The 60948-nt window shown below is 42.6% G+C and overlaps 2 protein-coding genes across 2 annotated transcripts; both read right to left on the bottom strand.

Annotated features, from left to right (window-relative positions):
- Positions 1-567: 567 nt before the first annotated feature.
- On the bottom strand, positions 568-5751 carry LOC144504135 (5-hydroxytryptamine receptor 5A-like). The gene is made up of 2 exons (XM_078229308.1): positions 5053-5751; positions 568-900 (listed from the first exon to the last, which is right to left on the bottom strand). The coding sequence occupies exons 1-2, from the start codon at positions 5749-5751 to the stop codon at positions 568-570; spliced, it is 1032 nt and encodes a 343-aa protein (XP_078085434.1).
- Positions 5752-8247: 2496 nt separating this feature from the next.
- On the bottom strand, positions 8248-41624 carry ddx18 (DEAD (Asp-Glu-Ala-Asp) box polypeptide 18). The gene is made up of 14 exons (XM_078228164.1): positions 41494-41624; positions 39134-39301; positions 37704-37859; positions 33287-33422; positions 26826-26926; positions 26304-26503; positions 24232-24346; positions 22976-23115; positions 17968-18129; positions 16670-16822; positions 15306-15419; positions 14270-14326; positions 12352-12529; positions 8248-9928 (listed from the first exon to the last, which is right to left on the bottom strand). Exons 1-14 carry the CDS (start codon positions 41591-41593, stop codon positions 9783-9785), a joined length of 1926 nt encoding a protein of 641 aa, XP_078084290.1. The 5' UTR covers positions 41594-41624; the 3' UTR covers positions 8248-9782.
- Positions 41625-60948: the final 19324 nt, after the last annotated feature.

The following is a 60948-nucleotide window of genomic DNA, read 5'->3' as shown; positions in this document are numbered from 1 at the left end:
GATTATTTTCTCAGGGTACATTTACATTCCGGGAGTGTGAAACAAGAGTTTCACACATCAATGCTCAAAAAGGATCTATTGTTCACTCAAACTGCAATTTAAAGCTGCAATTATCCCACCACTTGTTAAAATAACAAATTCTTTAAAATGTAAGCTCAATTATCACCAATATCCTATATATAATGTATTAATGTGTTTGATTTGAGATTGTATGTGTATGCAGAGTCAGCTCTCCTGATAAAGTTATATAAAATGGATAATTCTGTTCCAGTGAGGAAATTCCTTCCACATTTAATAAGCATGTTTTAAAATAATAATCAGAACAAATATTGCAACAACATACAGTGAAAAACATGGTTTGAATTTGATTTTTTAGAATTCATACTAGAGATCTTTCTAACCCTTATAAACAGATGTGCCATTTTAATATAACTATTATTCAATATAATTGATACTTAAATTAAGTGTAAAGTATTTTTTTAACCAGTTATAAAATTGGAATGTTAGTTTTATTCAGTAATTTCAGGACACCACAAAGGACAGATTCATCCATTTACATGTAATCTTTTATCGCTGCTTTATGAATAAATATCTGAAGGCGTTGTTGTAATTTTTGTTGAAAGCTGTGTAGATGAGAGGATTGAAGAAGGAATTGGAATAACCAAGCCAGACAAATATACTCTTCCAGATGGGGGGGATGCTGCAAGAGCACAGAGGACTGATGAGTTCGGTGATGAAGAATGGGATCCAGCAGAGGACAAAGACTCCGATCAAGATCCCCACCATCACCGCTGCCTTCTTTTCTTTCTGTTGGCGCCAAGCTTCTCCATCTGCCTGGAAGGTCAGGGCTGCGTGGCGGACCGCACACTCCATCTGGGGTTGGTGACTGGCTTCCTTCACCTACAACAATATTCATGGGTTAAAAACATCTGACCACACAAAGGGAACAGAACAAAAAATGTAGCACTTCTTCCACATTGAATATTGAAATCCCACTGAATACTGTCCCGGAATATAATTCTAATTTAAGCCATGCACTGGTAACATTCATTCATTGACCATTTCAGTCTTTCACGTGAAGTAGGTGGTCACTAGATACCAATTAGAAATCCACTTGTCTCTTTGCATTAATGTAAGAATAATTCTCTTGTCCTATTGGGGTTGGGGTAGTAGTGATGCCACAGGACCTGTAATCCATAGTCTCTGGTGACACGGGTTCAAATCCCACCATGGCAATTGGTGGAGTATAAATTCAATTAATTAGTCTGGAATTTAAAGCGAGTCTCAGTGATAGAAACATAGAAACATAGAAAAACTACAGCACAAACAGGCCCTTCGGCCCACAAGTTGTGCCGAACACATCCCTACCTTCTCAACCTCTCCCTGGAGATCACATGGTCTGGAATGGGGGGGTGGGGGTGAGTTAATAGGTTGTGATGAACAAAGCATCGTAGTTGTGAGGGACAGCTCGGAGGATAGGATATTAGGATGTAGATAGGCTGGAAAATTGGGCGGGGATCCTGGATTCAGGATTCAATCCTGGACCGGGGAGCGGCGCGGGCTTGGAGGGCCGAAGGGCCTGTTCCTGTGCTGTATTGTTCTTTGTTCTTTGTTGACCTACCTATAACTCTCCATCCTGTTAAGCTCCATGACTCATCCAGGAGTCTCTTAAAAGACCCTATTGAGTTCGCCTCCACCACCACTGACGGCAGCCGATCCCACCACCCACTGTGTGAAAAACTTACCCCTAACATCTCCCCTGTACCTACCCCCCAGCACCCTAAACCTGTGTCCTCTCGTAGCAGACATTTCCATCCTGGGAAAAAGCCTCTGAGAGTCCACCCAATCTATGCCTCTCAACATCTTATACACCTCTATTAGGTCTCCTCTCATCCTTCGTCTCTCCAAGGAGAAAAGACCGAGCTCCCTCAGCCTATCCTCATAAGGCATGCCACTCAATCCAGGCAACATCCTTGCAAATCTCCTCTGCACTCTTTCAATCTTTTCCACATCCTTCCTATAGTGAGGCAACCAGAACTGAGCACAGTACTCCAAGTGGGGTCTGACAAGGGTCATATATAGCTGCATCATTATCCCCGGACTCCTAAACTCAATCCCTCGATTGATAAAGGCCAGCACACCATACGCCTTCTTAACCACCTCCTCCACCTCGGGGCCGATTTTAGAGTCCTATGGACCCGGACCCCAAGGTCCTTCTGATCCTCTACAGTACTAAGAGTCTTTCCCTTAATATTGTACTCCTTCATCCCATTTGACCTACCAAAATGGACCACGACGCATTTATCTGGGGTGAAGTCCATCTGCCACTTGTCCGCCCAGTCTTGCATCCTATGTATGTCCCTCTGTAACTTCTGACATCCCTCCAGACTATCCACAACCCCACCAACCTTCGTGTCGTCGGCAAACTTACCAACCCATCTCTCCGCTTCCTCATCCAGGTCATTTATGAAAATGACAAACAGCAAGGGTCCCAGAACAGATCCCTGGGGCACACCACTGGTGACCGACCTCCATTTAGAAAAAGACCCATCTATACCCACTCTCTGCCTCCTTTGGACAAGCTAGCTCTGGATCCACCGGGCAGCAGCCCCTTGGATCCCATGCCCTCTCACTTTTTCTAGAAGCCTTGCATGGGGAACCTTATTGAACGCTTTGCTAAAATCCATATAAACCACATCTACTGCCTTCCCTTCGTCAATGTGTTTAGTCACATTTTCGAAGAACTCCACCAGGCTCGTGAGGCACGATCTGCCCTTGACAAAGCCATGCTGAGTATTCTTGAGCACACTAAACCTCTCTAAATGCTCATATATCCTGTCCCTCAGGATCTTCTCCATCAGTTTACCAACCACTGAGGTTACACTCACCGGTCGGTAATTACCTGGGCTATCCCTATTCCCCTGCTTGAAAATAGGAACCACATCCGCATTCCTCCAATCCTCCGGCACCTCTCCCGTCTCCATCGACAACGCAAAGATCATCGCCAGAGGCTCTGCAATCTCTTCCCTCGCCTCCCACAGTAACCTGGGGTACATCCCATCCGGACCCGGCGACTTATCTATCTTGATGCCATTCAAAGATTCCAGCACAACCTCTTTCTTAAAGTCCAGCTGATGGTGACCATGAAACTATCATTGATTGTTGCAAAACTTCTTGGAAGGAGACATGCTGATCATACCTGGTCTGGCCTACATGTGACTTCAGATCCACCGCTGCCCTCTGAAGTGACCTGATAAACCACTCAGCTCAAGAGCAATTAGAGTTGGGCAACATAAAAAAGGCACAGGAGTGAGGCGACCTCTTGCGATCTGTCCCCAGCATACCCTGTAATTTCATCTTTTACTTCTGTTCTGCGTTTCTAAAACTGAATCCTAAATCTTTTAAACTGTCTAATAATGATCTTTCTCTTCACCTTACTTGTTTTTCCCTCAGTGTACCCGAACAGGTGCCAGAGTGTGGCGACTAGATGATTTTCACAGTGACATCATTGCAGTGTTAATGTAAGCCTACTTGTGACTAATAAATAAACTTTACTTTTTGTAGCTGCAACACAAATGTTTGTAAAAATAAATCCGTACTTCAAGCGATCAGTGAAACGGATGTGACTTGGGGTTGGCAATTACTAAAAATGACTGAGATCCACATTTGTTGTTTGCCAGTCCCTACATTATCGAGGTACTACATTTCAGAGAAATTTAAATCAAAAACACTACATCAGATCCAATGGGTGCTGCCATGTGAAACCTATCAGACTACTGCTCTCTTCTAGACCAGAATTCAAACGAAATACACAGCATTTAATTGTCACTGTAGTATTTAGCACTAACACGCTGTAGATGTAGCTGTGTTACACCCCTACCACAACATTTTTTCTGACGTTTCTCTTGTTGCTGGCAGTTTTCTCTATCTTCTCATCATCCAGCCAGATTGCTGACTCTGCGACCCTGCTTTGCTTTCCGGCATGGATGTAGTACGGCTTTATTTATCCGGTTTCCACATTACCCCTTTCTCTAATTCCTCATCCACTGTCACAACCTTCCCTGTGCATACCAAAGTGAAATTGGGAGCTGGACTTCATTTTAAAGCACTGTCGATACCTAACCTCTGATTTTTATCCTTGCTAGAATCTCCACAGAATCTTAATAGATAATGTTTCTACAATCCAAAGGTGTGCGAGTTCGGTGGATTGGCCATGCTAAATTGCCCCTTAGTGTCAGGGGGACTAGACATGGGGTTATGGGGATAGGGCCTGGGTGGGAATGTGGTCGGTGCAGACTCGATGGGCCGAATGGCCTCCTTCTGCATCGTAGGATTCTTATATATCTATGATAATAATACATTTTAAAATGTAATCCGAAAATTAAACTTTATAAGGTAGGAATAAGAGCGTGAATCAGAAATACGGGGATGTGGAAAGGGGCTAAGTTTGGCAGGTTAATAATAGGCATTCTTTTTGGCATAACAATCTTTCAAAATTGTACACGCTTTGCACGTTGCAAATAATGTGCAGTTGTTTTTGAATTTGTCTCAAGGCCTGGTTTAAAATTCAGTTGCTGCTGATTATTTAACGGGCAGTCCCAGCACCTTTCCTCTGGGCTCAGAGAAGTTACAAAAAGCATCACAAGCAGAAACATTACCAACAATCCCCCCGGACTCGCTCCGACCTCCCTCGGCTGTAACTTTCGTCTAGTGAAAAAAAGGTTACAGTTTCGCACCAACAAATCAGTAAAATTCCCTTCGATAGGTTTTACTGACATGAAGTAACTCGGAGATGTATTTTTTTTCGCATTAGATGAAATAATTTGCCTATATATTTAATTATCGTTCTAATAATCTAATCCACTGAACCGGGTGATAGCAGAATAGTCATTTTGCCAAAGGGTAGAATGTTGTGTTACTGACTCATGGTGAAACTGTTAGTGTCTGATAGAAGTGCGTCTTAAAGTGTATTTATGGTCATTGGATATAATACTGAGTAGCAATCCGTACACGACAAATGCCTCGAAGAGCATGGAGCGGAGACTCTGTTACCTGCAGTATTTCAGGCATGGGTACCACAACATTCCTCCTGTGGCTCCCGATCCTAAACTTGGCAGCCTTATAGATCTTAAAGTAAACGAACAGAACCACGCAAAGTGGCAGGTAGAAGGCGCCGCAGGTTGAGAAGATGGTGTAGGAGGGTTCCTGGCTGACCTGACAGTTCTCCTGGTCGGGGGAGTAAGCCTCTCCCCAGCCAAAGAGGGGAGAGAAGGCGATGACAGCGGAAAGAGCCCAGGTCAGGACGATCATGATGTTGGAGATCCTTTTGCGGGTCTTTAAGGTGTACTCCAGGTGCCGGGTGATGGACCAGAACCTGTCCAGGGCGATGGCAGTCACGTTCCAGATGCTAGCCGTGCAGCAGAGCACATCGAAGGAAATCCAGATGTGGCAGAGGAGCCTGCCCAGCCTCCAGCGGCGGCCCAGCAGCTCATTGACCAGGCTGAGAGGCATCACCAAGGCAGCGACCATCACATCGGACACAGCCATGGAGGCCACCAGGTTGTGCGGGACCCGGTGAAAGGTCTTCACTCTCAGGATGGTTACCAACACCAGCAAGTTCCACACGAAGGTGGCGATGATGAGGAGGCTCAACAGAGACACGACCAGGATGCTCAAGACAGCAAAAGACCCCTCCTTCAGTCTGCTGTCCTCCGAGCTTCCATTTAGGAGCAAGGATCCGTTGATGTACATGATTCCCAGCGTTGCCTGGCTAAACAAGCTCACGTTTGTTCCATAAAATAGCTGATCATTCGGAAATAATGCGCAATTTCCCGACAATTCCACAACGAATCATGGCCCAATATCTTTTGTTTGGTCAATGACTTTTTTTTCAGTTGGTGCGTCTGCATTAACCGAACATGGGAGAGAGAGAGCCAGCTTTTAAACATTACCATTTCAAAGCTTCCCCAAGAAGGTTTACACCCAATAAGCGACGGACCGCCGCTCTATGCAAATTCCGCTCAAGTACTGAGCAATTTGTGACACAAAACCTCCTCTGTCACCATCATGTTGATGAGGAGAGATGCAAGAAACGCATTTCCAGAGGGGAATTGTCTCTGTCTACGGATCTTTACACACTGGTATTGTTTCCTTCTGCTCTAGACACTGATTTATTATGTACACTGGAGGCACGAGAATAATTTTAACATTAGTATTTAGATTCGTTAAATCTGCAGCGAAAGGAAAATGGCCATTTTTCGATTTATGCTAAGTTAGGAGCTGCTTTCCCAGAGAGGAAACCCGGCAGCTCTGAAATTGTCACTTTCTCTAACATGCACTTACTTCCCGTCATGTTCCTCTGCCATTCTGAGAGCATTATGTGGCAACCAAAATATTGGGTTTACCTTCCTTACCTTAAGAATCTAAATATTAAATCTTCTCGTGACCCTGATAGATATAAAGGAGAGACTGACACAGGAGACGGACAAACTGGACTTGACGTGGTATTTTTTGTGAATGCGATCAGATATGTGACAAAATTTGGATGCAGACAAAAAATGTGAATGTAATCGAGGCCAAAACGTTGTCTGATTTCAAGAATTAGATATAGCTCTTGGGGATAAAGGGATGGGATGGGATGGGATGGGGGGGGGGGCGGGGGGAAGCGGAGAGAATTCAATGAATGGCGGAGCAGACTCGAAGGACCGAATGGCCTACTCCTGCTTCTAGTTTCTATTTCAAGGTGAATGACATTAAAGGAACGAAAACGCATTGGGAATCTATTCTACACGACTAGGTCAAGAAGAGAGACGTGGGGCCTTATAATTCAACAAGGAATGTATGTGAGGACCAAACTGATGGATGACTTCTGTCTACAGGGATAAATTGGACGGTTCAAGAGGAAAATGAAGAGGAGTGGGGGTGGGGGGGAAGTGCTGGATCTGGTACCGGGCTGCCAAGTATCTCAACCCACTATCCTTATGTCCATTGTATCGTACATGATTTTGGTCTTATCATTAAGAAAGCAGCGAAACAAAAAATAATTAAGAATTGCCCGAGAGTTAACTTTCAGTAAAACACGCCAAATGCAAACTGAGAAGTTGAATTATTTTTTCCAGCCAGGCTGGAAAGTCATTACCGCATCCAAATCTTCAAGTAGAAATGTCTTGAACTGATTCTAGCATTTTTGTAGACACGGTCTCACAACGAGATGGTTCCGAAAAGGAAATGGCAAAACATAATTGAAGTTTGGTGAAAATCATTGCCTGATGTCTGGACACATCAATATCGTGATGTGGAGATGCCGGCGTTGGACTGGGGTAAACACATTAAGAAGTTTAACAACACCAGGTTAAAGTCCAACAGGTTTATTTGGTAGCAAAAGCCATACAAGCTTTCGGAGCTCTAAGCCCCTTCTTCAGGTGAGTGGGAATTCTGTTCACAGAGCATATAAAGACATATTCGCATTCCAACCATTATTCATGTAAATTGAGTTTGTGTCTTTATATGCTCTGTTTGTGAACAGAATTCCCACTCACCTGAAGAAGGGGCTTAGAGCTCCGAAAGCTTGTGTGGCTTTTGCTACCAAATAAACCTGTTGGACTTTAACCTGGTGTCGTTAAACTTCTTACCACATCAATATCCCCATGAATGAAGACCAGTATGTGATGAGGAAAGATGTGGTAATAGCTGTCAATTTCCAGTTGTCACTACATCAACACAAAATTGCTATGCTAACACCATTTATGATTTTGTCACAACTTTAGATCTAAGAGTTGATAAATTAGCAATGCAATTGAAGTCATCTTAAATGCAGTCACTGCAATTTGCAAAGCTTATTCCTTTGATTTAAAACAATCAAATTTGACTGTAAAGGTAAATATGGCATCGAAATGATAGCCCAATGGTATTGCATTGTGCCTATTTAAACAACAGCCCTCAAGTGAAACCAGCATCTCCCAGTGTTTTTGACATGAGGCCTATCTCTCGGCTTCTCCTCCACCTGTAAACGTTACAGTCTCAAATGGTCAACTCCTCACTTTTGACCAGGCACATTTTGTCTTCCCACCTTTCAAAAAATGTAAAAAAAAACAAATGTAGTAAATCAACTCTGAAAGAAATGAGTGTAAAGCTTAGCCGAGGCGACAGCAGGACCATAACGTTTACACAGAGAAAAAAAATGAGCAAGTTGAAGAAATGTGACAGTATGAGGAGGAAGACGGGATATATATGTATATAAGTTTTTTTAAGTTTGTTAATTTATTAGTGTCACAAATAGGCTTACATTAACATTGCAATGAAGTTACCGTGAAAATCCCCTGGTCACCACACTCTAGCGCCTGTTCAGATACACAGAGAATTTAGCATGGCTAAGGCACCTAACCAGCCAATCTTTCCGACAGTGGGAGGAAACCGGAGCACCTGGAGGAAACCCACGCAGACACAGAGAGAACGTGCAGACTTCTCACGGTGACCCAAGCCAGGAAGCGAACCCGGGTCCCTGGCGCTGTGAGGCAGCAGTGCCAACCACTGTGCCACCCAAGCGATGTATGTAATTTTGCAGTTGGGATGAATTTGAGATTGAGAGCTCTTTCTGCATCCAATGGAGAGCTTCCCAAACAGTGCTTTGCAACCCCCAGTGGGTTCCCGAAGCAGGATTTTAGGGTGGCAAGTACTGAGGCTGCAATGGAGCTCTGACTCGATGCTAAAAGCTGTGATACTTCTTAAACCCTTGCTTTTCTTTCTAGACAGATTTCAGGGGCCCGATTGGTGCTGCAAAAAAAAAACCCCTGCAAAATTCGTTTATTTTAAAAAACCCCTGCAGTTTAAGCAATTCCCACCACTTTGAACTTCTCCCCATGTCCCCACTGCTCAGGAACAAATCCCCCACTGCCCCTTCCCACCACTCAGCAGCTGAAGCTTCCAATTCCACTTGGGGTCGCATACGGTACGAAGTATTAAATGGGGCCATACCAGGAAACAGTTTAGGAAGCACTGTTTAGTATATCTAATGTTGACACCAAATATTTACAAGAAGCTTATGGTATTTTCAAACTGAAATTAAATTAACAGAGCACAATACAAAATTTACCAAAATAGTTGAGGAAATCAAATGATTTTAGATTTACTGCTGAGAAGACAAAGTAACAACAGTACACGTCGCTGTAAATTGTAGCAAAAATGGGACTGCAAAACAAGAACAAAGTTTTATAGTCTGCAAGTACTTGAAGACCACCAAATGGCATCAAACTCTTACAAGAATCCTAATAGTTTTTTCCTCTTTGGATGACACTGCAACAATTTTTACATGTAGATTAAACAAAGATGGAATGGTTTATTATAGTCAGAAAAGCAGACAATTTTATATACATCCCTAGTTACTTATTCAATGAGACACAAAGCTATCAATGTCTCTGGCCCTGTTAAATGTTTTCTTTAAACAATACATCAGCTGAACGGGAAACGCTTTGTTGAATCAGAGTACAAGATCTGTCAATGAGCTGTTTGAATATGTATTCCAAGGCGGTCACAATTTAAAGATTCATTATTAACAGGGCTTTCATGTTCAAATTAAACTCACTTAAATAGTAAATTCTAGAAGGAGTAAGTGTGTAAAAATAATAGCTTTACATGTGTAAAACTGTGACTACAAGTCAGTTACGGATCGCTTTATCAGTGTGGGTCCGAAGAAAGTTGCCAAAACTGGTTTACGCGAAAGCACTTAATTCAGAGGAAAATCCTATTCCTGGTGGCTTCAAAAAAGAATACTGTGGTAGAGCAATCTAACGGGAAAACTGTCTGTTGTCTGATTTATTCTTGCCAATTTGCTTGAAGATCTTCGCTTTACGAACATTTTTGGCCTTCTGATACCCAAATCCACCTCCACCACCTCTCTTCTTCAGTTTCATTCCTTTGCTGGAATTTATATCTAAAGTACTCTGGTTAAGAAAAACTACAAATAGGAATAAAGTTTAAATTATTGCAGGAATGATTAGAAAGAAATAATCTCTGGCATAATTCTCAAACTAATGAAAAAGTTCAGGCACGGCATATTAAAGGTATATAACGAAAGACAGAATGTAAATTAAAAGTTGAATATATTACTATCAAACTGATAAAGTGGAGACATGTTGGCCTGTAACATCTGGTGGAGTGGTAACTGAACTGGATTGCCACACTGCTTGTAATTATTTACCTTAAAATCTAGATACTTCTCTCATTCAAATCCCAACTCAAAGATATGTGCAATGCAGCAGGCTCTCAAGGCTCATGGCTGAGGGCAATTTAAAAGTCCAGCCACTCAGAAGCCAGGGAGAAGTAAAGATAAGTGGGCGGGAGGCAGGATTTGCTGGGGGAGGGGGAGATGATGGCAAGTTTCAGTGTTAAGTGAGCAGCTGTAGTCACGAGTCTTGTAGGGGGTTGGGGAGGTGAGTAAAATAGTTACCCAGAGGATAGAAGTAGTTTTAATTCTTCTAATATTTTCTGGGTCACTACTGCTGTATGACTATCATAATCATCTTAAGTTTGCAATTTAAATTGCATTTCTGGATAGTTCCCAAAGCAGGGCAATTGCCCATCAGGAGTTTGAACTTCCTGGATAACTGCCATGAAATCCTTACTGGAACTTTGGGCAGGGGGTGGGGGGGTGGTATTGCACAGCGCATCTTTGGAATACCTTCCAGATATGAGAGATGCTGTCCTGCAGCTTGCAAGTTCTGGGCCACTCTGTTCATTGTTCCAATGAATAAATGTGCAGACGTGTAGTGTATGTATATGTATGTGTCTCTGTGCATATATTTATCAGAAAAGTTTAAGCCTTGATCTATAGGCTATACTAAATCAGCCAATTAAACCCAAGGAAAACAAATGGAGAGTGCGCAAAAGGTAAGTTACAGAGGTGATTGGACTAGTGTTAATGTTCTTGAGCTGCCCCCCACATCCCCCTGAAATACATGGCTAAGCACTTCAATCCTTCCAGCCGTCCAGGGAGTCTTTCTAAAACCTGGATTCATCTCAAGTACGACCACAAGGAGCAGCTGAGGTGAATAGCCTCGGAACTGTTTAAGAGAAAGCCAGGTAAACATGAGTGAGAACACACTCTGGTTGCCACGCTACCGAAAGGATGCTGATTTACCAGCATGTTGCCTGGTTTGGAGGATATGGACTATGAAGAAAGGTTGAATGAACTTGAACTGTTTTCATTGGAGCGTCGGAGGATGGGGGAAGATGGGGGTGTCCTGATGGAGGTTTACAAGATTATAACAGGCTTGGATAGAGTGGATAATCAGTCTTTTTCCCAGGCTCAAAGGGTCAATTGCTTGGGGGCATAGGATGAAAGTGAGAGGGGGAAAGTTTAAAAGAGATGTAAGGGGCAAGTTTTTCACACAGAGTGGCGAATACCTGGAACACTCTGCCAGGGGAGGTGGTGGAAGCTAGATTCTACAACAACGTTCAAGAGGTATCTGGATGGATACATAATAGGCTGGGAATAGAGGGATATAGGCCATGTAGAGTCAAGAAAATATTAGAGAGGCATCTGTGTCAGCACAGACTTGGTGGGCTGAAGGACTTGTTCCTGTGCTGTACTGTTCTTTGAGAAAAGAATAGCAAGGTATGCCATTAAGGCCAGATGAAAAGGAGTGGAAAGAAACCTCATGTAGAGCATAAATGACACAGGCTAGTTGGGCTGAATGGTCTGCTTCGGTATTGTAGTCACTATGCAATTCTGTGCTGTCGGTGACAAGCAGCTTGGTTCAGTAGTGATTGCCCCATATCCAAGACTGCCTAGCATCAAACCAGAAAGAGCTATTGGGCAAATTGAGGGCAGGTGTGAAATGAAGACTGTCATTATATGTAAAATCAACAACTAAATTAGTGACAAATACACAAATACTATATTTATGGTCACAATGAACGTTGTAGCTCATTTTCAATTGGAACTTTTGATTTAATCATTCCCCGAGTCAATATTGCAGCACAAAATATGCTCCACTGTTTAGCAGTTATTCATTTTGGAACAGTATTCTAGCTTATTTTGCATTATTTGAAAATCAATAACACATCTAATTCTATTTTATAGCAAGTGGTGACTTTGGTTTCTTAACCAGTTTGTTTCAAAGTTCATAAACATTTCAAAGTGTCTTTCACTTTGTTATATTTGTTTCAAATTTAGTATCTTCATTTGAAATGGCTTCTACCCTCTTAGAAAATGTTGATTCATTCTGAGATTGTCAAAAAACCAGAGATAAGAGTAAAATCTTTTTTGAAGGGAGATAATGCTGTTACAAAACATATTTACATCTAAAAATGCACTATTGAAAAAGTGAAAACATAACCACTGCAAAAGGATACTGAAGTCAACATATGGTGGTACTTTAAAGCCAAATGACAGGGCTACTTTGGGCAAATCCAGGGTGCGGACACTGTAGATCTCTTTGAGAGAATGAGAATCATAGGAACGGATACAAGACTTGTAGGCTTCCTGTGCAGATTTGTGCAAGTAGTAATTATTCTCAATTAGTTTTTCAAGCTGAAAAAAAAACAAAAACATGTTTAGATTGGAACTGATGAAAAATGAACGACAATCACAGGGAATTTGTAGTCAACTAAAAGTTTATTTATTATTAGTCACAAGGCTTACATTAACACTGCAATGAAGTTACTATGAAATTCCCCTAGTCGCCTCACTCCAGCACCTGTTCGGGTCAGTGCACTTAACCAGCACGTCTTGCAGACTGTGGGAGGAAACCGGAGCACCGGAGGAAATCCACGCAGACACAGGGAGAACATGCAAACTCCACACAGACAGTGACCCAAGCCAGGAATCAAACCCGGGTCCCTGGCACTGTGAGGCAGCAGCGCTAACCACTGTGCCGCCCTAGAGTAATAACTAACCTCCGATTCAGCCCCTGCCACCCTCCCCCGGATTTCTGCTTGACGGAGAGGATGGGACTGGGAACCCAAATAATTGTGCCCATGTTCTAATGTGTACAGATGAACATGAACAATGGGTGAAATCAGAGTCACTTCCTTGAATTTAGTAGTCAGAATGAACACAAAAGATAGATCCATCTGGAGTAGCAAATTAGAATAAAAATATGCATAGGAAAGAAAGGAGCTACTCATGGGGTTTTATTCAAGTAAATATTGGGGACAGGGAGGGGTTTTGAGTCTCCTTCTGTGCTATATAGTTCTACGAAATATAAAATGACCCGACGAACAAACAGTGCCCATTATCAAAATTACAGGATCTTGAACACGGGCAATTTAACTTTGGAGCCACCTATGGGAAATTAACTTTGAGTTTGCCAGGGAATGTCACTATTATATGGAAATATCGTGGTTTAGGCTGAATATGTTTGCAGGTCAACTGTGTCTCAGTATAAATCACTTTATTCTCCTATTATACTCAGAATCAGGCCATTCTTCTCACGTGGAATCCCCACACCCAGATCTCACTGAATAGCATTCTTTTGGCAGCTGTGGAATTTTGTTACACTAGCTATATGACAACCATTTCTCTCCATGAGCAAGAAAAAGCAGTGTAATGGATAACCACAGAGACCTCCAAGCTTCTGTTGCATGTTACTGCAAGCCAGTGCTTCAATATTTACTACCGTAACACCATATACACCAGAAAGTCCAAAGATGTGCGGGTTAGGTTGATTGGCCATGCTAAAATTGCCCCTTTGTGTCCTGAGATGAGTAAATTAGAGGGATTAGCGGGTAAAATATGTTGGGATATGGGGGTAGGGCCTAGGTGGGATTGTGGTCGGTGCAGACTCGATGGGCCGAATGGCCTCTTTCTGCACTGTACGGTTCTATGAATCTATGAAAAAAGAAAGGCTCAGTAAACAAATTAAACTTTCAAAAGCACACAATACTAAATGTGCAAAACGCTAATTCACATTTAATCTTAATTCAGAAGCAGTTTGCTTATTTGTACTTGAGATTTATAGACATTTTATTTCATTCCAGGATTGTTCACCAGTACAATTTGAATAATCCTTCTCTAAATTCAGTCGTATTCAAAGAGCTTTGCCATTCACATTAATTTTTCTGATTCAGTCTTGGCTTTTACAAATCACAGGGCTGCAAGCAAATCTAGTTCCAGATCTAAAGGACTAATTTTATTACCGTGCGTGGCAGTTTCATGAATAGAATTGACAAATTCCATGAGAATGTCTCATTCTTGAATCCAAGGTTTTGTAAAAAAACAACGTTCAAACATCATTACTTACAACATGGTTATATGGCAATGTAATTTTACCTGAACTTGTATGTTTGAGATCTTGCTCCAGGAAAACTCAAACTCATTCAAAGGTACCTATCAAAATAATATTTAGCATTGTGAAGGTGGCACGACATATTTGTCAGAAACTGAAATGATAATTCAAAGTATCTGTAAATTTATGCTTACTATAATACATGCAACATTCCCTACACTTCAACAATACTGCGCTGGTTGTGACATGCTTTGCTATGTCGAGATTAGATAAGGCTCTATATAAACTGAGTTATTTTTGTCTATTACAAAGCCAATTTGTTTTAGACAAACTCCACATTACACCAATAGACAAAGCAAAGATACAAATATTTCCAAGTTTCTATCATCAAACCTTTTCCCACTCTTCCCCTTGTCACCATTAAACCAGGGATAGGATCTCGAAAGATTAAACTACAGATTACAGGTTTAGGAAATTTGTATTCTGGAGCCACTGTTAATTTCTTAATTTTCCTTCAAACAATACGAGTTACTGAATACTTCAATGGGACTTAAAATTTGTGCTGGCTCAAGGATTATCAGACTGACCCCCCCTTTTTTAACCATTCAATGTGGGAGTCAACCACATTGCTGTGGATCTGGTGTCACATATAGGCCAGACCAGGTAAGGACCACAGATTTCCTTTTCTGAAGGACACTGTGAATCAGATAGGTTTGACAATGGTTTCATGGTCATCAATAGACTTTTAATTCCAGATTTTTATTGAATTCGAATTCATCTGCCATGGTGGGATTTGAACCCCGGTCACCAGAGCATTACTCTGGGACTCTGGAATACTAGTCCAGCAACAATACCATTATGCCACTCCCTCCCCATAGTCAAGACCTAGTCTTGAAAGAACTTCAAAATTTTGCATAACCATACAGGTGACACTTCGGTCATTACATTCATTATAAAAGATATTCTAAAACAGAAGCAAAAATTAGGAATTATTTAACCACATCAACATTTCAAAAAACTAACTGAACCTTGAATTAAATCTCAATAATATCCGTGGGCAAAGTAAAAAAAAACAATTACCCTGGCCTGCTTGAGGTAGCGAAGAAAACCCAGCTCTTCTGCTCTCAGAATAAGTAATGCATGTCCTCGCGCATTAATTCCTCGTGCAGTCCTACCCACACGGTGGATATATTCCTAGTAGGATAATAAAATGTCAGTACATAATGAATTTTCATTTAATTTGGGTATAAGAACAGTTTAAATCCTTCCAGTAAAAGCTCCATAACCATTTTCATCTCCACGCAAGTAATCACAATAAAAGATGTGAAGCTGTCAACATTCAAAACCCATAAATATTTGACTCAATTTAAAATGGAATTCCTTCAATTTTCCTTTGCTGTGTCCAAGGCAGTTTTAAAGAATCACATATTAGCCTCATAAGGAAATATTAGGACAGAGATCGAAAAGCATGATCAAGGGGACAGGTTTTAAACAGCGCCTTAAAGGAGATTGGAAAGTTTTAGGGGTGGTTATTATAAAGTTTAAAGACAAATGATGTCCAGGAATGGTGAACAGACTAAAATCTGGAACGCATGGAGGCCAGAACTGGAGAGACCTGCAGGGGTTGCAGATTTGGGGATGGGAGGAGGAAAGCCATAGAGGGATTTGAAAACAAAGTTCAGAACTTTAAAATTGAGGCATTGTTGGACCTCAAGTCAACAAGCACAAGGGTGATGACAGAACAAGACTTGTGGCGATTCTTCATATGTGCAGCGAGCAATTTTGAAGCAGCTCAGATCTACAGCATTATAATGTAAATTGCCAGTTTAAAAATTTGCCATCCTATCGTTGTTTCTACTTCTTGTAAAGTGTCAACCTTTACAAGCCTGAGAACGGATCTTCAGATAGTTGTCAGTCAATGATCTGCTTATTTGCATTTACTTCTGAATGGTCATAAAATGATTAAGAACAAGAAAGTATTATAGTGGTTATGTTACTGATCCTGAGAACAGGATTCTGAAAGCAGTAGTCAGAGAATTTGAACTCTGTTTAGAAAATAATATGAAATACATGATCACGAAGTTGTTCAATTGCCATAGGATGCAACTAGTTCATTAAAGTCCTTCAGGGAACGCATTGTCCTTACCTGGTTTAGCCTAGATGGATTTCAATCCCACACTAACAGCTAACTCAGCTATAGGCTAAGGATTCAATAAAATGGTCAAAACAGCAAGATACTTGTAGGATATGCTGTTTTGTGTAAAATTTGCTTTAAAATGTTTATTTAACCACAATTGGGTACATTCAAATGCAATTTACATTTGGAACAAACTAATGGGCTTGAAGCTCTTTGATATATGAATAAACCTGATGAGAGAGCAGCTAATAAGCTTCAGAATTAGTATACTGACTTTAATGTTCACTTTATAACAGAAGTATTATACCTTTGGATCATCAGGTGGGTCATATTGTACAATCCAATCTACTTCAGGAATATCTAGCCCCCTGGCAGCGATATCCGTACACAGCAGTATTCCATAGTCTGCATTACAGAACCGGAAAAAGGTGGATGTACGTTTTGCCTGCTTTTGCTTTCCCTAAAAATATTGAAAAAGAAAATTCAGAGAAACAATTAAGTGGTTTACATTATATGCTAGAAACATTCTGCAAACTGAATTATGGAATATTTTTAGTAACCATTAATTACGCAGGCTTTGAGCCCATAATCTAGAACTTGGTTGTTTACTGAGACAGTGCTGCAAAAAAGCAGGTACCGTATTTCAGATGAGAAATTAAACCAAGGCCCCATCTCCCTCTTCATGTTGATGTTAAAAAATATCCTTTGGTGCCAACTTTGGCATGATTCAATGAAGTACAAGGGCATTCCCTTGGCCAACAGTTAGGACATTTCAAACATTGCAAAGCACAGTGAAAGGCATTTCATAAGAGTTTCTTTTCCCCAGGAAAAGGAATCTACAACCTCTACTCTGGCTTACATCTAATTCCAGTCCCACGTAATGTCTTGACAAATTAAAATCCGTTAACTCCTTATCAGGACCATGCCAGACAGTAATAAAATGTCACCTGCCAGCACCATCCACATATCTTAATTCTTAAAAAAATTCAGATGAAGCAGCATAGACAAGTTTTTTTCTAAACAAAAGAAAATTTTGCAGCCATCTGTACAAAGGATGGTGCAGAAATTGAATTATTCTGAACCATATTTTACAGAATATTTGTACCCATTTTCTTAAATAACGAGCTAGCATTTAGTACTACCATAAAGGAGATTATAAACTATTCCATATATTCAATTTCAATACAGGTGTGTTTGATAGAATATGAATACCACTGCATTTTGTAAGGTACCTAAAGCAGTCAAGGCAGAGAGGTCCCATCTCCTGCGGTTCAACATGTTTACTCACCAATTAGCTACATCTCACAGAACAAGGGAGGCTCAAGATCAAGTTAGCTGATTTCAGTGGGATTACAAGAAGTACCACAAATAGCTTTAAATGCTGAAGGATGACAGAAGAGATAATACACTAGAGTTCCCACGCTTGGTCACGACAGAATCAAACTTATTGAAATTTCTCTCAGTTTTAAATAGCCACTCATCACCATAGCTCATCTGTAAATAATGGCCAGCTGGATGGGACACAAGAGAGAAGTGGTACCTTTGAAACCATACTTCAGCAACAACATCAGATATGAAGGGGAGAATATTGTTTTTTTAACTCACATGAATTGCCATAACAGGAAGGTCAATGTAGTTCAGGAGTTCATAGTGATACTTCACAGACATGCACGAAGAGAAGAAAACCATGAGCTTCTTCTTACGGTTCTTCTTCAGAAAAGTGAAGAGCAAGAGGAATCTTTTCTCAGATGGACAAACCACATAACCCTAAAGATGAAGATAAATTAGTCAGTATAGAATTAAATATAACACCTGACAGTACATCCTTTTACAAATAAAATATACTGACGTTTTGTATCCAGGTCAAAAAGGTTGCCAATTTGGTCAGACATCTTTTGTGCCCCTCTTCATTATTGTCATTCAATTGTGTGTCATGGACAATACACCAGTCTTTTTAAAATTACATGATTACTGGGATATTTAAAGGTGGTAATTTTAACTGTTCCTCCTCATGGGAGGACTTTTTGGGGGAAATTATCATTCGAGGTATTACAACAGTTAAAAGACCCTTAGGTTTTCCTCTGAAATCTTTCATGAGATGTGGACATCGCTGGCAAAGTCAGCATTTGTTGCCCATCCCCAGTTGCCACATCTGAATGCCTTGCTAGGCTATTTCAGAGGGCAGTTAAGAGTCAACCACTCTGCTGTGGATCTGGAGTCACATGTCATAGAAATCATAGAAACCCTACAGTGCAGAAGGAGGCCATTCGGCCCATCGAGTCTGCACCGACCACAATCCCACCCAGGCCCTACCCCCACATATTTACCCGCTAATCCCTCTAACCTACGCACCTCAGGACTCTAAGGGGCAATTTTTTTTTTTTTTTAACCTGGCCAATCAACCTAACCCGCACATCTTTGGACTGTGGGAGGAAACCGGAGCACCCGGAGGAAACCCACGCAAACACGAGAAGAATGTGCAAACTCCACACAGACAGTGACCCGAGCTGGGAATCGAACCCGGGACCCTGGAGCTGTGAAGCAGCAGTGCTAACCACTGTGCTACCGTGCCGCACAGATCAGGGAAGGACAGCAACGCTCCTTTATTTTAATAAACAGGAATTAAATTCCACCAACTACCGTGGCAGGATTTGAACCCGTGTCCAAGATTTTGACATGGTTTCACATGGCAGACTGGTCAGACAATCATGGACCCAAGGAAATCCAAAATTGGCTCATTGATAAGAAGCTGAAAGCCTGTTTTTCAGGGGGCTCCACACGGCTCAGTACCCTGTAGTCCCTTGCTGTTTGTAATATATATATCAATGATTTAGACTTTAAAATGTAGGAGGCACTATAAGAATTTTGCAAAAGATATGAAAATTGGTCATGTGGTTGATGACAAAGAGAGCTGTAAACTGCAGGAAGATATCAATGAACTTGTCCTCCAGGCAGAAAAGTGGCAGAATTCCACCGAGCTAAAAGTGGCGTAATGCATTTTGGGGGAGAACAAACAAAAGAAGGGAATACACAATAAATAGTAGGATTCTGGGAAGTTTAGAGGAAGAGGGGGACCTTGAATTTTGTAGCCACAGATCCCTGAAGGTATGACAGGCAATAGGCTTTTGAGATACTTTTCTTTATTGGTTAAGGCTGAGAGCTCAAGAGCAGGGAGATTATACTGAAACTGTATAGAATACTAGTTAGAGTGAGAGTACTGCACATATTTCCAGTCACCGTATTAGGAAGGATGTGATCTCACTTGAGCAAGGACAAAGAGATCTGTGAGAATGTCGTCAGGAATGAAGAATTTATTCATGAGGAGGTGAAGGGGAGATTTGACTGAGGCATAAAAAAAATTAGGTGCCAAGAAAAAGTGGATAAAAAGGACCTATTTCCATTAGTACAGAGGTCAACAACCAGGAGTGTAGATTACTGTATTTGTTAGAGGGATTAGAGGGAGTCAAGGAGTAAATTTTTCACCAAGAGGGTGGTGCGGATCTGAAAGCCACTGCCCAAAAGGGTGGTAGAGACAGAAACTCTCATCATATTTAAAAATAGCTTGGATATGCACTTGAGAGTTTGCAAACTACATGGCTATAGATCAAGAACTGGAAAGTGGGATTAGATTGGATAATGTTTTTTAGACAGTATGAATACAATAAAACGCCTCTTTCTGTGTCAATTTCTTTTTATGATTCTATAATGAAATAAGGAAAGGACATTGCATTGGGAGTGGAATACTTGCAGTAGAACAACAGCACAGAATAATGAATGCACTCATCACCCAATTCTCCACCTTCCATGCAAAAACATAACTCATGTTAAACAAAAACTGTTTCTAAAAATTTAACATCAATTTTGTAGAACGCACAAAGTTACATGATCTAGAAATTTCTGACTGACCAGGGTAAACTTTTCAACTGAATTTTTTAAATTTTAGCTTCAGAATATGGAGGTCATTAGATGATACCGTAGGCTGGATCACTGAGGCCATTGTGGATTTTATGAACGGGTTGCAATTCCATTATAAGCCTGCTGATGGCACTACTTGGCTTTAGACACAGTAACGCTGAAGCTTTTGTTGTAACGGGGAAATTAATGAGCTACTTCACATGGCTGGATTAAATTGAGAGGAGACAAGGAGCAACAAAGGTTGCAAACAGGTACCTCATCACAAAACAGTTAAATTGACGAGTTTTAATAGTCTGTGAACAATTTTATCCTCCTTTTGAAAGATCTAGAAAATGATGAGAAATAACTGGATGATAAACAAACTATAAAGAAATTGAAGTATGAACGAAAAGTAGCAACAAACATAAAACATAGTTAAAAACTTCTACAAATATAAAAGAGAGCAGCTAAAGTATATGCAAAGGTGAGGCTAGAGAATTAATGATGACAAACAATGAAATTACAGAAACTTTAACAAGTAAAAGACACAGAAAGCATTCCAAAAATGGTAGAAAATCAAGAGGTAAGAAGGAGGGAGAAACTCAAAACAATCTCCCGAGAAAAAAATACTTGAAAGCTAATGGGACTAAGGCTAACAAGTCCCCTGGATCTGATGTTCTACAGCCTATGATCTTAAAGGAAGTCACTAGAGAGATAGTGGATGCATTGATTGTAACCTTCTGAAATTAGCAGGATTCTGGAAAGGACTCAGTGAATTGAAAAACCCACAGACAAAACACAGTTATTCAAGAAAGGAGGGAGAGAGAAAGCATGAAACCGCAGGTTAGTTAGTCTAACATCTGTCATAGGGGAAATGCTAGAATGCATTATTAAGAATCAGGGAAAGTCAACATGGTTTTGTGAAAGGGAAATAATATTGCATAAATTTATATAACAAGTAGGATGGATAAAGGTGAATCAGTAGACATAGAGTAATCACATTTCCAAAAGGCATTTGATAAGGTTACTGCTGAAGGGGGCGTGGTGTTTGGGGGGGGGGGGGGGTGAATATTGGCATGGATAGAGGATGGTCCTCTAACTAACAGGAAACAGATAGTTAGGATAAAAACGGGTAATTTTCAATTTGGCAAAACATAACTAGTGGAGTGCTGCAGGGATTGGTGCTGGGGCCTTAAATATTTGTGATCTATATTAAAGACTTGGATGAAGGGACAGACTATACTGCAGTCAAATTTGCTGATAATACAAAGATGGGTAGGCAAGCAAGTTATGAGCAGGATATGAAGAGTCTGCAAAGGGATATAGATAGGTAAGTGAGGGGCAAAAATGTGACAGATGGATTATAATATGGGAAAATATGAGATTGCCCATTTCAGCAGAATGAAACGAAAAGCAGAATATTATTCAAATGGAAACTGCAGAATGCTTCGGTACAGAGGGATCTGGGCATCCTTATATACGAATCACAAAAAGTTAGCAGGTAGGAACAGCAAGTGTTAAGAAGACAAATGGAATGCTGGTCTATATTTTAAGGGGTGTGAAGTAGAAAAGTAGGAAGTCTTGCCACAGCTGTACCGAGCATTAGTGAGAATGCATTTGGAGTACGGTGTACAGTCCTGCTTTCCTTACTTGAGGGATATACATGCATTGGAAGCAGTTCAGTGAAAGTTCACTAGGTTGGTTCCTGGGATGAAGGGACCGTCTAACTAAGAACAGATTGGGGCTATATTCATTGGCGTTTAGAAGAGTGACAGGTGATCTTATTGGAACACAAGATTCTTAGTGGCTCGACGGACTAGATACTGGACGTTTCCTTTAATGGGAGAATCTAGAACTTGGAGTCAGTTTAAAATGAAGGATCTCCTGTTTAAGACAGGTATGAAATGGAATTTCTTTTCAAGTGGTCATTAGTTTTCGGAATTCTCTTTCACAGAGAGCAGTAGAGGTTGGGTCATTGAATATATTGAGGGCTGAGTTAGACAGAATCTTAATTGACAAGGGAATTGAGTGTTATGGGGGACAGGCAGGAAGGTGGGGTCAAGGCCACGTCAGCTCAGCCATATTCTTAACAAATGGTGGAGCAGGCTTGTTGGGATGAGTGGTATACTCCTATTTCTTATGATTTTCTGGCTCTGACTAATGGTGTGTGGAGGCACAAATGGACAACTGTTGCACTGACTTCACTTGCCTTGGAAAATGTGAGGTGGTGGTTGAAGCACATCATGAAAGAAATCGGCTCTTTAGACAGTTATAGAAGACTTTCACAGGGAGAGAAGTAGCAAGGCAAAGGTTTTGAAGAGAAGTTCCAAAGAGCAAGTGCATAGTTGGTCTCTGAAGACAGTACACAACGAGATTATGGGCAATAATCAAAAGCAGAGAATTAGCTTCACTGAGATAAAGTGGGATCATACACAGTTTGTATGAACAATTTCCTAAACAACTAATCTACCTCTTTTCAGAAGATCACAAAACTAAGATTGTATAGTGCTGTGGGATCATGGTCCCAAGTATTTTTCTGTGACACAAAATTGCTCACCATTTTCACCATTCTGACAAAAAAAAATCTTTGAAAACAATGCATTTTGAACTACTTGTAATATGTTAAATGTAACTCCAGCAATTTCTGAAAAACTTGTGTATTTATTTGATCGATAATGCAAATGCAAGCAAAAATCTGAAAAACAGGCACTCATCTCACCTGCTCAAGGCCGTCTACAGTTGCAGTTTCTTTATCATCATCAACACCAACATACAGAGGCTCTTTCTTCAGAGAGATTTTAGCTAAATCTTCCACTTTACGAGTTTGTGTAGCAGAGAAAAGCATCGTCTGCCGCCGCCCTGTAAAGGTTATATACAAGCTACTTAGGGTTAACTTCCTTTTGTTTGAAATACCTCCACTTTCTAATCAATTGCTTTTTTCAATTGCTAACATTAGCAAAAATTGAGGCGTATTTTGCCTCCAGCCAACCAAGAGAACCAATTTTTCATACCCGAAAAACATTAATGGAGGCCAGAGTTGAAGAACTTTGAAAGATAGTTTATGAAGTGTATCCATAAACTGTGGGGGGGATTGGGGAAAAAAGTCCTGATACTAGTGTCTCTTTATAACTCCATTTCTTTTCCTCCGTAGTGTACTTCCGACCTCAGTTTGCTGTAACTTTTATAGGCCATGAAAGCAAACAACAGCAAATGGGAAACAAAAACTCTACAAACTTGGGAAGAGATGGAGATGAAACTTTGTTTCTTCTGGGGGCTCCAGCTAGTAATTACATGTTCCAATGTCAGTTGAAAGTGGAGACAAACTTGGTTTGAATACTTCCACAGCTTGTACAGGTTGCTTGCATTCAGCATCAAGAGAATAGGAACAAGGCAATGAATAAAATAGCAAATACAGTGAATATTCAGGCAAGACCCAATGAAACAGACCCCGACAGGAAAAAATCCACACAAGTAACTTAAAAGCATAGGCACTAAAACTCCAGGCTAAAGTACAACTCACCATCTAAGGAAGCAGCCAACTACCACACCAAATTTAAAGACTACTAATTTGTGCATCATATTCGAAAGGGAAAGCAGCTAAGTACATAGCTACACAGCTCCTTTCTTTGGATATTCAAAAATATATAAACAAGTTAATTTATTTTTGCTTAAACAGATTTGGGATTTTCATAATGAACCAGCTAGATTCTAATGTGATGGTAAATCATTTTGATGTGATTGTTTGTGTAGCTTCAGATCATTTGCAATCTGTCGAAAATTGCAAATGAAGTCGTGAATGACCAAGTTTTAATTTATCCTGAGTGGTGAAAATCAATTTGAAATGGAAAACATTTATTGCCTCGTGTTTCTGGGATCTTGGAAAAAAGGTACCATGGTGAAAATGATGATGATAATTTTAGTACATTGCACTCATCTTTCCTGTAAAGTAAGAATAAAATGACTGCATTAACGCACTTGGTAGAAGTCGGATTATCTGTTTCATATCCTCTTCAAATCCCACTTCTAGGATGCGGTCTGCTTCATCTATTATCAGACACTGCAGGTTCTTGAACATAAATCCTGGTGTGTTCTGCCAAGGGAAGATCAGCAAAATAAGATCATACACTTAGTTTTGAGACGTCCAAATAAGTTGCGACAATCTCAATTTTCCGAATAGCTTTTCCCATCCTTCATGAATTTTTTAAAAATACACACGACTAGGCACTTGAGCACACATACAAAAATTAGGCTGAGGTTAAAAAAAAACACCCAAGGCAAACACTATTATGTATGATGTCCATTATGTATGATGTGAGGTTGAGAAGAAATGTTCTGCTCACCAAAAACAGAATTGTGATCTGAAAACATTTAGATAGTAAGATCCGGGTCTAGGCAAATGTTCCCAACTCAGAGGAAACAGCCAAGTAAAACAATCACCAGAAAGGAGTTTTAGGGAACATAGGACTTCGGAGCAGGAATAACCATTATACAAAAACAAACACAAGGACAATGATAAGTCGAAAGTATTGCCCCCCCATGGGGATGAAATGACCAAAAGCACACGTTAAATCCTATTAAAAGCCCAAGCTTAGACCCTAAAATCTATCACAAGAACCCCTGCCAATTGCAATACTCTAAAAAGGGAGATCACAGTGATGTGAATTTATCGTGGTTCAAAGTGGAGAGCATACACTATATTCCCAGATCAACGTATTCCCCTCAGCATTTCAATCTCAACAAACCATGTCCATAAAGGTACCATGCAGACCAATTTGATGGTCAACAAAATCGTATAAGTACTTGTTGAAAACACTCAAATGAGCAGTTTAAATAATCAATCCTGCCATGTTCTTAATACTTCACAAAATCATAACTGCGTACTATTGAATTGAAGGCCAAATCCAAAATTATTGAGTTCTAGTAGCCTCAATATTTCTCAAGCCCAAAAGAATTCCAATAATGCACCAACAACTGTACTGCTACAGTGCCTTTAACACAGTAAAGGGTTGCATGGGTGGTATAAAACAAAATTTGACAATGAGCTACACAAGGACAGATGACCACAGGAACAGGTAATTTTTAGTTCTTTGAGCCTGTCTACCATTCAATGAGATCATGGCCACTCTGCGACCCAACTTCACAAACTTGTCTTTGCCCTTTCGACAACGTTTAGTAACAAATTTTACATTTAAAATGAATAATTCACCTACCATCAATTGTTGTTTGTGGAAAAGAATTCAAAACTTTCACTACCTTGTGTGGAAAGGTGTTTCCCAAATTCACTCTCGAAATATCTGGTTCAAATTTTTAGACTCTGTCCCCCAAACCTAGACTTCTCAACCAGCAGAAATAGTTTCTATCTATCCTATCTGTTCTTGTTAATTTCTTGAAAGCTTCCAATCAAATAATCTTAACCTTTTAAATTCCAGGGTATACAATCCAAGTTTTTGTAATCTCTTCTCGTAATTTAGCTGGTGTGTTTCCACCATTTTATATTTGGACATCTGTGGAACTTTCCCACATTAAGAGGCAATACCATCAGAAGAAATAAAACTTATGTATAAAAGCATACATGAGTATTTGGGTATAAAGCGCAGGTAAAATGTTGGACCGTACTTTTTAAGTACCAGCCTTAATCAGTGGTTTACACCCACATTTAATTTAGGAGGTTGCGGGTTCAAGCCCCATTTGAGAGGCTTGAACACATAATCTAGACTGACATGTTGAAGCAGCACTGAGAAAACGCTGTCCTGTTGGATGAAACATTAAATCATGGCCTTATCTCCTGCTTAGGTGGTCATAAAGATTTCATGACACAACTAAAGAGGAGTTGAGTTCTCCTGGTGTCCTGGCTAAGTTATCTGTCAACCAACATCAATCAAACAGATTTGCTGATCCCCACTACTGCACTTTATAGTGCAATAAAAATGTATGTAATGACTGCAATGTGTTTTGTGATGCCCTGAAGTTATGAAGGATACTTATCTGAATGCAAATTATTGCTAATATATGTTAATGGAGGATTCAAGTGATAAAATGCACAATACCTGCATATGATCCAGCAGTCTGCCTGGAGTTGCTATTAAGATATTGATTCCATTTGCCAATTTTTGGGCTTCCGCAGTTCTGTTGCTGCCTCCCATAAGTAAGCCAAAAGTATGAACATGGTGTGTCATTAGTTCTGTCAGAACACCAAAGGTCTGCATGGCTAATTCTCGAGTTGGTGAAAGAACAAGGACACCCGTTCCTGAGGAAACAAGTTTATTTTCAATTACAGACCATAGCAGCATGAACAATGTATTTTATTTATTTCTGTTTCAGAAAGAAAAAATACTCTACACTCATAACTTTCCTTCTGACAATTCGAGCCACTGATAAGCACTTCCAGTATTTTGTTTTTATTAAAAGCATTATTTGCTATTATCTATATGCATGATCATATTGCTCCAAAGAGTGTTCTATTTGAATAAGATTAGAATTATAAATGAAATGAAATGTGTCCAATAGTGAATGGACATCTATCCAGCCTCAATCAATTAAAACAGTTGCAACTTGAGCCATTTGTTTACCGTTTCTGGGCATGAACCTAAGTTTGTAGATCAGTTCAATGGCAGGAATGAGAAAGGCCAGGGTTTTCCCACTGCCTGTCTTAGCAGCTGCCAAAATATCCCTAAAAAAAAAGATACAGAAGGGAGAATTTAATTTTATAGCTTTGGCTTCCATCACACTTTTATTACCACCTCCATTGAATAAATACGTTATATGCAGGAAAACATGTTTTACAAATTTAAATTCATTGATAGGGAATGATTATTATGAATAAAATACAGTGAACAAATATGGCAATTCCAAAGAAAGGATATAATTTACATTAAAAATGTTTTTAAAAGTAATAACTCTTTCAAAGGTTTTCTTTTGCATTTGCAAAATGGGATTGCAGGTAATGTCTTGAGATGGATAGAAAGCTGGTTAGCAGGTAGGAAGCAAATGGCATAAATGGGTCTTTTTCTGATTGGCAGTCAGTGACTAATGGGGTTCCGCAGGGATCTGTGCAGGTAAGTGATTGGCTGGTGACTGGTAAGTAGCTTTTTCCTTTTTTTTTTCTCTTGGCATTTTAGTTGTAGTTGTTGTACACTACAATAGTGTTTCCGTGTAATTTCTGTGGTTTATAGTTTGTAACGGTTATATTCAGTAGTAACAAGGAGCAGGAAAGAAGGGCCCGAGATAATTGGATATAATCTGAAACAAAACATCTTTCAAAAGTTTAATTTAAAGGAGTAAGACGTGACAGGAGAGCTCCAAGCCGTGGTTTGCTCCTCTTGCTGCATGTGGCAGGCTGGGGACAGTTCCAGTCCCCTGGGTCAGTACGTGTGCAGGAAGTGTCTCCAGCTACAGCTCCTGGAAGCTCAAGTTTCAGAGTTGGAGCAGCGGCTGGAGACACTGTGGAGCATCAGTGAGTCAGAGAGTATCGTGGATAGTACGTACAGAGAGGTGCTCACACCGCAGGCTCAGACTCCGTAGGCAGGAAGGGAATGGGTGACCACCAAACAGAGGAGAGATAGGCAGGTAGTGCAGGAATCTCCTGTGGCCATTCACTTGCTAAACAGATATACCGCTTTGGATACTGAGGGGAATGACCTCTGAGGAAAGCAACAGCAGCTAAACTAGTTGTACTACAGTTGGTTCTGCTGCAGAGGGGAGGGGTAAAAGTGTGCCAGTGCAATAATTATAGGGGATTCAATTGTAAAGGGAATAGACAGGCGTTTCTGTGGCCACAAACGAGACTCCAGGATGGTATGTTGCCTTCCTGGTGCGAGGGTCAAGGACGTCTCGGAGCGGGTACAGGACATTCTGGAGGGGGAGAGTGAACAGTCAGTGGTCGTGGTACACATCAGTACAAACGACATAGGTAAAAAAAGGGATGAGGTCCTAAAAGCAGAATACAGGGAGCTAGGAAGAAAGTTAAGAAATCGGACCTCAAAGGTAGTGATCTCAGAGAAAAATATTGGGAAGGCGGCAAACAACGTTAAAAAGACAAGCTTAAAGGCTCTGTGCCTTAATGCGCGGAGCATTTGCAATGAAGTGGATCAACTAATCACACAGATAGATGTAAACGGGTAATGATATAATTGGGATTAAGGAGACATGGCTGCAGGGTGACCAGGGGTGGGAATTGAACGTCCCAGGATATTCAATATTTAGGAAGGACAGGCATAAAGGAAAAGGTGGTGGAGTGGCACTGTTAGTTCAAGAGGAAATTAACACAATAGTGAGAAAGGATATTAGCTCTGACAACATGGGTAGTTGAGAAATACCAAGGGGCAAAAAACATTAGTGGGTGTCATATTTTGACCCCCAAACTGCAGTGGTAATGTTAGGAATGGCATTAAACACGAAATTAGAGATTCATGTGATTAAGGAATATCGGTGATCATGGGTGATTTTAATCTGCACATAGATTAATCAAATTAGCCACAATGCCATAGAGGAGGAATTCCGGGAGTGTATACGGGATGGTTTTCTTGACCAATATGTGGAGGAACCAACTAGAGAGCAGGCCATCTTAGACTAAGTACTGTGTAATGAGAGGGAATCATTGCCAATCTAGCTGTACGAGACCCCTTGGGAATGATTGACCATAACATGATAGAATTTTTTAATCAAGGTGGGGAGTGAAGTAGTTGATTCGGAGATTAGGGTGCTGAATTTTAATAAAAGAAACAATGAGGATATGAGGCGTGAGTTGGCCTTGATAGATTGAGGAAGAGCTACTTAAGGGGATGACAGTGGATAGGCAATGGCAAACATTCAAGGAACGCATGAGGGAATTGCAGCAATAGTTTATTCCTGTCCGGCTCAAAACCAAAATGGGTGAGACGGCCAATCCATGGCTTACAAAGGAAATTAGAGTATCCGATCTAAGGAAGAAGCATACAGATCGGCCAAGAAAAATAATAGTTCTGAGGATTGGGAGCAGTTTAGAATTCAGCAAAGAAGGACCAAGGGACTGATTAACAAGAGGAAAATACAGTATGAAAGTAAGCTTGCAGGGAACATAAAGACTGACACTAAGAGTTTCTATAGATGCGTGAAGAGAAATAAGTTGAAGACAAATGTAGGTCCCACACAGACAGAAACGGGGGAATGTATAATAGGGGACAAAGAAATGGCCGAGCAACTGAATACATACTTTGGTTCTGTCTTCACAAAAGTGGACACAAATCAGATGCCAGAAATGTTGGAGAATGCAAGATTTAGTGAGGGGGAAGAACTGAGGGAGATCAATATTAGTAGAGAAATGGTGCTGGGAAAATTGAGTGAAGGTGGGAAAATCCCCAGGGCCTGATCATCTACATCCCAGAATACTTAAGGAAGTGCCTCTAGAAATAGTGGATGCATTGGTGGTCATCTTCCAGGATTCTATAGACTGCTACAGTCCCTGCAGATTGGAGGGTAGCTAATGCTACTCTAATATTCAAAAAGGGAGGTAGAGGGAAAAAGGGATTATAGACCAGTAAGCTTAAAATCGATAGTGGGGAAAATTCTTAAATCTATTATCAAGGACTTTATAGCAGAGCATTTAGAAAGCAGTGGCAGGATCAGACAGAGTCAGCATGGATTTATGAAGGGGAAATCATGCTTGACAAATCTGTTGGAATTCTTTGAAGATGTAACTAGTGGAGTTGACAAGGGGGAGCCAGTCAATGTGGTATATTTGGACTTTCTGAAAGCATTTGACAAAGTCCCGCATAAGAGATTATCGTGCAAGATTAAAGCGAATGGGATTGGGGGAAGTGGATTGAGATGGATAGAAAACTGGTTGGCAGAGAGGAAACAAAGAGTAGGAATTAATGAGTGCTTTTCAAATTGGCAGGCAGTAACTAGTGGGGTGCCACAGGGGATCAGTGCTGGGATCCCAGCTATTCACAATATACATTAATAATGTGGATGAGGGAACAAAATGTAACATCTCAAAGTTTGCAAATGATACCAAGTTGGGTGGGAGGGTGAACTGTGACAAGGATGCAGAGATCCTTCAGAATGATCTGGACAGGTTGGGTGAGTGAGCTAATCAATGGCAGACGCAGTACAATTTGGATAAGTGTGAGGTTGTTCACTTTGGAAGCAAAAACAAGGCGGAAGATTACTACCCAAATGGCTGTAAATTGGGAGCGGGGAGTGTGCAGTGGGACCTGGGGTGTCCTTGTGCACCAGTCACTGAAGGTAAGCATGCAGGTGCAGCAGGGGCAAATAGCATGTTGGCCTTCAATGCAAGAGGTTTTGAGTACACTACAGCGACGTGTTGTTGCAATTATACAGGGCCTTGGTGAGGCCATACCTAGAGCATTGTGTGCAGTCTCCTTTTCTGAGGAAGGATGTTCTTGCTCTTGAGGGACGCAACAAAGGTTTACCAGGCTGATTCTGGGGATGGCAGGACTGATGTATGAGGAGAGATTGACTAGGTTAGGATTGTTTTCGCTGGAATTCAGACGAATGAGGGGAGATCCCATAGCGACTTATAAAATTCTAACAGGACTAGACAGGGTAGATGCAGGGAGGATATTCCTGATGGTGGGGGAGTCCAGAACCAGCGGTCACAGTCCGAGGATTCAGGGTTGACCATTTAGGATGGAGGTGAGGAGACATTTCTTCACCCAAGGAGTGGTGAGCCTATGGAATTCATTGCCACAGGAAGTAGTTGATGCCAAAACATTGAATGTATTCAAGAGGCGGCTAGATATAGCACTTTGGGCGAATGGGATCCAAGGTTATGGGGAAAAAAAACAGGCTTAGGCTATTGAGTTGGATGATCAGCCACGATCAAAATAAATGGCGGAGCAGGCCCAAAGGCCTCCTCCTGCTCCTATGTTTCTATAACCCTAACTGTTCACTTTATATATTAATGATTTGCAAGAGGGAACTGAATGCATTATCTCCAAATTCGCAGATGATATAAAGTTGGGTGGGAGGATGAGCTGTGAGGAGGATGCAGAGATGCTTCAGTGTGATTTGGACAGGCTAAGTGTGTGGGCATCTGCATGGCAGGTGCAGTATAATGAGGATTATTGTGAGGTTATCTACTTTGGTAGCAATAATAGGAAGACCGATTATTACTTGAATGGCTGTAGATTGAGAGAGGTGGATACTCAGCGAGACCTTGGAAACCCCATGCATCAATCACTGAAAGTAGTAGGTATAGTAGGCAGTAAAAAGGCAAATGGTATGTTGGCCTTCATAGTGAGAGGATTTGAGTAGAGGGATAAGGATGTTTTGCTGCAATTGTATAGGGCGTTGGTGAGGCCACACCTGGAGCATTATGTGCAGTTTTGGTGTCCTTATCTGAGGAAGGATGTCCTTGCGATAGAGGGAGTACTATGAAGGTTTACCAAGCTGATTCCTGGGATGGCAGGTCTGTCATATGAGGAGAGACTAAGTCGGTTAGGATTATATTCACTGGAGATTAAAACAGTTAGAGGTGATCTCATAGAAACTTATAAAATTTGAAGAGGGTTAGACAGGGTAGATTCAGAAAGGATGTTCCCAATGGTGGGGGAGTCCAGAGTTAGGGATCATACTTTGAGGATAAAGGGTCAACTTTTTAGAACGAAGGTGAGGAGAAATTTCTTCACCCAGACAGTGGTGAATGAGTGGAATTCGCTACCACAGAATATAGTTGAGGCCAAAATGTTGTCTGATTTCAAGAAGAAATTAGATATAGGTCTTGGGATTAAGGGATATGGGAGGAAGCAGGGGGAGATCAGGATATTGAATACGAAGATCAACCATGATCAAGATGAATGGTGGTGCAGGCTCGAAGGGCCAAATGGCCTACTCCTGTTTCTAGTTTCTATTTATGGAACACCTTTAATGCAAAATATGCCCCAAAATGTTTCACAGAATCAAAGAATAGACACTAAGCCAAAGGAGGTGAGGATAAGGATAAGCAAAAGCTCAATGGTGATTTTAAAAACTCTTAAAATATGTGCAGGGAGGTCAAGAGGCTGAGGAGTTTAAGAAAAGTCCAGAATATTGGCCACCAATGGTTGGGGCAAAAAGAATGGCAAACACAATAGGTCAGTAGAACAGTTTTGCAGCAGGTGCTTAGGGCTACAGGGAATTCAGAGATAAGGAGGAGCAAGCCAATGAAGTGGCTTAAAGGTACAAATATGAGAATTTTAACACTGATGCACTGCAAGATTGGAAGCCAATGTAGTTCAGTGAATGTGGGAGAAATGAGCAAGCAAATCTTTTTGTGGGATAGGGAGTAGGCAGCCGAGTTTTGATAACTGAAGCTTAGAGGGCGGTAGATGGGAAGGTAGGTCAGTAGCACATAGTCAAGGTAGATGTGACAAACATATGGATGAAAGTTTTCAATAGCAGAGGTGAAGCAGAGCAGAGAAGGGGAATATATAGAAGGGGAAGGAAATAGTTTTTGTGATGGTGAGAGTTGTTGGGTTGGAAACTTCACTCAGAATCAAACAGGTTGTTGAGATTTCAAGCAGATTGATTCAGTCTGGGACAGCTGTCAGGGGAGAGGACAGAATTTCTGGCTATAGTATTGAAATTGCAGCAGGAATCAGATGTATTGGCTTCACTTTTCCCAGATGTTTAGATTTAGGAAATTGTAGCTGAGAGCCTGGATGTTGGACAAACAACCTGACAATAAAGAAGCCATGGAGGAGCTAAGCATGGGGGAAAGATAGGGCTGGGTGGTATCAATAAATAGTTGAAATCATGTCTGTGGGTGATATCACCAAGGGGCAACAGACGAAAAAGAGGGTGCCATGGATGGATCCTCGGGGTCCTCCGAGGCAATGTGCTGCATGAGCAACAGTTTTACATTTCCATTTGCTGTGAAGGAGAGGTCAAAAGAGAGGTCTATCCTATGCTCCCTCTGATACATTATTTGAGTGATGACGTTATCCAACACCATGATAAAACAGCATTGTGCCAGGAGAAAACAAATATACTTTGTAAAAATCACAAATAATATTCAGCACATATTAAATTTATGATCAATTCAACCTACCTGCCCTCCAGTAAAGGTCGGATACTTTTCTGCTGAATTTCTGTCATATGAGTAAAGTTCATGTCAACAATCCCTTTTAAGGTATTTTCACTAACCAGGTCAGCCAAAGAAGAAAAAGCGATGTCTTCAAAAGCCCCTGAATACAAATAACATGAAGTTAGTTAAAAGTGTCACCCTGAAGGGCCACATATTCATAGCAAACATCAGTGATACAGATCACACCTTTAATCAAATTGTGTTGAGGAATTTCATAAAAACATAATCAATAGGGGTGATTCTCCCAACCCACTGCACTGCTCTAGCAGCGCAGCAGGCCGGGAGACTCAAGCGGAGGCTGTGTTGCGGGCTTCCCGCTGGACGCCATGCCTCCACGTCTCTCTGACCGCTGGATTTCTGGCATCGTGAGCCCCATGCTGGAAATGGGCACAGAGCTGAATAAATTATGTTACTGTTGATTTACATCTTATTAGCGGGCCCGGGACTGAGGGGGGCAGCGATCGACGGGCTGGAGGTCATTTGGCCAGCGATGTGGGATCGCGGGGCTGGCCAGCGATTGAGCTGGCCAGCAATCGGGAGGCCGGCAGTGTGGGGCTACCGTGCAAGTGCCGATCTCCGCGATGACAGATCAGCGCATGCGCAGTGGGCCTCTCAGTGCTATGCTGCCGGCCTCTCCAGCGGAAATAGGCTGCATCCACAGCTTTTCAGTGTGCTTCACATTAATGCACTCCGTAGTGCAGTGTGGGAGATTCACTTTGAGAATCCTGCTAAAAAAGCCAGCGGGATTTACTTCAGTTTTTACACGAATTCACACATAATTGTTTTGGGAGAATCCTGCCCAATAAAATTCAAAAATGTTGTCAAAGTTATATTCAACCCAACAAATCCATGCATTTTTTAAAAAAGTTTATTAGTGTCACAAGTAGGCTTACATTAACAAAGAGAACAAAGAACAGTACAGCACAGGAAACAGGCCCTTCGGCCCTCCAAGCCTGTGCCACTCCTTGGTCCAACTAGACCAATTGTTTGTATCCCTCCATCCCCAGGCTGCTCATGTGACTATCCAGGTAAGTCTTAAACGATGTCAGCGTGCCTGCCTCCACCACCCTACTTGGCAGCGCATTCCAGGCCCCCACCACCCTCTGTGTAAAAAACGTCCCTCTGATATCTGAGTTATACTTCGCCCCTCTCAGCTTGAGCCCGTGACCCCTCGTGATCGTCACCTCCGACCTGGGAAAAAGCTTCCCACTGTTCACCCTATCTATACCCTTCATAATCTTGTACACCTCTATTAGATCTCCCCTCATTCTCCGTCTTTCCAAGGAGAACAACCCCAGTCTACCCAATCTCTCCTCATAGCTAAGACCCTCCATACCAGGCAACATCCTGGTAAACCTTCTCTGCACTCTCTCTAACGCCTCCACGTCCTTCCGGTAGTGCGGCGACCAGAACTGGACGCAGTACTCCAAATGTGGCCTAACCAGCGTTCTATACAGCTGCATCATCAGACTCCAGCTTTTATACTCTATACCCCATCCTATAAAGGCAAGCATACCATATGCCTTCTTCACCACCTTCTCCACCTGTGTTGCCACCTTCAAGGATTTGTGGACTTGCACACCTAGGTCCCTCTGTGTTTCTATACTCCTGATGACTCTGCCATTTATTGTATAACTCCTCCCTACATTATTTCTTCCAAAATGCATCACTTCACATTTATCCGGATTAAACTCCATCTGCCACCTCTCCGCCCAATTTTCCAGCCTATTTATATCCTGCTGTATTGCCTAACAATGCTCTTCGCTATCCGCAAGTCCAGCCATCTTCGTGTCATCCGCAAACTTGCTGACTACACCAGTTACACCTTCTTCCAAATCATTTATATATATCACAAATAGCAGAGGTCCCAGTACGGAGCCCTGCGGAACACCACTGGTCACAGACCTCCAGCCGGAAAAAGACCCTTCGACCACTACCCTCTGTCTCCTATGGCCAAGCCAGTTCTCCACCCATCTAGCCACTTCTCCTTGTATCCCATGAGCCTTAACCTTCTTAACCAACCTGCCATGTGGGACTTTGTCAAATGCCTTACTGAAATCCATATAGACAACATCCACGGCCCTTCCTTCATCAACCGTTTTTGTCACTTCCTCAATAAACTCCACCAAATTTGTAAGGCACAACCTCCCTCTTACAAAACCATGCTGTCTGTCACTAATGAGATTGTTCCGTTCTAAATGCACATACATCCTGTCTCTAAGAATCCTCTCCAACAACTTCCCTACCACGGACGTCAAGCTCACCGGCCTATAATTTCCTGGGTTATCCCTGCTACCCTTCTTAAACAACGGGACCACATTCGCTATCCTCCAATCCTCAGGGATCTCACCCGTGTCCAAAGAAGCGACAAAGATTTCCGTCAGAGGCCCAGCAATTTCATCTCTCGTCTCCCTGAGCAGTCGAGGATAGATGCCATCAGGCCCTGGGGCTTTGTCAGTTTTAATGTTCCCTAAAAAACCTAACACTTCCTCTCTTGTAATGGAGATTTTCTCTAACGGGTCAACACCTCCCTCCGAGACACTCCCGGTTAACACGCCCCTCTCCTTCGTGAATACCGATGCAAAGTATTCATTTAGGATCTCCCCTATTCCCTTGGGTTCTAAGCATAATTCCCCTCCTTTGTCCCTGAGAGGTCCGATTTTCTCCCTGACAACTCTTTTGTTCCTAACGTATGAATAGAATGCCTTAGGATTCTCCTTAATCCTGCCTGCCAAGAACATCTCGTGACCTCTTTTTGCCCTTCTAACTCCCCGTTTGAGTTCTTTCCTACTCTCTCTGTATTCCTCCAGAGCTCCATCTGTTTTCAGTTGCCTGGACTTAACGTACGCCTCCCTTTTCATTTTAATCAGATCCTCAATTTCCCTGGTTATCCACGGCTCTCGAATCCTACCTTTCCTATCTTTCCTTTTTACAGGCACATGCCTATCCTGCAGCCTTATCAATAGTTCCTTAAAAGACTCCCACATGCCAGACGCGGACTTACCCTCGAACATCCTCTCCCAATCAACATCCACCAATTCCTGCCTAATCCGGCTATAGTCAGCCTTCCCCCAATTTAGCACCCTGCCCGTAGGACAGCACTCATCCTTGTCCATGACTATCCTAAAGTTAACAGAGTTGTGGTCACTATTTGCCACATGTTCCCCTACCGAAACTTTGACGACCTGACCGGGCTCATTTCCCAGAACTAGGTCCAGTATAGCCCTGGTCCAGTATAACACTGCTATGAAGTTACTGTGAAATTCTACTATCCCTCTTCAGTGAACCTCATCAACACATCCCTCTATTCCTTTCTCCCTCATGTTCTGATCCAACTTCCTCTTGAATGCATTTATGTCATTCGCCACAACTATAGCACAGACCATATTCCAACCACATTCTGGATAAAGCTGTCAGTTGCGAGGTATTAAAACTGCAGCTTCCTTAAAATATCCTCAGGACTAACTGCAATTGCCAATATGGTGAGCCACCATCATATAAAAAACAATTATTTTATGACCAAACTCATCTGCTTTCATTCATAATCTTTTGCTTTTTCTCCAAATTACATTTTCTAACTTTAGTACAGATTTTTAAAAATCAAAACTGCTAAACACCAATTTCACTTCCATACCCAGTGCACATTGGCATTTTGAAGGGTTCCTTCACTGTCCCTTTCAAAATTACTGCCATCAATAAATCTACACTGGTCTCTTAAGTCCTTCCAATCTACGACCCCATCTCCAATCTCCCTTTACTTGTGACGTTGAACAGGTTGCCAGCCCATCTTTTTCACAAGTCCACATTTGAACCTCTTCAAAATCAGTTTTCTAAACGGCCACAGCACTGCAACAGTCTTAATAAAAGACAGAAACGACTTCATGTACATGATGGCGATGGACCCTTCTGACTTCCCCGTAGTCTTTGACATGGCTGATCATGCATCTCTCCTCCCTTATCCAACCAAGAGCTACTAACCTCAATCCGTCCCACTTACACCTATGTAATTGTAAGTAGACAATCGCTAACAGGTTCTTTCCCTGCTGTACCCCTGGAATCCCTGACAATCTATCTTTGGTCCCTTATTGTTCCCTCATCAACATGCTGCCCAGTGGCATCAACAACAAATCAGACGTAATTTCAGATATGAATTGTGGTAAAACAGCCAGCTCTGCCTCATCATCACTCCTGGCTGATCCACTGACACTTGCTGTTTGCCTGTTCATCCAACATTCAGTCCTGAAGAGCTGCAATTTGAACATACCAATGAAACGCTTGTGACGGATGTACTCTGCTGTGAGATTGGGGCTGACATTCTATCTTGTTTTCACAGCCACAATGCAACAGCATTCAAAGGCTTAAACCTCAGAAATAAATTTACCTGTCAACCCCAAAGGCAAAATTGGCCCATCATCATGTTCAGGTTCCTCTTCATTTTCATCATCCTTTTGATCCTGTTTCACTTCCAAGTCATCAGCTTTGCTCACTTCCAACTCACCATTCTCCTCCGCTTCAGCACTCTTTGGCTTTTTGATTTCTACAGTAAAAGAATAAAACTAGGTTAGACGATGTCAGGCACGTTACCTAACAGTGCCAGCCTTAAAATTAATTCTCCATTTCAATGCTGTAAACATCTAAATGGGTCATTACTGTCTCCGTAAAAGTGTAGTATTGCCTTTTAATTCCATTAAAGCTGTTTTGGCTGTGCATTGATGCAAATGTGCAAGTCAATGGTTAGCACTTCACAGTGCTTGGGACCTGGATTCAATTCCAGATTCCCTGCTGACTGTGTGGAGTTTGCATGCTCTGTGTCTGCGTGGGTATCCTCCAGATGCTCTGGTTTGCTCCCACACTCCAAAGATGGGTGGGTTAGGTTGATTGGCCATGCTAAATTGCCCCTTAGTGCAGGGGGGAATTAGCAGGGCAAATACATGGGGTTATTTGATAATTTCTCTGTCTGCCTCTGTCTAGACTGTGCATGATTTCGAACATCTCGATCAGATTTCCTCACAACCTTGAAATCTGTCACTATCTGCCTCTCAGTTTATGTTACTTCCAAGTCTTCCGTAATTTACAAAGTTGTGCCAAATGCACCAAGTCTAATTCATTATATAGAAAAGATTATGCTGTATCGAAGACATCACGATGGTGGTTGACTGGTCTCTTTCTGTGCTGTAACCACTCTACGATTTTATGAGTCTTTAATTTAGATGATACACTATCGGAGAAACTATGCAGCTGTAATTTTTCCAAGAAATACGCAACTTACATCAAAAAAATAATTTATGCATGTCAGTAACAAGTAGACCAAGGAGTGTTAATTTTTGAAAATCAAAAATTCAGAAAAATGTTCTATCCAATCATTGCATTGAGTTTTTCAGTTCAGCAATGGTCTTCCATTTGGTACAATATATAAATGCTACCATTTTACATTGTGCAGTCCCATTAAGACTGTCCCTAATATAATGAGTAAATCAGCTAAGCAGTCATATTACAGGGGCAAAAGAAACCACAGAAAAACTTATCTAATCTTGATTATTCAAGGTTTATTTTATCCGAAAGAACTATTTAAGTGAAACAGATCATTTACGCTATTGCTGTCCCAATGCAAATAACAAAAACACTTACAAATTATTCAGGGTCAACTACTCAAATGTTAAATGTGCTTATTCCCAGAAAGTCCTTCAATTAATTATTGCAATACTGTAGTTTTGATTAGTTTCAAATTCAATTTCTTGTTCAGCCTGTCATTACAATAACAAATTATTGCCTTTATGCATTACTGAAGTACTGAAAGCAAAATTAACTTACCAGTTTCCTGGATGTTAGTTGTAAGCTTTCTTTTCTTTTTCTTTTTGATTTCTGATACAGGTTTCTGTTCAGTCTCATCTTTTGTACTTTTCTGTCCTTCCTTCAACACCGTTGGAGTATTTTCCTGATCATTCACCGCCTCTTGAAGCATTTCATTTTGTTTAATCACTGTTGACATAAAGTTTAAGTTTGTTCACATAGAGTCCAAATCCACTGAAGGTTCAAGTATTAGATGTTCAAACTGTCTTAGATCTTATACTTGGTTACATCTTAAATGGTGATGAAAATAGACTATAAATGAATCAGTTCCAACAGCAGTATAAAAAGACTCACAGAGCCTTCCATGATCTGATGTAATTTAAAGACCTGTGAGATCAATAAAACACTTTTTGTTTTTTGAAGTGTAGTCACTGTTGTAAGTTTAAGGCAGAGTCCCACAAACAACAATGATAACCAGAGTATCAGTCATGGCTCAGTTGGTGACACTTCTGCCTGACTCAGTAGGTTGTGGGTTCAAGTCCTATGTAGGTTATGAGCACAAAAGTCTAAGCTGACACTCCAGTGCAGTAATAAGGAAGTACTGCTCTGTTGGAGACCCAATGAGAGGTTAAAGCAAGGCTACCTATGCTCTCTTAGGTGGATCCCATGGCACTATTTGGAACAGGAGTAGGGAAATTATCCTTGGTGTCCAGGATAATACTCATCGCTTATCACATTGCTGCTTCTGGGAGTTTACAATGTGCAAAACGACTGCCACATTTCCTACATTACAACAGCAACTACACTTCAAAAGTGCTTTATTTATTGTAAAAATTTGTCGCCATCTTCTGGTCATGAAAGACACTACTGAAACGCCAAGTTATTCTTCAGATAATATGTTAGATAAAAGAAAAATATCAGCCAGAACACTGGGGAGAACTCTCCTGCTCTTCTTCAAAGTAGTGCCATGAGATATTCTACATTCACCTGAGGGCAGACTGGGGTTGAGTTCAACACTTCATCCAAAAGCCTGCACCTCCAGCAGTGTAGCACTTCCTCAGTACTGCCATGAGGTAGCAATGCTCTCAAATCTCTGAAGATTGCAGCCAAAATGTTCTTTACAGAGTTTAAACCCTGTGACATGAAGTATGCCAAAGATGAGGTTAAACCTTCATTACTGCACCAAGTACAAAAATGAACCTTAGAAAAACATAACATGCTGAAATATTTAGGTCAATGAAGATCTGTGGTGTCATCACACAAGTTTAGAATTTCAACTTTAGACCTTTCAACAGAGCTGAAGTTTCTCCTCTCCATGGAGGATAATTGAATAGCTGACTATTTTTTGAGTAAGGGGTATCACACTCGTATGGAAGGGGGGAGGTGGGGTGAAATGGTGAACAGACAGGAAGCAGTAGGGATAAATGGGGTATTTTCGAGGTGGCAGGTGAGAATCAGTGATAGGGCCTTGACTATTTACAAAGAATATTCGCAAAGAGGCTGTGGCAGTGAAGTATCCACCTTTGCTGATGATGCAAAGCTTGATGGGAATGTAAATTGTGAGGACAACACAGAGAAATAAATAACACAGAGATAACAGCAGGCGAAGCAGGGACAGCAGTGGCTAGCAGTGCTGTCTTACAGCGCCAGGCACCCAGATTCAATACCGTGAAGTTTGCACGTTCCCCCCGTTTCTGCGTGGGATTCCTCCACTGTCCTCCCACAGCCCAAAGGATGTGCGGGTTAGGTGGATTAACCATGGTAAATTGTGAGGTGGTGATGCCGATGTTGGACTGGGGTGGTCACAATAAGAAGTCTCACAACACCAGATTAAAGTCCAACAGGTTTATTTGGAATCACGAGCTTTCGGAGCGCTGCTCCTCCATCACCTGATGAAGTGCTCCGAAAGTTCGTGATTCCAAATAAACCTGTTGGGCTTTAACCTGGTGCTGTGAGACTTCTTACGATAAATTTCCCCGAGGTTAGGGGGATTAGCAAGGTAAATGGGTGGGGTTACGGAGATAGGGCCTGGCTAAAATACTGGTGTCAGAGAGTCGGGGCAAACTCGATGGGCCGAATGGCCTTCATCTGCGCAGCAGGGATTCTATGAAGTGGGGCAAAAAAAGAGTGCGATGTGAGATTATTCCCCTTGGTATTGAGAATAGAGAAACAAAATAAAAAGAGAGATGTGACACTTGTAAATGTTCAGAGAGAGAGTTGGGTGAAGCCGCATAGGGCACCATGTTGCTCAGGAAGGCACACAGCCGGTATCCAGGGACTGGGCCGGGCCGCCGGGGGTTGAGAGTCTCAGGCATGAATCGCCGGCTCGCCCAGGACCCCTTTCCCCCAGCCCACCGCCCGCTCGCATAACCGCCACTCACCGCTCTCGGCCGCCGCTGCCGCCGCATTGATGTGTTTGATTTTGGCGTTTTTCTTCTCTAACTTCTTGCGGATAATTTTCATCGGCAGATTCACCGCCATCTTAGCGCCGCACGTGAAAGCCTAGGACCCCGGGGAGGGGGTGACCAGGGGAAGTGCCCACGCACACCGATTAATCAACTGCGTTCAAACCGTGCACTTCAAAATGAAATAAACTCACACACATCCCTGCTAGGATTAATCTCCTCCTTAAATTATATTGCGATTCGACTTTCTGGGCGACATGTTTAAACAGCTATGAAATGCGCAGCCGCAATAGCGGAGCAGTCAGACTAGAGTCTGAGCTCATGTCAAGAACTCCTATGACTTGCCTGGGCTTGCAAAATCTCACTAACTGTCCTGGCTGGAGACAATACACTTCTCCTTAACCTGTGCTTAACCCTCTCTACACTCGCATTGTCTGTACCTTTAAGACTTGATTACCTGTAAAGACTCACATGCCAACCATTATCTTGTAAATTGAGTTTGTGTCTATGTATGCCCTGTTTGTGAACACAATTCCCACTCACCTGATAAGTGTTCCCATCTGGCAACAGTAATCCACCGGACAAAAGTTCCAGAAAGAACAACTTTGCAATCTGTTCCCAAATAAAAGTTGTTAAACCTTTAAAAAAAAAGGGCAGCGCTCCGAAAACTTGTGTTCCAAATAAACCTGTTGGACTTTAACCTGGTGTTGTGAGACTTCTTACTGTGCCCACCCCAGTCCAACGCCGGCATCTCCACATCAAGATTCAAATTTCTCAGAGACTTAAAACCCAGTCCCTTTTCTTTAACAAATGGCACTTAAGTTTCCAGAAACCCTTGTTTTATCGATTCTCCTCCTCTTCTTTCGTCTTCTCACTGAAATTCCATCCCAATTGGTCCATCATTTCCTGGCGCCCAGCATTGCTTTGGGGAGGGGGGCAGAGCTGGATGGGCCGGGCTGGGTACGGGTGGAGTGGGGTAAGGTCTGCCCCAATGTTGCGCTGGAGAATCCCTCTTGGAATTCCTATCTATGGGTTGACTCGGCAATTGTCCAGAAGCGCTAACGTCCCCTGGACAGTTGCGTTGGGCTGGGAACCATACAACAAAGCGACTTAAAGCACTAACTTCAAATGGTTTTGTCAGTTTTACCCTCATATCGATCAGACTTGTTATCTGACTGAAAGATTCTGGGGGGAATTTTCCCATCCCGCCCGCTATGATGACAGGCACGGGGCGGACCATACAAAGGCCCGTTGACCTTGGGCAGGATTTTCCAGTTTTAGGGCAAGTGCAACTGGAAAATCCTTCCCTCTGAATTTCCTTTCCTGCCCCCCCACCCTTTTCAGACAATTTTAATTAAACAAAAGGAAGATGTACCCTATTTGTGTTCAGTACTACACTGCCAAGGATGGATGTGTGTCCAAACTGCTGACACTTCTCTGAAAACCCATTTTAATTTCCTGAGTTAATTGCAAGTCAAGTTGTGATAGCTCTGGAAAAGGAAGAATTAGATTTTCAACAAGTGTCAGTTTTTTCAGCTTATAATTTTGGGATACATCACATCGCATATACAATATTTTCTGGATAGAACCCAAAGTTTTTCAAAACTGGTTCACAGAATCATAGAATCCCTACAGCGCAGAAGGAGGCCATTTGGCCCATCGAGTTGGCATTGACCACAATCCCACCTAGGCCCTATTTGCGTAACCCCACATATTTACCCTGCTAATCCCCCTGACACTAGGGTCAATTTAGCATGCCCAATCCACCTATCCTGCACATCTTTGGACCTGGACAGTTGCGCTGGGCTGGGCTGTTTGGCTCATATTGTCACACACTTACCCTAGAGGTTTAACGTGACATCCCATACACACTATCGCACAAACAAAAATTAGATACAGATGAAGGAAATAATAACACAATTACCATCTTCCAATATGGAATTATATCATTCTCTTTCGTAACAGCCATGTAATTATTTGGATGAATTGATACTTCAGCTGGAGTGGAGGACTTGCAAAAGCAGAGGATTCTCAGTAAACAGTGAGGCTTCTTATAGTTGAATTGTCAGGTGGTCGGCACTCGGATAAAATTGAAGTTGGAACAGATTGAGGATAGAGTCTTCCCATTTCGAGCCCTAGCTTTACCTTAGCTGCGTAGTTGTCTTGTAGCTGGTTTGATGGCCCAAATAATGTTTCTGATCAGAATAAATTCTGTTATTTTTAAAAAGAACAGGTAACAAACATGGCTGTCTTAACCACGTGTCCTGCGTCGGAGTCCAAAGTCTTTCTTCTGAAAAGGCGGTGAGTTGCACTTTATTGGTTTTGAGAAAACCAAGGTTTTTGCAATTGAATGACCCATTCCATTGAAATTCCCCTCTTGAATATCTTTCAGGAAAGGAATTGAGTTTCGATGCCTCTATGGTCCAGGTTGAAGTAGAAAGTTGTCATCTGTTATGTGATGATCTTGTTATGTTGGCAATTAATCCTTAACAAAGGTATAGTTTATATGCATTTCAGTAAAGCCTTTGACAAGGTCCCACATGGGAGACTTGTAAAGAAGGTAAATTCACGTGGGATATAGGATCATTTGATAAAGTGGATTCAAAATTGGCTCAGTTGAGGGAGACAGAGAGTGATGACAGAAGACTGCTTTAGTGACTGCATGCCAGTGTCCAGTGGCGTGCCACAGGGATCTGTGTTGGGCCCCCTATTATTTTCATTTATATAAATGACATTGATGACTATTTGGGGGGCAGGATTAGTAAGTTTGCAGATGACACAAAGATTGGACGGGTGGTTAACAGTGAGGCGGAGTGTCTTGGGCCACAAGAAGATATAGATGGAATGGTCAAATGGGCAGATAAGTGGCAGATGGCATTTAACCCTGAAAAGTGTGAAGTGATACATTGTGGAAGGAGTAATTTGACAAGAAAGTACTCAATGAATGGTAGCTCACTAAGAAGTTCTGTAGAACAAAGGGACCTTGGTGTGTTTGTCCACAGATCTCTGAAAGCGGAAGGGCATGCTGGTAGGGTGGTGAAAAAGGCATTTGGGACATTTGCCTTTATCAATCGAGGCATAGATTACAAAAGCAGGGAAGTCAGGGAAGTTGGAGTTGTATAAATTCTGTTGAGGCCACAGCTAGAGTACAGTGTGCAGTTCTGGTCACCGCAGTATCGGAAGGATGTGACTGCACTGGAGAGGGTGCAGAGGAGATTCACATGATGCTGCCTGGGATGGAGCATTTAAGTTATGAAGAGAGGTTGCGTCGGCTTGGGGTGTTTTTGTTGGAGCAGAGAAGACTGAGAGGCGACCTGATCAAGGTGTACAAGATTATGAAGAGACATGGACATAGTGGATAAGGAACAATTATTCCCCTTATTTGAAGAGTCAGTCACGAGGGGACATAGGTTCAAGGTGAGGGGCAGGATGTCTATGGGGGATGTGAGGAAAAACTTACTTACCCAGAGGGTGTGACGGTTTGGAGTGCGCTACCTGGGAAGGTAGTGGAGGTGGGTTGCCTCACATCCTTTAAAAAATATCTGGATGAACACTTGGCACATCATAACATTCAGGGCTATGGGTCAAGTGTTGGCAGATGGGATTAGGTGTGAATTCAGGTGTTTCTAATGTGCAGGTGCAGACTCGTTGGGCCAAAGGGCCTTTTCGGCACTGTATTATTCTATGATTCTATGAAAGGGACTTGTGAATTTCACAACTTTATTTTATTTATTGGTCACAAGTAAGCTTACATTAACACTGCAATGAAGTTACTTTGAAAATCCCCTAGTCGCCACACTCTGGCGCCTGTTCAGGTACACTGAGAGAGAATTTTGCATGGCCAATGCACCTAACCAGCATGTCTTTCAGACTGTGGGAGGAAACCGGAGCACCCAAAAGAAACCCATGCAGGCACGAGAAAAACGTGCAGACTCCGCACAGACAGTGACCCAAGTCGGGAATCGAACCCAGGTCCTGGTGCAGTGAGGCAGCAGTGCTAACCACTGTACCACCATGCCACCCTGTGGTTCTGATTATTCATATTTTAATTAGGTATTTGTTTGAGTTTCAGGTCTGTCTGGAGCTGATTTTGCCAAAGTTACGTGATATGTTGCCAGCTTAAAAGCTGTTGTGTCCATTTTAAAATTTGTAATATCAACATGTCTTTACTGGACATGATGTGGAGATGTACTGGACATGACAGTACATTGGCTATAGAGTACTTAGGGATATCCTGAGGTTGTGAAATGCACTATATGTACAGTAAATGCAAGTTAATTTCTTACATTAAAGTACGTTCTTTCTTTTATCAACTCTGGTGTAAACTTTAGTTTTCCAGCTTCATGTTATGTTAATTAAAGTCACTTGTTTTCAAATAACAATCCTATCTCCTCCTAGAGCAAATCATCACAATACCAAAAACAACATAAAAACAATTAATAAAACAGGAAAAAGCCTGAAGGATTGCACATTATTCAGTTTTGGCTCTGAATAAAAGTTTTGAATTTAAACATGATTGTTTAATCTTTTAGTAATTTTAAGTAATGATGGAGAATAATTGTTAAAAATGGAAAGCGCAATTTAGTTTAATCTTAAATTTTTTACTTTTTGATCTTTGTGATACTGTGTGCATGAGCTACTTTCTTAAACTTTGAGATTAGTTGTGATATGTATTAATTTTGATCCAAACATTGTATTTAATATCTCGAATCAGGAAGGAATTGTAATGAAATTTTAATGTTTAAACTTGTGTCGACATTTGAAAGAAACAGATTACATTTAAAATCCTCATCTTGCTCTCTGCAGGTCATTTTAAGTTTATTTATTGGTGTCACAAGTAGGCTTACATTAACACTGCAAGTTACTGTGAAAATCTTCTGGTCACCACATTCCAATGACTGTTTGGGTACACTGAGGGAGAATTTAGCATGGCCAATGTGATGAGCACTGCATCCTCACAGCGCCAGGGGCCCAGGTTCAATTCGAGCCTTGGGTAACTGCGTGGAGTTTGCACATTCTCTCCATGTTTGCGTGGGTTTCCTCCAGGTGTTCCGCTTTCCTCCCACACTTCAAAGATGTGCAAGTTCGGTGGATTGGCCATGGTAAATTGCCCCTTAGTATCCCATGATGTGTAGGTTAGGGGGATTAGCAGGATAAATACTTGGGGTTACAGGGAACAGGTTTGGGTGTGATTGCCCCCTAGTGACAGGGGGATTGTGTGGGGTTACAAAGATAGAGCCTGGTTGGGATTGTTGTCAATGCAGACTCGATGGGCAGAATGGCCTGCTTCTGCACTGTAGGGATTCTATGGATTTCTATTCTAATGCACCTAACCAGCAAGTGTTTCGGACTGTGGGAGGAAACTGGAACACCTGGAGAAAACCAATGCAGACATGGGGAGAACATGCAAATTCTGCACAGGTAGTGACCCAAGTGCAGCAGCAGTGCTAACCACTGTGCCATCATGCCGCCTCATAGACTTTTACTTTTAATATAGACTTTAGTTCTTGAGAAAATCCTTTTTAAAAAAAATATTTGCTTTGTTCGCAGTTGTAACTGGTAGAGTTGTCCTGGTTTCAATGAAACCACCAGTGTGAAAGATGATGTGCCAGAGACATGAAATGAACAATGCAAGATTTATTGGAAAGTGTTAAGAATCTGACTGAAAAACCTTTCTATAGCACCCTCTAGTGACCAATTAAAATAATAACGACAGTTGGAGGTGATTTTGTTTCTAAAGTCCTTGTGCAACTTTAATAATCAAACCCGCATCCCTGACGCTATGAGGCTGCAGTGCTAACCTCTGTGCCACCGTTTATGTGTTTTGTAGATAACATAAATAGTGCATGAAAACAAAATTCATAAAGTTTGAACACAACATAGTGCAAATATCTCAGCTTCAATGCAACCACCATCTTTATTAATACATCGTTCGATTACAATTTTCCAACAGTTCACCTTCGGATGGCATGGTGGCACAATGCTTAGCACTACTGCCTCACTGCACGAGGGACCTTAGTTCAATTCCCAGCTTGGGTCACTTTCTGTGCAGAGTCTGCACGCTCTCCCTGTGTCTGCATGGATTTCCTCCGGGTGCTCTGGTTTCCTCCCACAGTTCGAAAGACGTGCTGGTTAGGTGCACTGGCCATGCAAAATTCCCCCAAAGGGTAGCCGAACAGGCCCCCGAGTGTGGCAACTAGGGGATTTGCACAGTAACATAATTGCAGTGTTCATGTGAGCCTACCGATAACACTAATAAATAAACTAAAACTACTTCAACTGTCATCATTTTCAATCACTTTCAGCATCATTAATGTTAATGATGTTATTAATGCTGTGTTAAAAATATAAAATATGTTTTCATATGTCACTTGCAGTTTGCTTGTGTCATATGTACATCCAAATTTTAATGTTGTACAAGGACTTAATAGATTATTACATTGTGTAACAATGGCTACAATACACACCATTAGACACAGGGTAACTGGGGCAGATATGTGATACACGCCCTTTAATAAGTGACATTTTACTATCCAGAACACAAAGGATTATACATTCATGACTGATTTTTGGGGGATTTCAATATTGTAGATTAATATTCACCAGAACATAAGTATTAACTATTAGCAATCATCCATAATAATTTGCAATAGTTTTGTATAGAACATTCTTGGGAGGAGTGCCAAGTAAGAACGCTCAATTTCTTTTCCTGAAAATTGTGACAATTATGGATTGCTCCTTCATGTTCGTTGTTGAGAGTTACAAAGAACAAAGAACAATACAGCACAGGAACAGGCCCTTCGGCCCTCCAAGCCCGTGCCGCTCCCTGGTCCAAACTAGACCATTCTTTTGTATCCCTCCATTCCCACTCCGTTCATATGGCTGTCTAGATAAGTCTTAAATGTTCCCAGTGTGTCCGCCTCCACCACCTAGCCTGGCAGCGCATTCCAGGCCCCCACCACCCTCTGTGTAAAATATGTCCTTCTGATATCTGTGTTAAACCTCTCCCCCTTCACCTTGAACCTATGACCCCTCGTGAACGTCACCACCGACCTGGGGAAAAGCTTCCCACCGTTCACCCTATCTATGCCTTTCATAATTTTATACACCTCTATTAAGTCTCCCCTCATCCTCCGTCTTTCCAGGGAGAACAACCCCAGTTTATCCAATCTCTCCTCATAACCAAGCCCCCCCATACCAGGCAACATCCTGGTAAACCTCCTCTGCACTCTCTCCAAAGCCTCCACGTCCTTCTGGTAGTGTGGCGACCAGAACTGGACGCAGTATTCCAAATGCGGCCGAACCAACGTTCTATACATCTGCAACATCAGACCCCAACTTTTATACTCTATGCCCCGTCCTATAAAGGCAAGCATGCCATAAGCCTTCTTCACCACCTTCTCCACCTGTGACGTCACCTTCAAGGATCTGTGGACTTGCACACCCAACCCAGGTCCCTCTGCGTATCTACACCCTTTATGGTTCTGCCATTTATCGTATAGCTCCTCCCTACATTATTTCTACCAAAATGCATCACTTTGCATTTATCAGGATTGAACTCCATCTGCCATTTCTTTGCCCAAATTTCCAGCCTATCTATATCCTTCTGTAGTTTCTGACAATGCTCCTCACTATCTGCAAGTCCTGCCAATTTTGTGTCGTCCGCAAACTTACTGATTTGAGTCTAAAGAGTTGATCTTTATCAGCCATACAAGCCATACATAGGGTGGCATGGTGGAACAACGGTTTGCACTGCTGCCTCACAGTGCCAGGGACCTGGGTTTAATTCTGACCTTGGGTGGCTGTCTGTGTGAAGTTTGTCGTTCTCTCTGTGTCTGGGTGGGTTTCCTCCAGGTGCTCCGGTTTCCTCCCACAGTCCAAAGGTGTGCAAGTTAGATTTCTAAGGTAAATGAGTGTGATGTGGGGGTGAGGGTTTAGATATTGGCAGGGTGACATCTGGTCACAGGGGCAGGATCTGGACCCTGGGGGATAATGGGGAGTCTGGACATTAGGCGGGGGTGAGGGGGTCTCAGTTTGGGGGGGGGTGTGGGGGGGGGGGGTGCATCCGGACATTTAAAATAATTACTCCGAAGTTAGAATTACTCTTTTGTTACTTCTATTTCAGAGCAACTATGAGTGTAAAAATAACGGAACCATTTGAAGTTAGCACTTGAGATCACTTTGTCGCATGGTTCCCAGCCCAGCGCAATTGTTCAAGGGAAGTTCGTCCTTCTGGACAATTGCTGGGCAAACCCTTACGTGGGAATGTCTCACAGGGATTCCCCAGCACATTATTGGAGTATCCACAAATGATGCCAGAGAGCCAGAAAGTTACGGCCTATTCTCAAAGTATAATGGCTGGAGTGAACCTGCAACATCAGAATGCTCTAGCAAGCAATAAATATCTAGCAAATATCTAGAGGAAGAAATGTCATTTACCATAGGGGCTTCTGTTGAAATATGCGACTACGAGGCATACCCATCAATTCTGATTACGTACCTTCGACAACATGTCAGACAACATTAATTGCATGGTACTAGATTCAGGATTATCGTTGGCAAAAAATGCTAAGCACAGTACTTAGTAACAAATGGAAAAAAAAATCATTAGTTTTTAGCTTGAGGTCAAATCTATAAACAAAAGAGTTACTTCCACATGGTGTGGTTTGGGAAATCTAATTAGATTTCATTGGATATGAAACAATGTTGTAATCATTACATTTTGATTCAAGTTAAAACTTTGAAGGCTGACTTTCCAGTCATGTTAGAACAAAGAACAAAGATAATTACAGCCCAGGAACAGGCCCTTCAGCCCTCCAAGCCTGTACCAACTATGCTGCCTGACTGAACTAAAACCCCATACCCTTCTGGGGACCATATCCCTCCATTCCCATCATATTCATGTATTTGTCAAGGCGCCCCTTAAAAGTCACTGCTTCCAATACCTCCCCCGGCATCGAGTTCCAGGCATCCACCACCCTCTGTGTAAAAAAACTTGCCGCATACATCTCCTTTAAACCTTGCCCCTCACACCTTAAATCTATCCCCCTTGGTAATTGACTCTTCCATCCTGGGAAAAAGCTTCTGACTATCCACTCTGTCCACGCCCCTCATAATCTTGTAGATTTCTATCAGGTCGCCCCCTCAGCCTCCATTGTTCCAGTGAGAACAAACCAAGTTTCTCCAATCTCTCCTCATAGCTAATGCCCTCCACACCAGGCAACATCCTGGTGAATCTTTTCTGCACCCTCTCCAAAGCCTCCACATCTTTCTGGTAGTGTGGCGACCAGAATAGAACTAGTCTATTCCAAGTGTGGCCTAATTCAGGTCCTATAAAGCTGCAACGTAACTTGCCAATTTTTAAACTCAATGCCCTGACCGATGAAGGCAAGCATGCCGTATGCCTTCTTGACTACATTCTCCACCTGCTTTGCCACTTTCAGTGACCTGTGTACCTGTATACTCAGATCCCTCTGCCTATTAATACTGTTAAGGGTTCTGCCATTTACTGTATATTTCCCATCTGTATTAGACCTTCCAAAATGCATTACCTCACGTTTGTCTGGATTAAACTCCATCTGTTATCTCTCTGCCCCCCAAGTCTCCAACCAATCTATATCCTGCTGTATCCTCTGATGGTCCTCATCGCTATCTGCAATTCCACCAACCTTTGTAGTCGTCTGCAAACTTACTAATCAAACCAGTTGCATTTTCCTCCAAATCATTTATCTATATTACAATTAGCAAAGGTCCCAGCACTGAGGAAGGCCACTAGTCACAGCTCTCCATTCAGAAACGCACCCTTCCACTGCTACCCTCTGTCTTCTATGACCGACATGATGTGGAGATGCCGGCGTTGGACTGGGGTAAACACAGTAAGAAGTTTAACAACACCAGGTTAAAGTCCAACAGGTTTATTTGGTAGCAAAAGCCACACAAGCTTTCGGAGCTGCAAGCCCCTTCTTCAGGTGAGTGGGAATTCTGTTCACAAACAGAGCATATAAAGACACAAACTCAATTTACATGAATAATGGTTGGAATGTGAATACTTACAACTAATCAAGTCTTTAAGAAACAAAACAACATGAGTGGAGAGAGCATCAAGACAGGCTAAAAAGATGTGTATTGTCTCCAGACAAGACAGCCAGTGAAACTCTGTGGGGGTTACAAATAGTGGGACATGAACCCAATATCCCGGTTGAGGCCATCCTCGTGTGTGCGGAACTTGGCTATCAGTTTCTGCTCAGCGACTCTGCGCTGTCGTGTGTCGCGAAGGCCGCCTTGGAGAACGCTTACCCGAATATCAGAGGCCGAATGCCCGTGACCGCTGAAGTGCTCCCCAACAGGAAGAGAACAGTCTTGCCTGGTGATTGTCGAGCGGTGTTCATTCAGATGCTGCGACAACGGTGTTCACATGCTGCACTTGAGCTTCTAGGTAATAGAGGTCATGATTTTAGAAAGGTGCTGTTGAGGGACCACAGCAAGTTGCTGAAATGCATCTTTTAGATGAAGCACACTACTGTCATGGTGGCGGAGGAAATGAATACTTACGATTGTGGACGGTGATCAAGTGGACTGCTTTGCCTGGATGGTGTTGGGCTTCTTGAGTGTTGTTGGAGCTGCTCTCATCCAGGCAAATGGAAAGTATTCCATCATACTTGTGCCTTGGAGATAGTGGACAGGATCTCCGAGGGTGGGGGTAGGGGGGTGGTGGGGGGGGGGGGGGGTGGGGGGGGGGGGGGGGGTGGGGGTGGTGCGGTCTCAGGAGGTGAGTTACTTGCCGCAATAGCTACTGACCTACTCCTGTAACCACAGTATTTATACGGCTAGTCCAATTCCAATTAAATTTCTGGTGAATGGTGACCCTCCCTAGGAAGTTGATGGTTGGGGGATTCACCTGCCATTGAATGTCAAGATGAGATGGTTAGATTCTCACTTCCTGGAGATGGTCTTTGCCTGGCACTTGAGTGACGTGGATTTTACTTGCCACTTATTACCCTAAGCCTGAGTGTTGTCCAGGTCTTGATGCATGCTGGCGTGGACTGCTTCAGAATCTGAGGAATCATAAATAGTACTGAACACTATAATTATCAGTGGACATCCCCACTTCTGACCTGATGATGGAGGGAAGGTTATTTTAGAAGCAGTTGATGATGGTTGTGCCTAGGACGCCCCTCTGAGGAATTTCTGCTGCACATCCTGGGGCTGAGATGATTGGCCTCCAACAACCACAGCCATCTTTCTTTATGCTGGGTATTTTCTGTTTTATTTTATTTCAGAGTTCCAGCATTTGTGGTATTTTGCTTTTATAAATTCAGACATAACATGCTGCTTCCTGAAATTTTATATCTGAATTCAGAGTGCTGAATTGGTGCTTCTTACAATGATATAATCTCCCTTGGAAAGAAAGCACGCTTCCATATTGCCTAAACCAACACCTTTCCAATACCAGGAACACATGCAAAACTGCAGAACTCACTCATGACATATGTTGTCATGTCCAGGTTTTTCTACTTTCTTTACCATAGAAGTTTCACAACAAAAATTTCTCTAGCAGCATGGAGATACCTTGGATCAGGATTGCATGATAGCACACTGCTGCCTCACAGCCCCAGAGACCCGCGTTCGATTCCTGGCTTGGGTCACTGTCTGTGTGGAGTTTGCACATTCTCCCCGTGTCTGCGTGGGTTTCCTCCGGGTGCTCCAGTTTTCTCTCACAGTCCAAAGATGTGCAGGTTAGGTTGATTAGCCATGGTAAATTGACCCTAGTGTCAGGGGGACTAACAGACTAAAGATGAGGGGTTACAGGAATAGGATCTGGGTGGGATTGTGTTCGATGCAGACACGATAGGCCAAATGGCCTCCTTCTGTACTGCAGGATTTTATAATTCTATGGGTATAGAAAGTCAGATGCAAGAATTAAAGTGCATTTTATAATGTAAAAATACACTTAAACTTTAGTTACACAACTTTATGTATCACCTGCTCCTTATATTTGCTGCTTAACCCAAAATAAATTAAATGTAATAGAGATTGAAACAAATAAAATAAATGTATTAATAATTAAACTAACCTTCAATGCATAAAATGAACAATTAAATGTAACATTGGGCAGGTGATGGTCTAGTGGTATCATCGCTAGACTATTAATCCAGAAACTCAGGGTTCGAATCCTGCCACGGCAGATGGTAGACTTTGAATTCAATGAAAAAAAAAATTTGGAATTAAGAATCTGCTGATGACCACAAAACCATTGTCGGAAAAACCCATCTGGTTCACTAATGTTCTTTAGGGAAGGAAATCTGCCTTCCTTATCCCAGTCTGGCCTACATGTGGCGGCACGGTAGCACAGTGGTTAGCACTGCTGCTTCACAGCTCCAGGGACCTGGGTTCGATTCCCGGCTTGGGTCACTGTCTGTGTGGAGTTTGCACATTCTCCTCGTGTCTGCGTGGGTTTCCTCCGGGTGCTCCGGTTTCCTCCCACAGTCCAAAGATGTGCGGGTTCGGTTGATTGGCCATGCTAAAATTGCCCCTTAGTGTCCTGAGATGTGTAGGTTAGAGGGATTAGTGGGTAAAATATGTAGGGATATGGGGGTAGGGCCTGGGTGGGATTGTGGTCGGTGCAGACTCGATGGGCCGAATGGCCTCTTTCTGTACTGTAGGGTTTCTATGATTTCTATGGCTCCAGAGCCACAACAATGTGATTGACTCTCAACTGTCCTCCAAGAGCAACGCGAGATAGGCAATAAATGCTGGCCAGCCAGCGACGCCCATGTCCCATGAATGAATTTTAAAAAATGTTTTCTAGTTTCAAACAAATGCTTAATAATAATGGCAGCTTCTGATGGCATTCAATTTTATTGATTTTTAAATTTAACATGTTCATTTTTTAAAGATGATTTCCTCAAACATCATTAAATTCAGTCTTTCAATAGTTTCTATTGCAGACAATTTTTGATAAACATATTTATTAGTAAAGCAACATCAGTGTAAAGCAATATAAAACTGTGAAAAGAGTGTACTAGAAATGTTTTAAAGCTTCATGTACTAATATTGCCAACAGTACTCTCTGGTTATTTGTCAAATTTATAATAAATCTTAGTACCCAGAGTGTTTCCTTTGATAGAAACCTAGGTCTTAGGAGCAAGAATAAGTCATCTGGTTCCCCGAGCCAGCTCTGTCATTTGATAAGGTCTGATTGTGAGTCTCAGCTCCACTTTCCTGTTCTCCCCGCCCCTCCTCCATAACCCTTGACCCTTGACTCCCCTGTTCACCAAAAACTTTTCTAACTCAACCTTGGTCAATTCGGGTGGCACGGTGGCACAGAGGTTAGCACTGCTGCCTCACTGCCCCAGGGACCTGGGTTCAATTCCAGCCTTGGGTAACTGTCTGTGTGGAGTTTGCACATTCTCCCCGTGTCTGCGTGGTTTCCTCCCACAGCCCAAAGATGTGCAAGTTAGATTTCTAAGGCAAATGAATGAGATGTGGGGGTGGGGGTTTAGACATTGGCAGTGCCAAGGTGGAGTGGCCTGATGGGGGGGGGCCTGATAGGGGCAGGGCCTAAAAAGGTGGGATTGGTGAGTGTGGGGGTCTTGCTGCCACTCTGCACTTTGGGATTGAGCAAAGGGAGGGAGGCCAGCGATCGGGGCTGGGGGTGGTGGAGGGGGTGGTGAGGGATGGTGGGAGCCTGCTGGGGGGTTGAGACTGCAGGGGGGTTTCGGGACTGTGGGAGGGGGTTTTGAACTGCTGGGGGGTTTTCATGCGAATTCAACACTTTGGGCCCGATTTTACCAAAACTTCACGCCCGTTTTCGGGCACGAAATCATGGTAAACTTGGGCGCGGGCCTTTAACGCGGTGCGCACCCGATTCCTAGCAGCGCGCAGCTTTATCAACACCCGATTCGGGCGCGGGCCGGGCCTGCGCCCGGATCGGGCGGCCCGCCGATTTAAATGCATCTGCATGCATTTAAATTGACTTAATGAAGCGCGCGCCCAACTCTACCACCAAATCCCACTTTACCACCGTGCGGCCCAATCCGCGTCCGTGTTTTTAACGACCTGGTAAATAAAAGTCGGAAGCTGGCGCTTCCTCAGTGAGGGTTGGCGAGGAGGTAGGCGCGTTGCGTTCGGAGGCTGCCCGGTACCTACGTGTGTCTTGAGTCGCGGCCATTCCGCTGTCCCGGGTCCGTGGCGTCTCTGCGAGTGTGTGGGGGAGGGGGGGCTGTTGCTGTGCACGAACTCCGATGTCCGTGTGGCAGCACGGACCTCGGGTCCTGCAGTGCAGCTGGGTCCTAGCACTGCAGCCCACTTCAGCCTGAAGGCTGAAGGTGTGCACACAGTGCAGATAGCACTGCTGCAGCCTTCCAATGTTAGCAGGGGCTGTGACTGTGTGCTGCATGTGGCTGGGGCGGCTGGGAGGGCTGGGGGGCATGGGGGGGCGGATGGACTTGGGAGAATCTTGCAAACTGCAAATAATGTAGCATCCTCTTTGTGCTGCCTAATTATCTAGGAGAAAGGTAATTAAACTACAGTGTCCTAGTGAGCAAGTAGTGACCTGTATAATACATTTGTGATCTGTAACTGGATTGTTGATGCTCAAATGTTCAGAGTCATGTGGTGAACTTGGAAGAATTGTCCCCGTGGTGGAACTTGGTTGGAAATAAGATTCAAGGAGATTACTAAATCTGGGAAATCAACCATAGTGAAAAGAAGTTTGTATTGGCAACTCTTCTCTCACATTCCATGGCAGATGTGCCCCTACTTATGAATGTGACTTGCACGGGCAACGTTGGGTGCAGCTAATCTGCCTCTGGAGCAGCCTTGGATCCTTTGTCAGCTTGTTTTCATCTGAACATTGCACAGAATTAGAGGAATCCCCTTTGGAAGATAATGTCAAAGTTATAATCGCAGGGACTACAAACCTGACAGTCAAAAATCTGGGATAATATTTCAAAATGTATATCCCCTCATCCATGTTCTGGAATATTATCCCAGACTTTTAGTAGTAATGTAGTAATCTCCTTGAATCTTATTTCCAACCAAGTTCCACCACGGGGACAATTCTGCCAAGTTCATCACAGCATCAACAATCCAGTTACAGATCACAAATGTATTATACAGGTCACTACTTGCTCACTAGGACACTGTAGTTTAATTACCGTTCTCATAGATAATTAGGCAGCACAAAGAGGATGCTACATTATTTGCAGTTTGCAAGATTCTCCCAAGTCCATCCCCCCCCCCCCCCGCCCCCCCCCCCCCCCCCCCCCCTCTGCTCTCTCTGCTGTTTTGTATTTCGCGCCTGGGCGCGCTGCTTCGGATTTTTTTTGAACTGCGCATACGCAGTTCGGTCCGCCAGCGTTAAGCACCGCCGACAGCGTGCATCGGGCCGGAGCCGGCAAAACGCGTATGGGCGCGCTGCAAAGAGGATTCCGGGCTCGGATCCGTATTACGCCTGGATCCCGCCCTCAGGCTCTGATTGGTAAAATCGGGCCCTTAGAATTTTTTTGAGAGAATCCCGGCCCTAATCTTCCTGGTCTGCCTAAACCAATGAAGTGCATTTTTACACTGTCATTGTGGAAGCTGACAGGCCTCTGATGTAGCATGGTAGAAGATGTACAACTGATCTTCGTTTGCAACAAAATAAAATCTACATAATTTAAATACCATGGATATGCTCAATGATATACTGACTGCATTCAAGTAAAAATAGGAACTTTTACCCTTGACTGTTGGAAAGGATGCGGTGAATGTTGATCTATCATTTATTTGGATCGCACTTCAAGATTAATCTCTCCTGGGAGCAGACCTCAGGGATGATTAAATGAATTTTGAGGCGAAGGAATTCCCTGTGAGATTGTTCATTGCCTCCATTTTGTCCCCGTGGAGACAGTTTGACAGATTATACCTGTAAACTGCCACAATTAGTGCAGATCCGAACAATCATGTGGAGGTCTCCCAAAGTCAGCATGTTTTGAGGAACGGTTCTGTTGTCTATTTTGTCAGGAATAACATTCTCAAGGGCAATTAGGGCTGGGGAATAAATGCTGGCCTATCCAGTGAAGCCCACTTCCCTTGAATGAATGAAAAAATTGGCCTAATTTTATAATACTTTTAAAATATTGTGAATTCTGTAGTTGCTGGCTTCCTTTCCAGTTTGTATGAACATTCTTCTTACTAATTTACACAGTATTAAATAGAAAGGGAGAAAATCATCGCAATCATGTTGCAAATTTTTAATATCCATTTCCTTTGCAACATGATGCACTGTTCTCTTCTGTTCATTATTAGAATCATAGAATCTCTACAGTGTAGAAGGAGGCCATTTAGCCCATCGAGTCTGCACTGACTCTCCGACAGAGCACCTCATCCAGGTTCACCCCCCTGCCCTATCCCACTCATTTACCCTGTTAATGCCCCTAACCTATGCATCTTTGCAGAGTAAGGGGCAATTTACCATGGCCAATCCAGCTAAACTGCGCATCTTTGGACTGTCGGAGGAAACCAGAGCATCCAGAGGAAGCCCATGCAGACACAGGGAGAACGTGCAAACTCCACACAGAGAGTCATCCAAGGCTGGAATTGAACCTGAGTCCCTGGTGCTGTGAGGTAGCAGTGCTAACCACTGTGCCACCGTGCTGCCCCTGATATGTTGGAAAGGAAGCATTTCAGCACCTTCATTTTCCTATCTTTGTCATCAATGCCACTGCAACCTAAACAACCACTGGATTTTAAAACAGAAAAAGCTGGAACTACTTAGCAGGTCAGGCAGAGAAAGAAACAGATCTGTGACCTTTCATTATCAGTTCAGTTGAAAGGTCGTAGACCTCAAACATTGGGATGAGGTGGCATAAGACACAGTGCAGCAAATGCCATATTTAAAGAGCTGCCAGTCCTCAATAATACAGGGGCTGCCAGGACATGTTTAGAGAGGAAGGAAAGCAACAGCAGAGAAAACGGCCATTCAGTGGGTTTAGTGCTGCCTTCCTGCAGGCTTTCTTCGAGGCTGCCAGAACAAGGGAAGTGGTCTCTTTTCCAGGGATGGGAGGACGAGGCCAGCCCGGCTGACCACGCAAGTCAGGGTGGAGATTGTGGAGGAGTCTGGCAGCCATGGGGGTCACTCCCAGAACCAGACCCCAACATCACATTCACGTCACCGACCTTATTCATTCTGCCCAGATGAGTCCTCCGTACTGCTTTTCCAGTTGGACCTCACATGTGGCAATGTGAGGGAGTGAGTTTGCAAGAGAGGGAGTCATGATCCAGTCATTAGCAATGGGGTCGAGCAGCAGCATATCCTGCTAGGGACATGGCTGCATCTCGGTGAGAGGTGCCTGTTTATGATTGCTGATTCCAGCAAGGTCACTTGACAGTGGCTGAAAACCAGGGGCATTTACGTATTGTACTTGTCTTGGACGACTAACAGTGTTTGTCTTTGTACTGGCAGGAGAAGCTGCCCATAACCCAAAGTGTAGCAGGATCCCCTTTTTAACTCCACTCGTGGGCTTATCTCAGGTTTGGTTCTCCGTTACCCAAACCCCACCAATGCCCGAGTGATTCTCTCTCTCTCGCCGATGGAACAACGGCCACCTTGCGCCTACTTCACTAGAGTAGCGCTCCCAAGAGAGAGAAAATGAAACTGCTGCCTATCCACTACCTGGCAGCCTTTCCTGAGTGGGCGGTTTTGAAGCGCCCAGAGTACCCTCAGTTCTAGACTCCGGAATTATGGTAAGGGATATTTAATATTGTGACTTGGTCAGAGATCGTTGGTGAGAAATTGAAAAGATCAAAACAGACTCCAATGGAAGTCAAAGATATATATATATATATATTTGTTAAAACATCAAGGTCAAGATCACCAAACACCAGGAAAACAACACACAATGCCTTCTGCTCTATAAGACTATAGCTATGGAAGGAATACTAAAACGGGCACAACGGAAATGCTTACTTTACACAAGTTTATCAGTGTCTTAAACTATGAAAGGTGCATGCAAAAGCCCCCCCCCTTTCCCCAAAGCCTCATCCACTATGATGATCTCGGGAACTTCGCGAATTACCGGAGGATACTCACAATCCTAGTTTAAATTGCTCAGTGGGTTTCGGGCTGCATGCTGGAGACGAACGAGAGGCAGGCAGGAACAGGAGAAGAGAGAGGAGAGAGTGAAGCCAGAGCTTGCTTGTCCCTTTTTAAAACCTGAACCAGTGATTCTCTCACACAAAACAGTTTCTGATCATTGGTAGTTTTGATTGACTGGAACAAAAGGGCCGGAACTGTCGGGACCGCCCTTAATTGATATTTTAATGTCTTTTAAATGTTCTCTGAGTTAGCCTGATTGGAATCCCATCAACGAGCTGAGTCTTGATGTTGTCCGTGGATGGAATGATCTCTGTTCTCATTGTCTTGCTGCTGGGCTATTTACTCCTCGTCTGCTGGCCATGGTTTCTCCTTTGTTTCCTGTTGATTAGATCATCCCTGTCTCGACCTTCTCGTTATTCCCAGCCTCTTGCATATTCATGTGGCCTGACAGCCAGCCGGCCATTTTCCTTATCCCTGGGTTCTTTAATCATGGAGGATTTGCCCTAAAACTTACAAAAGGAACAGGCCAAGACCAGTGGATGGGTTCAATTCCTGGCTATCCTAACCCCATGGAAGAGGGCATGTTGGAACTGGTAGGGCAGAATGGTGGCTGCTTCTTTGCTGATGATGAAACAGGAATGCAGTCTCGAGAGTGAGTCAATGAGTGAAGAGGCACACATGAGACATAGCTCTCATGTGTCCACCACAAGGCACATGGAGCTCGATACTAGCCATAGTTGGAAGGATACAATGGGAAACCCATAACCCTTCAATCTCTCATGCATGTTCTCTTAGGTAAGTCAGGCAGAAGAACAAAGGACTACAGTGATGGGGGAGCACAACCACATACTCCGAAGGAGGAGGGATCTTCAGAAAGTACAGCGTTGCATCATGTTCCTTCACCCTCTGCCAATGCAGATCCTCTCACGTTGATGTTCTCAGTTAGATTCGGAGTCATGATCTGGTGAAAATGGCACAGATTCCTCTGAGTAGCTAATGAAAGCTATGACAGCTCAACTACTGGAGGACTGTCGGAGGTTGGGAGATGTTGAGTGTCAGGCTGATGATGTGTCTCTGGTTTCATCGACAACTCATTGAATACTAGACTGCAGCCTGTGGTGAGGGAACATCTGGTGCTGCTTCTAGAGCCTATGCACACCTCTTTGCAGATGATTCAGGAATCCAACCAGCTCATGATTGCTGCAGTGTCTCTGGCATGTGCACAGTTGGTTTATCCATCGAGAGATTAGCAATCCGAATTGAGAGCCAGTTGCAGCATATCCGCATGCCTTTACCTTGTTCATGGATCTTGCAGCAGGGACAAGGTGAGAGGTCTGAGATCTCCATCAGGT

Source organism: Mustelus asterias, chromosome 14 (genome assembly GCF_964213995.1).
Source record: "Mustelus asterias chromosome 14, sMusAst1.hap1.1, whole genome shotgun sequence".
NCBI lineage: Eukaryota > Metazoa > Chordata > Chondrichthyes > Carcharhiniformes > Triakidae > Mustelus > Mustelus asterias.
This window is presented reverse-complemented; position numbering and strand designations above follow the sequence as displayed.

Coding starts and splice junctions, on each gene's coding strand:
- LOC144504135 (XM_078229308.1), bottom strand. CDS start 5,751: ATGTACATCAACGGATCCTTGCTCCTAAATGGAAGCTCGGAGGACAGC. Junction 901..5,052: donor CCATGCCTGAAATACTGCAG/GTAACAGAGTCT, acceptor ATATTGTTGTAG/GTGAAGGAAGCCAGTCACCA.
- ddx18 (XM_078228164.1), bottom strand. CDS start 41,593: ATGGCGGTGAATCTGCCGATGAAAATTATCCGCAAGAAGTTAGAGAAG. Junction 39,302..41,493: donor GGCAGCGGCGGCCGAGAGCG/GTGAGTGGCGGT, acceptor TTATGTCAACAG/TGATTAAACAAAATGAAATG. Junction 18,130..22,975: donor CTGTAGACGGCCTTGAGCAG/GTGAGATGAGTG, acceptor CTTCATCTTTAG/GGTTATGTGGTTTGTCCATC.